The 71,224-nt window shown below is 42.9% G+C and overlaps 1 protein-coding gene across 1 annotated transcript; it reads left to right on the plus strand.

The window, feature by feature from the left end:
- Window positions 1-4,777: 4,777 nt before the first annotated feature.
- Window positions 4,778-46,322, plus strand: Arhgap19 (Rho GTPase activating protein 19). Its single transcript, XM_042689595.1, has 12 exons — window positions 4,778-4,847; window positions 15,043-15,308; window positions 17,849-17,929; window positions 19,160-19,369; window positions 21,916-22,142; window positions 23,476-23,562; window positions 27,659-27,724; window positions 30,290-30,481; window positions 34,890-34,988; window positions 39,284-39,394; window positions 40,138-40,213; window positions 42,812-46,322. The coding sequence occupies exons 1-12, from the start codon at window positions 4,792-4,794 to the stop codon at window positions 42,820-42,822; spliced, it is 1,482 nt and encodes a 493-aa protein (XP_042545529.1). The 5' UTR covers window positions 4,778-4,791; the 3' UTR covers window positions 42,823-46,322.
- The last annotated feature ends 24,902 nt before the right edge of the window (window positions 46,323-71,224 follow it).

The raw sequence follows: 71,224 nt of genomic DNA on the forward strand, positions 1-71,224 counted from the left end.
AGAAATGCAAAGGCAATCTGCCACAAATTTTGGTGGAGTCTGGCAGGTAGGCAATTGGACGGGCAAGATAGTGGTGGCAAATTCTCGCTCTCAGCTTTCACCAAGCCTGTTCTCTAATATTTAGCTCTCACCATGTAGCCCAGGCTGGCATGGAACTTGTGATTCTCCTACTTCAACCTCTTGAGTGCTAGGATTAAGTGTATGCCACCATGCCTGGCTAGTCCATTGTAATTCTAAACATACTCGTGTGTGTGTGTGTGTGTGTGTGTGTGTGTGTGTGTGTGTGTGTGTGTGTGTGTGTGTGACTTTCATGTGCTTTATTTTATTTTTTTTGGGGGGGTAATAGGGTTAGAATTCAGGTCCTTGTGCTTGCTAGGCTCTATCACTTGGGCCATGCTTCCAGCCAGGTGTTCATTTTGTCTTTCCACAAGTATTGTAAACTGCCTTAATGGTTTGGTCCACTTTGTGATCTTTTGTTCAGCTCAGCTGTTGAAAACAAAATACCTGTACAAGCTGTCTGGAATTCCTGCTGGACAGCCATGCTTATCACCAGGCTGGCAATCTGCGCCTGCGTAGAGTAGGACAACCTCAGGGGAGTGGCGGTGTCCTTTTGAAGCAAGGTGTGCCCGGGTGTCAGCAGAGTGCATGTTTCTTCTGCGCGCAGCCATGTATTTGCTTTTAATCAGAAGTCACAGCAGCGGAACCGTTGGTTTTGAGAAACACACCCCTGCCCAGAGTAACTGATTAAACGACAACTAGAGTGTAGTAACTTTTTTTTTTCTTTTGGTAGTATTTGGGCTTGAACTCCCTACTAAGCCTCCTGTTCACTGAGGCTCATGGCTGTTGCTCTACTACTTGAGACATACTTCCAGCCCTGCTTTTTGCTTTTTTTCTGCTTGGGTTGGCTTCAAACCTTGATTGTCCAGATCTCAGCCTGCTGAGAAGCTAGGATTATGGGCAAGGGCTACTGCCCCTGTTTGAAATAACCATTTGGGAGAAGCCTTATTATTAGGTTTAATGTTGCAACCCCAGGGAATAATTTAAGAGAGTGTCTCCAGGCTGACTTAGAAAAGTGAACTGAACCAGGAGGCTGTGGCTCAGATCTACAATCCTAATCACTCAGGAGGCTGAGATATGAGGATTACAATTTGAAGCTAGTTCTGGCAGAAAAGTCCATGACAGTTTTTTTTTTGTGTGTCAGTTCTGGGGCTTGAACTCAGGGCCTGGGCTTTATCCCTGAGCTTTTTTGTTCAAGGCTAACACTCTACTACTTTGAGCCACAGCACCACTTCTGGTTTTCTGGTGATTAATTGGAAATAAGAGTCTCATGGCTTTTCCTGCCCTGGCTGGCTTTGAACTGCAATCCTCAGATCTCCTGAATAGCTAGGATAACAGGCATGAGCCACAAACTCCTGGCTTCATGAAACAGCTTGGATAGGTAGCTAGCTAGAAGGATAGAGTGTGTGTGTGTGACAGGTGTGGTTAGTGATAGATGGTTGTATTTGTACTAGTGACAGAATAGCTTCCATTTCCACCACTTATTGACTTTGTTAGGTGCTCCCTTTCCATCTTGAGTGAAAGTACTTGCAGGGTCATCCAAAGTTTACCAATTGCCGCCTGTAACCCTGCCTGCCCAGGCTGGTGGTGTAGGTTGTCTGCAGGCGTTGTGATTAGAGCAAGGCCTTCTGGAGCTGAAGTCTTGGCTTCAGGTGCAGTGGTCTTGCGGCTGGAGTGAAGTAGAGTAGTAATGGAGACTTTAGAGCCACCTGTCTTAGAGGCAGCCTGATGGTTTGCCAAGGGGTACCTTGGGTAGTAGCTCCCCGCTTGAGGCAGCCAGGCACAGGATGGGATCTAACAACTGCTGCTGAAGCCACACAGTGGCTTATTCACAACAGTTTAAATTATTGAAAGGAAGATACAAACTCCATGAGGGATTATATCCATCACATTTTAACATGACATTAACACACATATATATGCATGTATATATTTTGGTTCCAGTTCTGGGGCTTGAACTCAGAGCCTGGGCACTGTCCAAGGCTAGTGCTCTACCACCTGAGGCACAACTCCACTTCTGGCTTTTGGTAAATAACTGGAGAGAAGAGCCTCATGGATTTTCTTGCCTAGGCTTCCTTTTAATCTCAATCCTCAGATCTCAGCCTCCTGAGTGGTTAGGATTACAGGAGTTTAACACCCATTCCCAGTGGTTTTACTTTTTTCATGGGGCTTGAACTCAGGACCTGGGTGCTGTACCTGTGCTTTTGTGCTCAAGGCTAGCACTCTACCATCTGGTTTTCTGGTGGTTATTTAGAGATAAGAGTCTCATGGACTTTCCTGACCAGGCTGGCTTCAAACTGTGATCTTCAGATCTCAGACTCCAGTGTCACTAGGATTATAGGATAGGCATGAGCCACTGGTAGCCTGTAGCTTTTTTTTTTTTGTCGGTTGTGGGGCTTGAACTCTGGGCCTGGGCGCTGTCCCTCAGCTCTTCAGCTCCAGGCTAGTGCTCTACCACTAGAGCCACAGTGCCCCTTCCGGCTTTTTTTTTTTCTTTTTTCTGTTTATGTGGTGCTGAGGAATCGAACCCAGGGCCTCTTGAATGTGAGGAAAGCACTCTACTACTGAGCCACCTTGCCAGCCCAGCTTTAACAATCTTCACAGGGCAGAGCAGAATTTCTTTTCTATTATGCTTAATTTTAGCCTTGCTAAATGCCCTCGAGGGAAATATTGTTGGGTCCTTTTATTTGTCTCTTGTAGAAGGCAGAACCTTGAAAGACCCTAAAGTAAAAAAGAAGGTGCATCAGTAAAAGTAGAATATACAAAAGCCTTGATCAGAACAGAACTTTGTTAAAGAGGGAGAGTGCTGGGAGAACCTCAGGGGAAAGGACTTCAGGAGGAACAATACTTTACAAACAAAAACCTAACCAAACCCTGGAAAATTAGAACTAAATTAATGCTGGATGTTCATAATGTTCTTACTTCAATTGCTTCAGTTATGTCTCCAAGAAGCCTTTAAGAGTAATCACAGCTGTGATTATGTTTACTATGAAGGATTAAAGATCAATTAGGGACAAAGTATTGCAGTAGCTTTTGCTTCCATGATTCACACCAGAGAGGCCAACTTGGGTTCTCTGGGAAGGGAGCTAGGGGGAATGAAACAGAAGGTTCCTATTGCTTTGCCATGTGACTAAAGCAAGACGGCTCTGTGCAATTATCCCTCTATATCTATGGGGGAATGGTTCCTGGATCTCTAAATTGCACAGATGCCACAGTATTTCCTTAAAACCTACTCACAAACTTCTATACACCTTAAACCACCTAGGTTATTTACAATACATGATACTATATAATTCGTTTTACTACTGTATGGGTTAGGGAATAATGACATGCACATGTTCAATATAGCCAATTATTTTTTCTGAACATTTGGATGTGGGAGTAAACTCTCCTTGAGTGCCATTTTATGTGGTCTTCTAGTATCTCTGTCTAAGACAAAAATTTAGGAAATTGTGGGGTGCTGGTGGCTCGGGCCTATACTCCTAGCTACTCAGAAGGCTGAGATATTAGGGTTATAGTTAGAAGCCAGCCCAGACAGAGGGAACTCCGTGAGACTCTTATCCCCAGTTAACCAAAAGGTGGGATATATTTCAAGTGGTAGAGTGTTACCCTTGAGTGAAAAAGCCAAGCAAGAGTGTAGTGAGGGCCAGAGTTCAAGTCCCCAAACTGGCATACATTAGACAAAATGAGTCTTGCATTGTAGAGGGCGACTTAATTACTTTCAAATTTGACAGTTCCGTAATTCTGAAATTTAGGTATCAGGAAAACAATCTAATTGGTATTATATATTATTTGCTTTTTTTTTGGGATCCGCCGGTCGTGGTCCCTGAACTCTTGGCCTGGGCGCTGTCCCTCAGATCTTCAGCTCAAGGCTAGTGCTCTACCACTTGAGCCACAGCGCCACTTCCGGAGTTTTTCTTTTTGCTTTTGTGGTGCTGAGGAATCAAACCCAGGGCCTCAGGCATGCAAGGCAAGCGCTCTACCACTGAGCCACCTTCCCAGCCCCGGTATTATATATTATTTAAATTAAAAAATTATCTTTAAATAGCTGCACAAAGGGGTTTCAATCGAACATGTCAATTTAAGTTCATAATGCATCTTTTTTTTTGGTCGGTGGTGGGGTTTGAACTCTGGGCTTCTGGGCTTGGGCGCTGTCCCTGCTGTCCCTGCGCTCTTCAGCTCAAGGCGAATGCTCTACCGCTTGAGCCACAGCGCCAGCTCCGGTTTTCCGGTGGTTTATTGGAGATGAGTCTCACAGACTTTTCTACCCGGGCTGGCTTTGAACCGTGAACCTCAGATCTCAGCCTCCGGAGTAGCTAGGATTGCAGGCGTGAGCCACCAGCGCCCGGCTACATAATGCAACTTGATCCATGTCATCTCTCCCATCTTTCCTCCTCTGCCCCCTCAGGAAAAAATGTGAGCATGGGCTGTGAATTTCTAACTTGATCCCCAAAGTCGGCCTGAAGCCAAAGCTCGATCCACAGGAGAGAAACATTTCCCCGGCGGTCTCGGGGCTAGGCGCTCTCCCGCCCACACTTCCTTTCCTGCGAGGGCTAAGAGCCACCAATGCTGGGTAGGTATTTGAATCGACCAATAATATCACGGACCTGTTAAAGTTGAGGCGGGACATTTGAATTATCCAGTCACATCAGAGGTGCGGAAGCACCTTAGCCAATCCAAAAGCGTGGAGGCGGAGTCTGAGCCGGGGGGCGGTGAAAGGGGCTGCTGACGAAGATGGCGGCAGAAGCGCTGGGCGAAGGGGAGGTGCCAGCCCGGGACTCCAGCCGGAGGTGAGCCAAGTTCTTGGTCCAGCTGCCTAGGAAACGAGGCTGTGGGCCGGTCGCGCTGCCGCCCTCGCCTTGAGTCACAGAGACCCACGGGGCTGAACTTTGTTCCTTCCTCCCCTCATCGCGCGGGCGGCGGCCGACGGCCGAGGCGCGTTAGTGGGTTCCCGCGGCGTCGGCTGCAAACCCACCAATCGGGGGTGGCGGCGCTGCGGGCCTCGGAGGTCTGCGGGGGGATCTGCGGGGAGGTCACGGGGAGATCTGCGGGGGGATCTGCGGGGAGGCTGGGCCACTGAAGCCCAGCGCTGTTAGCCAGGTCCCCCGCGTCACACAGCGTGCATATCAGTCACCTCTGGTAGGAGCAAGGAACTGGAGGATCGGTTCGTAATGGATGTGCGTCCTGGGCCCGGCTCGAGAACCCCTCCGCCGCCAGCTGTAAGCCGGTCTCGTCTGTGCCCGTGCCCCGGATGCCAACTTCAGAAAAGTCAGGATGGAACGAGACAGCCGGTTCAGAGTGCCCAGTACTGAGCCTTGCGGATGAGCATCACTCCATGTGTGGTTTTCTTTTTCCTACCCCAGCCAAAGAACAGATCCCAAGTCGGGTGCCAGTGGCTCACGCCTGTAGTCCTAGCTGTTCAGGAGGCTGAGGTCGGAGTCCCGGTCGCTGTTGGAAGCCAGCCAGGCCAGGAAAGTCGATGAGACAGACAGACTCCAGTTAACGGGAAGTGGAGCTGTGGCTTAGTGGAGTGCAAATCTACACACACAGAGACACGCACAGAGAATATCCCAGGGCTCTGAAGTCCAGGGAATTATGACTTCGTGTGTGTGTGTGTGTGTGTGTGTGTGTGTGTGTGTGTGTGTGTGTGTCAGTCGTGGAGCATGAACTCGGCCTGAGCACTGTCCCTAAGCTCTTTTGCACAAGGCTAGCACTATACTTGAGCCACAGCTGTACTTCTGGTTTTTAGGTGTCCCCTTGGAGGTATGACTCTTACAGATTTTCCTACCCAGGCTGGCTTTGAACCAGGATACTCACATCTCAGCCTCCTGAGTAGCTAGGATACAAGTGCAAGCCACCGACACCTGGCTAATGCTACTTTTTTTTGTCGGTGCTGGGGTTTGAACTCAGGGCCTGAAGGCCATCTCTGAGTTCTTTCGCTCAGGGCTAGCTCTACCACTTTAAACCACTGTGCAACTTCCGGTTTTCTGGTGGCTAGCTGGAGATAAGAGTCTCATGGTCTTTCTTTTCCTGGGCTGGCTTTGAGCTATGATCTTCAGATTCAGCCTCTTGAGTAGCTAGGATTACAGGTGTGAGCCACTGCCACCCGACTTAATATCACTGTTTTTGAGGAGTAAATAGTTTTAATGTATATAAAATAAAGATCCCTAATTTTTTTTCTTTCAGTATAGGGTCTTACTGTGAATGTAGCCCAGGCTAGTTTTGGGTTCACTATCCTCCAGCATCCTATAGAATGTTCTCCAAATAGGGAATTTTGATTTATGTTCCTAATGTGATTAATTTCTTTCCCAGTGTTCATCAGCTTGGAAGAGAAAATTTAAGAAAGCTGTCAGCAACAAAATTAATGCGACTTCTGTGTGTGTGTGTGTGTGTGTGTGTGTGTGTGTGTGAGAGAGAGAGAGAGAGAGAGAGAGAGAGAGAAGAGAGAGAGAGAGAGAGAGAGGGCTTTATATGTGTCGGTACTAGGGCTTGAACTCAAGACCTTGGACCTTTTGCTTGGCTTTTTTGCTCACAACTGGCTCTCTACCACTTGAGCCAGATCTCTAATCCTAGCATTTTTCTTTTTTTGTTTTTGTTTTTGGTCGGTCGTGCAGCTTGAACTCCAGGCCTGGGCGCTGTCCCTCAGCTCTTCAGCTCAAGGCTAGCGCTCTACCACTTGAGCCACAGCACCATTTCTGGCTTTTTCTGCTTATGTGGTGCTGAGGAATCGAACCCAGGACCTCATGCATGTAAGGCAAGCACTCTACCACTGAGCCACCTTCCCAACCCCCCTAGCATTTTTCTGGCTAATTGGAACCATTATTCTTAGATCTGAGCCTCCCAAGTAGCCATCATTAAAAACAGTAGCTACCAATGCCTCACAATACAAATTAGTTTGACACCAAAAGAATAGTAGTTACCAAGTAAATGGCCAATAAATGGGCATTATTTATACTCTCAGAAGTATAATAATTTCCCTGTTTGAGAATATTACATTGTTACTCTATAAAGCAAAATCTTAGGTTTCCAATAATATTTAGATAAGCTGTCAAGAATTCTTTCACCTATATTTTGCAAATTTATTTCACGTTGCTAGAGTACCTTGAAATTATTTTAAGTTGAGAGCAACCATAGGGAAGTAATATACTTAGCAGACTGTTGGAATCTAAATTCAAGATAGGTCCGTCTTACCAAAACCTAAGACAGTGCTTCCTAAGGGCATACCTTAGAGTGTAAATGTTTTAAGATATTTATCCAAGAAATTAGATACTGTTCTCTGAAGTCTCGTAGTACAACTTATCAACTTTGGACTCTTAACTAGTATTTGAAACAAGCTGCCAGCCTGGATATATGGGGCCTCTTTTGTTCTTCCTATGTATGGTGTTCATGATGTCAATTTAAATTTGATTTTTAGAGAGAAGAATATAGCAGTCTTTTATTTGATACTTGTATATATTCTTTAGCTAATGTAATAGTTCCCTGAAAAGTAATGTATTTAAAGCCATATTTTAGAGCCTTTTAGAACTGAAAAGCACATAAGAGAGTGGATACTTCTCTAAGTTAGTGCTAAGTTAGGCAGACAACTTGAATGTAGCGCATATTTTGATAGATGCTGTCAAGGTGTGGTACTTGGAGAACAAATCAAAGTTAAGCAATTCACCAAGGAGGAAATATTTAGTTTTGTGGGGATACAATTTGGCCAATAGTCAGTCAAGAGATACATCTGCAGGATGGACGATTTTTTCACTGTCTTGAATTTTGCAGATTCATGGGTTCACCATGTCTTGAATGCACTTGCATTTCTTTTTCCTTTCTTTTTTTTTTTTTTTTTCATTGATTTTTCAGCGGTGGCAACTGTTTCTTGTCCTTTTACCAAGCAAATGGCTTTACGTGTAGAGTACCCTCTAGTGGTAAAAGTAATAATTGTAGACTATAAATAGGTCATAAAAATTATTCTTAGCTGGGCGCCTGAATGCTTCATACCTGTAATCCTAGCTACTTAGGAGGTTGGGATCTGAGGATCATGGTTCGAAGCCAGCCTAGGGTAGGAAAGTCCGTAAGACTCTGATCTCCAATTAATTACCAGAAAAGCCAAATGTGGAGCTGTGACTTAAGTGGTAGAATGCTAGCCTTGAGTAAGAATGCTCCAGCACAGCACTAAGGCCCTGAGTTAAATCTTTATCGCCGATGTCCTCATCCTCATGCCCGTCCCCCTCCCCCCCTCCTCTCCTCCTCCTCCTCCTCCTTCTTTCTGATCCTTGGGCTTGAACTCAGAGGCTGGACACTGTCCTTGAGCTTCTCTGTGCTCAAGGCAAGCACTCTACCACTTGAGCCACGGTGCCACTTCCAGCTTTTTCTGTGTATGTGGTGCTGAGGATTCAAACCCAGGACTTTATGCATGCTAGGCAAGCACTCTACCACTAAGCCAATTCCCAGCCCTCCTTATTCTTTTTGAGAGGTCTTGTCTCTGTGATTTTTTTTTTTTTGGTGCTAAATCCCTGGAGTCCTTCCTATCTCTGTTACTTTGGGGCATGCTCTATATCTGGCTACTTAGTCTGACAATATCTATGTTTGTTGTTGTTGTTGTTGTGGTATAAGGAATTCAACCCAGTACCTTAGGTATGTCAGGCACAAGTGGTCTATGACTGAGCCACATCTCCATCAGTACAAAAACTTTCATAATACTTTTTTTTTGTCAGTCGTGGGGCCTGAACTCTGGGCCTTTGTTCAAGGCTAGTGCTCTACCACTTGAGCCATACCTCCACTTCGGCTTTTTGGTACTTCCTTGGAGATAAGAGTCTCATGGACTTTTCTGCCCCATCTGGCTTTGAGCTACAATCTTTGTATTTCAGCTCCTGAGTAGCTAGGATTATAGGTATGAACCACTGACACCTGGACTAACTTACCAAAGTTAACACAAGAGGAAATAGAATGTGATAGTCCTATGACACAAAATAAATATGTAATGAGGAAAAAAAAATTCACAAAGAAAACTAGGTCTAGGTGGCTTCTGTGGATACTCCAAACATTTAAAAAAGTAATAAAACCAATCACCAAAGTAAAAATAGAATTAACATAAATACTAATAGTTTTCTAATCTGTCTTGTTTTTTACTAAGGTTTTAGAGTTATTTGTTTATTTTGAGTGAGTAGTATGTTCATATGAATGAAAGTGTAGGGAGGAGGATTGGATGGTAGTTTAGTAGTAGGCCTCTTGCCTGAATTATGTGAAGCTCTGAGTTTGATCCAGGACTGAAAAACAAGAAGAAAAACAAGTCCCCTAAAATATACAGTGAAAAAGAAAAAGCTCTTTTTTCCTCCTGTTTTTTTTTTCATTCAGTTCCCTCTTCAGAAGCATGTGACTTCATTTTTTGAAAATTTTGTTTATAATGTCATTTGTTATATGGAAATTTAAGATTGTGTGTGTGTGTGTGTGTGTGTGTGTGTGTGTGTGTTTATGTATGTATGTATGTATGTGTGTACTGGGGTTTGAACTCAGGGCCTAGGAAGTGCCCTTGGATATTTTTTTTTCCTCAAGATGAATGCTCTACCACTTGATTCACAGATACTTCTGGCTTTTAAGGTAAGAGTTTTATAGACTTTCCTGACTGGGCTGGCTTTGAACTGTGATGCTCAGATCTCAGCCTCCTGAGTAGCTAGGGATTATAGGCTTGAACCATTGGTGCCCAGCTTAAAAAAATATTTTAATGTAGATAAATTTATCAACTTTGTTAATTGGGTTTTTTTTGGTCGGTCATGGGGCTTGAACTCTAGGCCTGGGTGCTGTTCCTCAGCTCTTCAGCTCAAGGCTAGCACTCTACCTCTTGAGCCACAGTGCCACTTCTGATTTCTGGTGGTTTATTGGAGATAAGAGTCTCACAGGACTTTCCTGCCCCGGCTGGCTTTGAGCTTCGATCCTCAGATCTCAGCCTCCTGAGTAGCTAGGATTACAGATGTGAACCACTGATGCCCAGCTGTGAATTGTGTTTTTTATGTCTTATTAAAACAACAACAACAACAAAAACACCTTAAATACTGTATTCAGGGCTTCGGGGGTATCTCAGTGATAGAGTGCTTAGCATGCAGAAAGCCCTGAGTTTGATACTCAGCACTGAAAAAAATCAAACCCCTAATTTTTTTTTTTTTTGGTCGGTCGCAAGGCTTGAGCTCTGGGCTTGGGCGCTGTCCCTGTGCTCTTCAGCTCAAGGCAAGCACTCTACTGCTTGAGCCACAGCACCACTTCCAGTTTTCTAGTGGTTTATTGGAGATAGGAGTTTCACGGAGTTTCCTGCCCGGGCTGGCTTTGAACTGTGATCCTCAGATCTCAGCCTCCTGAATAGCTAAGATTACAGGCGTGAGCCACCGGCGCCCCGCTCAAATCCCTAAATTGTAAATGTTTTCTTTTTCTTTTTTTTTGTTGTTGTCAGTTATAGGACTTGAACTCAGGGCCTGGGTGCTGTCCCTGAGCTTTTTTGTTCAAGGCTAGTGCTGTAACACTTTGAGTCATAGCTTTATTTCTGGTTTTCTGGTGAAGTGGTACTGTGGCTCAAGTGGTAGAGTGTTAGTCTTGAACAAAAATCAGCTTTGGGACAGTGCCCAGGCTCAGAGTTCAAGCCCCAGGACTGCAAGAGAGAGAGAGAGACAGAGACAGAGACAGAGACAGAGACACACACACACACACACACACACACACACACACACACACACACACACACACACACACACACACGGGGAGAAAGAGGGGGGAGAGGAAGAGGGATAAGGAGAAAGGGAGAGGGAGAGAGACAAAGAGAGAGAGAAAGAAAGAGAGAGAGAAAATCTCAGGGACTTCCCTGCCTGGGCTGCCTTTGAATCACAATCCTCAGATCATAGTCTCCTGAGTATCTAGGATTACAGGTGTGAGCCCACCAGTGCCCGGCCTGTAAATACTTTCTTTCTTATTTTTTTTTTTTTGGTCCAGTCGTGGGGCCTGAACTCTGGGCCTGGGCGCTGTCCCTCAGCTCTTCAGCTCAAGGCTAGCGCTCTACCACTTGAGCCACAGCGCCACTTCTGGCTTTTTTCTTTTTGCTTATGTGGTGCTGAGGAATTGAACCCAGGGCCTCATGCATGCAAGGCAAGTGCTCTACCACTGAGCCACCTTCCCAGCCCCTGTAAATATTTTCTAACCTTTGAATCTCCATGTTTATATCTCTTTTTGGTTTGGAATTCATTTTCTTGTGTATGATGTGAAGTAGGGAGCATACTTCCCCCCAAGTAAAGTATTCACCCTTATGCTTAACTCATCTTGCATAGCGTACAGCAGTGATAGAAATCCACTGTTGAGCTTCATGTATGTGTTGTAGAATACCATTAACTGTTCTAGTTTTTACTTGTGTTTGCGCCTACTTGTAGGAAAGTGCTCAGAGTTCTAATAAGTACTTCTTTTCAGAGCCCATAATGTGTCCTTGTGTCTTGTAACATGTCTGGAATTTGTGTAGGCTCTGCTGGGGCAGGGAAAGGAGAGTTTCTTTGTCACACAAACAAGGACAAAGCTTTTTCCTGTCTCTTCGATTTACCAATGCCTCATCAGAAGCTTTCAGCATTTATGTAAGAAATTTATTTTATTGGACTTGAGAAAATTTAACAAGTTGTTTTAAATATGATAGAGTAGGAAATTGTATTTACTTAATTGTAGTGTTTTTTTCCCCTTTAGTCTTTTAAGTCTTTTAAATGTCTAAGCTGTTTCTTGTATTGTATATTCTTTGGGAAAAGATTAATGTTGATTTTGTGATATGGGAATAACAATAACAACAAGCCCCGTTATAGTGGGCTTTTCCATCATTTATTTTCCATTTTCTGTCATTTTCAGTCATTTTCATCTTGTAGACATTTGTACCAGATGCTCTACTCAGAAAAAGTGAGGAAAAGACTTAAAAAAGCCATCACTTAAGAAAAATTAAAGTGTGGCATACTGAAGTGAATCAGCATGGCAGGGAACGGGGAAGCAGAGGAGAAAAGAAATGAGATTGCTATGTGTTACTTTTATTTTAGACTTTTAAGGTATGTTCTTTTCTTCTACTCCTTATAGATAGCAGAGGCAGCCTTACCTTGAAGGTATTTATTTTTTTTTACTTGTTTAGGGTATTTAGGAGAAGTTTGTAGAGGTGATAGCCAGGTAGGAAGTATTCTGTTCAGAAACACTAGCTAGGAGCTTTGTCCTTTAGTTCCTTTCCCAGTTGTGTGTTTGATCTAGTTTAGTACTGAAAGAGTCCATTATGATTTTAAAAAAAAATCTTAGAATCTTAATTGTGTTCTAGACTTAAAAAAAATAAATCTATTAGCATGATGTGTTATATGTGTTTCTACTTCAGGAATATAATAGAGGCTGTTCATGCACAATAATATATTAGAACTAGATTAATCTGAAATAAGTTATTCACAGAAGGATTGAGTTCCATAAAATGATTAGTTTAGGTACAATAAATTCTACTTTGTTGTTGTTGTAATAGTCCTTTTCTGGCTTTCTAAAGAGGTGATAATTTCTTATTGGCAGTGATTATAAATAATAGATCTATCTGTATTGACTTTTGGTTCTTTTGTTTTTTATTTTGCCAGTACTGAAGTTTGAATTCAGGGCTTGGGTGTTGTTTCTTACCTTTTTTGCTCAAAAGCTGTCACTCTACCACTTGAGCCCACAGCTCTGTTACCATCTTTTTGGTGGTTAACTGGAGATGAGATTCTCACAAGATTTCCTCCCTGGGCTGGTTTCCGACCTTGATCCTCAGATCTTAGCCTCCTGACTAGCTAGGATTATAGGGGTAAGCCACTGGCACTCAGCTTGACTTTGTTTTTACCTGAAATAAACTGACATTTGAAAAAGAGGTGTGTGTGTGTGTGTGTGTGTGTGTGTGTGTGTGTGCACGTGCATGCGTGTGTGTCTGTCTGTCTGTCCTAGAACTTGAACTCAGAGCTGGGGGTGCTGTCCCTGAGCTTTTATACTCAAGGCTAGTGCTCTATCACTTGAGTCACAGCTCCAATTCTGACTTTTTTGGTGGCTAATTGGAGATAAGAGTCTCACAGACTTTCTTGTCCAGGCTGGCTTCAAACTGCCATCTTCAGAGTGCAGCTTCCTGAGTAGCTAGGATTACAGGTGTGAGGTACCAGTGCCCGGCCAAAACAGACTCTTGTCAAAGACTTTAGAGAAAATTGCTTCTTATTCTAATTGCTTTATATTATCATTGACTTCTTTAAGTTTACACAGAGAAATAATATCCTAGTGTGTAAAAAGGTTGAGGAGACAACCATTCTGTGCAGTGACTTTTTGCCTTGAGAACCACACATTCATAGTTTTAAATTTTTGTGTGGTTTTATTATAATGCATTATAATTTTAGAGAAAAGAATCTAGTTAAACAACCAACTGATATTTGGATTATTAATAATTCTACAATAACTTTTTTAAGGGAACAGAAATGAACTCTGAAATTTTCCTGTGCCTGTTTTCATTGTATTATCATTGAAAATTACTCATGTAGTATTGGCAGAGTGTCTTGTTGGTTTGTTTCATATTTTAGGGTATCACTTTGCCTGGAACAGTACTTTGATACGTAAGGTATAGTAGATGACTTTTTATTTTTTGTCGGTTGTGAGGCCTGAACTCTGGGTCTGGGCGCTTTCCCTCAGCTCTTCAGCTCCAGGCTAGCACTCTACCACTTGAGCCACAGAGCCACTTCCGGCTTTTTCTGCTTATATGGTGCTGAGGAATCAAACCCAGGGCCTCATGCATGCAAGGCAAGCACTCTACCACTGAGCCACCTTCCCAGCCCCTCGCACATGAGTTTTAAGTTGTGATTGTTTTTATTGTGAAATGTTTGGATGAGTCAGGTGAATTTGCTTGACTTAAATGTGCTTACTTGTCCTTTCTGATTTGTGTTGTATCTATTATATAGTAAGTGTTAAAACAGCTGTTATAGTTCATTGATGATGGGTACAAACAATGATGTATCTGCTGTAAGAGATGGAATAATACAGTTCTTTATAAAGAATCATGTATTAGAACTAAAAAAAATCTGGGTACTGGTAGCTCACACCTGTAATCTAGCTACTCAGGAGGCCGAGATCTGTGGATCATGGGTCAAAGCCAGTCTGGTGAGGAAAGTTTGTGAGACTCTTATCTCCAATTAACCACCAAAGAGCCAGAATTAGAGCTATGGCTCAAGTAGTAGAGCTTTAGCATTGAGCAAAAGAAGCTTAGGAACAGGGCCTAATTAAGTCCCAAGACTGGTACTTAAAAAAAAAAAAAGTAAAAAGGAGTCCTAGTAGTCATGCACTGGGGAAAAAAATATTTCTTAGATTTAAAAGAGCTTTTTGAGCTGGGTGCTGGTGGCTCACACCTGTAATCCTAGCTACTCAGGAGGCTGAGATCTGAGGATTTTGGTTCAAAGCCAGCCTGGGCAGGAAACCCCGTGAGACTCCAATAAGCCATTAGAAAACCAGAAGTGGTGCTCTGGCTCAAGCGGTAGAATGCTGGCCTTGAGCTGAAGAATTGAGGAGTGTAGTCCAATGTAACATGGGAGTGGAAAGCCTGAGATCAGGAACCTTGCAGCAAAGGCAGATGATGCATGGATCAGAAGTCACCAGAATTGAGAGTTTTCAAATAAAACAGGGATGGGGATACAGCTCAGCAGTAGAGCTTGTGCCTAACATGCATGAGGCCTGGGTTTGATCCTGAGCATCACAAAGTAATTAAATAAGTAAAATCTATTTATAGACATGGGCAAAACAGAATTGCTATCCATTTTATGTACCTGTGTCTTCTGTTCTCTGAAAGCTTCTTGATTACGAGGAACAGAATCCAAGGGCAGCTGCCTCAATTAGAGGAATATGATTGTAAGAAAGCCTCTGCCCCTGTGTGGACCCAGTAACCAATGAACCCATTGTGTAAAGCCAGGGAAAAAACCCACACATACATGATCTCTTCAAAGATTCTTCTGTTTCATTTTTTTCCAGTGATGCCATCTGTAGTTTTGTTATCTGCAATAATTCTTCCCTTCGAGGTCAGCCAATTATCTTCAATCCTGACTTTTTTGTGGAGAAGCTCCGACATGAGAAACCTGAGGTGTTCACTGAGTTGGTGGTCAGCAATATCACAAGACTTATCGATTTACCCGGAACTGAGCTGGCTCAGCTGATGGGAGAAGTGGACCTTAAGTTGCCTGGTGGGGCTGGTCCTGCAACAGGATTCTTCCGGTCTCTGATGACTCTCAAGCGGAAGGGTAGGAGATGTATTTGTGACGCGTGGACCTGTCCCACTATTACCTACCTTCCCTCTTGACATTGCACATTCACTGAGAGTTTTGATCACCCTAAAACAGTTTTGGGGCATTTCCCCCATTTTTATTAGTAGAATCTTAGGTAATAAAAAGTTAAAAAAAAAAAAAAAGAAAAAAGAAAAAAACGGGTTGGGAATGTGGCTTAGTAGTAGAGTGCTTGCCTAGCCTGCATGAAGCCCTAGGTTCAATTCCTCAGTACCACTGACACAGAAAAAGCTGGAAGTGGCACTGTGGTTCAAGTGCTAGACTTGAACAAAAGAAGTTCACGGATAGTGCCCAGGCCCTGAGTTCAAGCCCTAGGACTGACAAAAAAAAAAAAGATGCTAATCTCTTCTTAGTACTCAGGATTGAACTCGGGGCCTCACTCACGCTAGGCCACTGAGCTATATTCTTAGCCTCTAAACTTTTTTTTTGTCAGTTGTGGGTCTTGAACTTTGGGCCTAGGCATTGTCCCTCAGCTCTTCAGCTCAAAGCTAGCACTCTACCACTTGAGCCATAGCATCACTTCTGGTTTTCTGGTGGTTTATTGAAGATAAGAGTCTCACGGACTTTCCTGCCCTGGCTGGCTTTGAACCATGATCCCCAGATCTCAGCCTTCTTAGTAGTATAGATTGCAGGCGTGAGCCACCGGTGCCTTGCCTGAACATTTTTTTTTTTTTTGGTTGTGGGGCCTGAACTCTGGGCCTGGGTGCTGTCCCTGAGCTGTTCAGCTCAAGGGTAGTGCTCTACCACTTGAGCCACGCGCCATTTCTGGCTTTTTCTGCTTATGTAGTGCTGAGGAATTGAACCCAGTGCCTCATGCATACAAAGCAAGCACTCTACCACTGAGCCACCTTCCCAGCCCCTGGACATTTTTTTTGTATTGCACTAGTTTTCAGATATTTTCATGCTTTTATAGGGCAGATTCCTGCCCTATAAAAGAGCACTACTTTTGATAAGAGATCCTATTTTATTTTACTAAATATAAGGAAATAATTAAGGTAGAAAAATAGTTTTAGCATAAACAGATCAGATCTTGTACCAACTCCAGTGGATAATCAGTTATAATTTGATAGTCATGGCTCAAGTTCTTTTTTTTTTTTTTTGTCGGTCATGGGGCCTGAACTTTGGGCCTGGGTGCTGCCCCTCAGCTCTTCAGCTCGAGGCTAGCACGTTACCACTTGAGCCACAGTGCCACTTCTGGGTTTTTTTTTCTGCTTATGTGGTGCTTAGGAATCGAACTCAGGGCCTCATGCATACAAGGCATGCACTGTACCACTGAGCCATCTTCCCAGCCCTCAAGTTCTTTTTTTGTAGGTGTCGGTCTTGGGGCTTGAACTCAGGGTCTGGTAATGTCCTTGAACTTTAGTGCTCAAGGCTAGTGCTCTATCAGTTGAGCTATAGCTCCACTTCTGGCTTTTACTGGTTAATTAGAGATAAGCATTTGCAGGCTTTCCAGCCTGGGCTGGCTTTGAACCACAGTCCTCATATCTTAGCCTCCAGAGTAGTTGAGATTACAGGTATGAGCTCCTGGCCCCTGGCTTTTTTTTTTTTTTTTTTGTCGGTTGTGGGGCTTGAACTCTGGGCCTGGGCGCTGTCCCTCAGCTCTTCAGCTCAAGGCGAGCGCTCTACCACTTGAGCTACAGCGCCACTTCTGGTTTTGTGGTGGTTTATTGGAGATAGGAGTCTCATGGTCTCTCCTGCCCGGGCTGGCTTTGAACCGCGATCCTCAGATCTCAGCCTCCTGAGTAGCTAGGATTACAGGTGTGAGCCACCAGCACCCGGCTGGCCCCTGGCTTTTAAGTTCCTTTTTGTTTAATTTTAGATTGTCACTAAGCTAGCCATTATTACTTAAATAAGCAAATGGTAGCTGGCACTGGTAGATCACATCTGTAATCTTAACTGTTTTGAAGGCTGAGATCTGGGACTCAGGTTCAAAGCCAGCCTGGGCAGGAAAGCCTGTGAGACTTAGATTAACTACCAAAAAGCTAAAAGTGGAGGTGTGATTCAAGTGGTAGAGCACCAGTCTTTATTGAAAAAGCTCAGGGATACACCCAGGTCCTGTGTTTAAACCCCCAATAAATATCAATACCAGCATGTGTTGGTAAAATGGTAAGATGTTGTTTTCCTTCCCTCCCTCCCTCCTTCCCTCCCTCCTTCCTTCCAGTATTGAACTTGGAAAGAGTTGATTGACAGTTGTTCTAATTGAATTTCCTGGTTATTAGTGCTAAGGTTTTAAAAATTAAAAAAAAAATTAACAATATACAGAGGAGTTAATGTGATATTTGCATGTATGTGCATAATATGCTTTGATTAAATTCTTCCCATCTATATTAGTGTTTCTTCCCTGGTTCCTACTTCTTCCCCAGTGCTAAGTAAGGTGTTTGTTACTGACCTTAGGAAAACATTTGATGAACTGTGAAATAGGGGGAATTGTTTTAAGTAAAATGGCTTTGTACTGTTTGTATAAAATATAGTCCTGTCCTGTTACATGTTTTTTTCAGAAAAAGGAGTGGTATTTGGATCTCCACTGACTGAAGAAGGCATTGCCCAAATATACCAATTGATTGAATATCTTCACAAAAGTAAGACAGTTTGTAGTTTGAATATCTTTATAAAAGGCATTAGTTTGTTGACCTATGTTTAATGAGGAATTATCAATTTTCCATTGATTGCTAATAGCTTTGAGTTAGTAGTTGCCATTTAACTATCATCAAAGGAAGTAACCAATGATGTTAATTTCACATGGCAGATTTTTTTTTTGTTTTGTTTTTTTTTTCATGATGGGGCTTGAACTCAGGACCTCTGTGCTGTCCCTGAGCAATTTTTGCTGAAGGCTAGCATGCTACCACTTCATGCCACAGATCCACTTCTAGTTTTCTAGTGGTTAGTTGAAGATAATAGCCTCATGGACTTTTCTGCTGGACTGGCTTCAAATTTGGATCCTCAGATCTTAACCTCCTGAGTAGCTAGGATTACAGGTGTGAGCCACAAACACTCAGCTTGTATATATATGTATACATAAAAATTAGTGTCTAGAAAATTACATTTATCCCTTAAGTAAAACAATTATGGAGCTGGGTGCCAGTGGCTCACGCCTGTAATCTTAGCTACTCAGGAGGCTGAGATCTGAGGATCACAGTTCAAAGCCAGCCCGGGCAGGAAAGTCCGTGAGAATCTTATCTCCAATAAACCACTAGAAAACTGGAAGTAGGGCTGTGACTTAAGCGGTAGAGTGCTCACCTTGAGCTGAAGAGTGCAGGGACAGCGCCCAGGTCCAGAGTTCAAGCCCCACGACCGACAAAAAAAACGACAATTACGGAAAAATTTGGTGTGTATAGAATCATGACATTTATTCAAGGGAACATGATCTCTAAAATTCTGTGATGAACATACTTTTAGTTATGTCATCTGTGCCTGGCAAAACCTCCTTTTTAAAAGCTTTGTAGGCTGGGCACTGGTGGGTCACACCTGTCTGTAATTCTAACTACTCAAGAGGCTAAGATTTGAAGATGAAGGTTCAAAGCCAGCCTCGACAAAAAAGACCATAAGAGTCTCATCAAAAAGCCGAAGTCTTATCTCCAATAACTACCAAGACAAAAATGGAGCCATGTCTCAAGTTATGGAGTGCTAGCCTTGAGCAAAATAGCTAAGGGACAGCACTCAGGTTCTGAATTCAAGCCCTACTACCATCCCCAAAATAAATAAATAAATAAAGTCTTTGCAAAGGATATTTAAGGGAAGAGTAGTATGTTAATTACATCTTCTCTCTTTTGTTTTTTTCCCTGTCCTCTGTTTTTTTCCATGCTAAGCAGATTTGCGAGTAGAGGGTTTGTTTAGAGTACCAGGCAATAGTGTTCGACAGCAGATTTTAAGAGATGCTCTCAATAATGGAACTGATATTGACTTGGAATCAGGGGAATTTCACTCAAATGATGTTGCCACCTTGCTGAAGATATTTCTAGGAGAGTTACCGGAGCCCTTACTGACACATAAACATTTCAATGCACATCTCAAAATTGCTGGTGAGTATAGGAAGGAGGACATTTAACTATTTCAATTTAGTAAAATCTTCTGGAATTTTCTGTGACTCATGGAAATTTTTTTTTTTTCTTTTTTGCAAGTTCTGGGGCTTGAACTCAGGGTCCTGGGCACCGTCCCTGAGCTTCATTTGCTCAAGGCTAGCACTCTACCACTTGAACCAAAGTGCCACTTCTGCCTTTTTCTGTTTATGTGATAGTGGCACTCTACCACTAGGCCACATTCCCAGCTCCCAGAAATACTTTTTTTTTTGTCTTCATGGGGCTTGAACTCAGGGCCTGGGCACTGTCACTGAGCTTTTTTGTTCAAGCCAGGTGCTCTACCACCTGAGCCACAGCTCCACTTCGGGCTTTTTGCTAGTTGGAGATGAGTCTTATAGACTTTTCTGCCTGGGCTGGGTTTAAACCTTAATCCTTAGATCTCAGTCTCCTGAGTAGCTAGGATTACAGGTGTAAACTACTGGCATCTGGCTTCAAATGTCTTCCTTGATAAATAAATGTTTATTAAGACAAAGGGCTGACTAGGGCCAGTTATTATTTATTTTTGTATCCCTGATGGACCCTATTATAGGCCTTTGGACATTTTAATTGCTCAATGAATGTATGCTTTTGGATTGGTTGGCTTCATAGGATTCATACCTCAAATGTTATAGGTTTGATGCATTTGTCTTAGTTTGAGACTTTTGCTAAATATTTCTAATGGAGAGATGATTTCTACATTTGGAAATTAGTTTTTAAAAAGATTTTGTTCTCTGAGTAGGCAATACATTACTATGATTTACAGTTTCAAAAGCTTCAGAGAAAAGCCAGATGCTGGTGGCTCAGACCTGTAATCCTAGCTATTCAGGAAGTTAAGATCTGAGAATCATGATTCAAAGCCAGCAGGAATATCTGTTGAGAATTTTCTTTTTTGGTCTGTCATGGGGCTTGAACTCTGGGTCTGGGCACTGTCCCTCAGCTCTTCAGCTCAGAGTGAGTGCTCTACCACTTGAGCCACAGTGCCACTTCTGGTTTTCTAGTGGTTAACTGGAGATAAGAGTTTCAACGATTCCTGCCCAGGCTGGCTTTGAACCGAGATCCTCAGATCTCAGCCTCTTGAGTAGCTAGGATTACAGGTCTGAGCCACCAGCGCCAGGCGAGACTCTTTTCTTTAACTACCAAAAAACCATAAGGAGAACCCAGTGCTGGTGGCTCACACCTGTAATCCTAGCTACTCAGGAGGTTGAGATCTGAAAATATGGTTCAAAGCCAGGCTGGACAGGAAAGTCTGTTAACCTCCAGTTAACTCACCAGAGAACCGGAAGTGGTTTTGTGGCTCAAGTAGTAGAGCACTCGCTTTGAGATGAAGAGCTGAGGGACAGTGCCCAGGCCCAGAATTCAATCCCATGACCAACAAAAAAACAAAACAAAAAGTGACAAAAAAGCCATAAGTGGAGCTGGCAAAAAAAAAAAAAGAAAAAGAAAAAGAAATCAACATTACTTGTCTCTGGGCAAAGAACTGGGTGCCAGAGAATAGAGTGGGGAAGAAGTTTTTCATTTTATATTCTCTGAACCTTTTTTTAGTGTGTGCCAGTTCTGGAGCTTGACCTTAGGGCCTGGGCACTGTCCCTGAGCTTCTTCTGCTCAAGGCTACCACTCTACCACTTGAGCCATAGCACCACTTCTGGTTTTCTAGTGGTTAATTAGAGATAGATTCTTATGAACTTTCCTGCCTGGGCAGACTTTGAATAATCCTCAGATCTCAGCCCTCTTGAGTAGCTAGGATTACAGGGTGAACCTCCAGTGCCCAGCTTTAATGGTCTGCTTTTTTTTTGGGGGGGGGGGCCCAACCTGGGGCTTGAACTCAGGGCCTGGGCACTGACCCTAAGATTCTTTTGCTCAAGCTAGCACTCTACCACTTGAGCCACAGTGTCACTTCTGGCTTTTTCTGTGTTTTTGGTACCGAGGAATGGAACCCAGGGCTTCATGCATGCTAGGCGAGCATTTTGCCACCAAGCCACCTTCCCAGCCCTAATGGTCCATTTTTATCTCATCAGTAGTTTTGTTCTTTGTGCTGTGTGGTTTTCTTTTTCTTTCCCTTTTTTTCTCTTTTCTTTTCTTCCTTTCTGTGCCATTGGAGCTTGAATTTTTTTCCCCCCTCATCTCTGTTCTTTAGCATTCGACTTATGCCTCCACTTTTAGATCTTTGTTGATTAATAGGAGATAAGAGTCTCTCATTTGTCTGTCTGGGCTGGTCTCCTGAAAAGCTAGGATTAGAGCCATTAGTTACCATTGCCTGGCTTGAGAATGTTTTTCTCTTTTCTTTCCCTCTTTTCCTTCCTCCCCTCTCTTCTATGTATGAGCTCTGTCTCTCTCCACCTTCCAGGGAATTGAACTCAAGGCACATTCTAGAGTGTTATTAGATTTTTATGTTTAACACATTTCTGCCTTTCTGCTTTTGGTATGAATTGAAGGGAGGAGAACAGTATGGCATGGAGGGTTTGTTGTTATTTTTTCCTTATTCCTTACGAGTAATTCGTTTTGTTTTTAAGATTTGATGCAGTTTGATGATAAAGGAAACAAGACCAATGTACCAGATAAGGAGCGGCAAATTGAGGCTCTTCAGTTGCTTTTCCTCATTCTCCCTCCACCCAATCGTAACTTGTTGAAGTTATTGCTTGATCTCCTGTACCAGACAGCAAAAAAACAAGATAAGAATAAGATGTCTGCCTATAACCTTGCTCTTATGTTTGCGCCACATGTCCTATGGCCAAAAAATGTGAGTGTTGAGGGGAAGAGCAAAGATTGCTTTGTTTTCTTGGGCTGGGCCTCATCCTTGGTGAGGCTATCAAGGTCCAAGGTCTAGTCTTTAGCTTTATGAGGTCAGGAACTTCCTTTATTAGTTCATTCTGGAGCCATTAAACCCAAGGGGCCAGCTCCTCTAACTTTTCTTATAAATCGTTCTTTATAAACCTGCATGGCAACTGAAATTACAGCTACTAAGTAAACTAGAATACTCATTTTGATGAATTAGTAATGACTTTATTTATTTTTAGCAGTAAATCCTTCTTGGGAAATCAAATGAATTCCTGAAGATTGAATGATAAATTTAGGATAGAGCTGTGTGACCTTATGGATTAGTATCATCAACCTTTCTTTTTTTTTGGGTGCGGGGGGGTCCAGTTGTGGGGCTTGAACTCTGGGCCTGGGCACTGTCCCTTAGCTCTTCAGTTCAAGGATAGCACTCTACCACTTGAGCCACAGCTCCACTTCCGGCTTTTTTCTTTTGCTTATGTGGTGCTGAGGAATCGAACCCAGGACCTCATGCATGCAAGGCAAGTGCTCTACCACTGAGCCACCTTCCCAGCCCTATCATCAACCTTTATAGGAGAGACAGATAGATCAGTTTTACCTTGTCCTAACTTTTGTCTTATACATGCAGTTTTCTTGGATAAAGTTAGTTTGAATGGGCTTTTTGTTACTGAGACTATGATACTATCAGTGACTCACATGAAAATAAATTAGTCTTTTTTGTTTTCTTCAGTGCTGAGGTTTGAATTCAGATACAGATTGTGGTCTCTGTCCATTTTGAATATAAGACTAGATCTCTCTCTCTCTCTCTCTCTCTCTCTTTTTTTTTTTTTTTTTACTTATACTGGGGCCTGAACTAATGGCCTTAAGTTCTTACTTTGCTTTTCCTACTCAAGCTGGTAATGCTCTACTACTTAAGCCACATCTCCACTTCTGGCTTTTTGGTAGTTAATTGTAGATAAGTCTTTCATAGACTTTTCTGCCTGGGCTGGCTTTGAAGCTTGATCCTCAGACCTTAGCCTGGTGAGTAGCTAGGATTACAGGCATGAGCCACTAGTGCCCAGTCATGACCCACCAATGCCTAGTCCTAGACTATATTTTGTTTAGGAATATTGCCTACTTGATAAGTTCTCAAGGATTTCCTGGTCACATCCACTAGAAACCTGCTAACCCAGAATCTACTCATATTTAGAGTTACTTTTGTTAGGGACAGAAATAATTGCACATTTCAAAGAACAAGCTTATTGGTAAGTAGTCCCAGCTCTTACTGTTCTTCATTTGCTTTCTTTTCCTCTGGGTAGGTCACTGCAAATGACCTTCAGGAGAATATTACAAAGTTAAACAATGGGATGGCTTTTATGATCAAACACTCTCAGAAACTTTTTAAGGTAGGTACAGGCAGTTCCGTTGGTGACAAGACAAGGAGGGTAGAGAGCAGAGTGGGATTCTAAATAAAAAGACAGGATATAACTAGAAATGTAAACTAGAATGGGACAGTGGCAAAACTCTCCCAGGGGGGAGGACTGAGCTGAGGAAATACCTGTCCTCTGGGTAATTGAGTCATTTCATTAAAGTCTGTACTTGCTGGCAGCTGCTAGTTTTAGCCTGCTTGTTTCCTGCCAGTCTAATTTTGAGGGTCTGACAAGCCCCCTTTATTCCGTCCCCTTCAGCTCAAATAGTGTTTCTGTCATGGTAATTTTCTCAAGAACTTTGTGGGTTTTCTGTGTATTTCAGAGTTTATTCTGTTAGACAAAAGCCATATATATATATTTATTTATTTATTTATTGCAGATAAATCTACTATCTTATTTGCTGAGAAGGTTGAGGGCAATCTCTTTAAGCTTCCTGAGGCCCTGTGGTTCAATGGAGAACATCTCAGAGACATGTTCTTACCTTTAAAAGGGTTTTATGAGGCCAGGTGCTGGCTGGCAGCTCATGCCTGTAAGCATCCCTACTCAGGCTGAGATCTGAGGATTGCAGTTTGAAGTCAGCCTGGGCAAGAAAGTCCATAAGACTCTTGTCTTGAATTAACTACCAGAAAACCGAAAGTGGAGCTGTGTTCACAGTGGTAGAGTGCAAGCCTTGAGTGAAAAAGCCCAGGGTCGTTGTTCAGGCTGAGTTCAAGCCCCACAACTGACCAAAAAAAAAAAAAAAAAAGGAAGGATTTTGTGTAGCTGAAATACTCTTTTGATATTTCTGGGGTTGTTAGAAAAACTTGTGCAGTCATATCCTGGCCTTTAAAATGCTCCTTGATAGTCTCTTGCCATCTAGAAAGGCTGAGAACTTTAAAGATCATCTACTACTAGTACCTTTTTCTTGTGGTAAAATACTTACAAAATTTACCACTTTTAAATGATTCTATTAACTACTTTTTTTTTTTTGGTCAGTCATGGTGCCTGAACTCTGTTCCTCAGCTTTTCACTTAAGGCTAGTGCTCTACCACTTAAGCCACAGCGCATATCTGGCTTTTTCTGCTTATGTGGTGCTAAGGAATTGAACCCAGGGCTTCATGCATGCAAGGCAAGCACTCTACCACTGAGCCACCTTCCCAGTGCCCTATTAACTACTTTAAAAAAAATGTTGTTTTTAAATGTTAACCTTTTGTTTTTGGTTGTTGTTGGTTGTGGGGCTTGAACTCAGGGCCTGGGCACTGTCCCTGAAATCTTTTGAGGCTCATGGTTATTTCTCTACCACTTTGAGCCATAGCTCCACTTTAGTTTTCTGGTGGTTAATTGAATATGAATCTCACAGACTTTTCTGCCCAGGCTGGCTTTGAACTGTGATCCTCAGATCTCAATCTCGTGAGTAGCTAGGATTACAGGCATGAGCCACCTGTGCCCAGCTAATGTTAACCACTTAAAAATGTCAAATTGTTATTATAAAGGTGATGTACATATAAAGGTGATGTACAGAGGAGACATAGTCACATAAGTCAAGTAGGGTACATTTTTTTTTTTTTTGGCGGTCATGGGGCCTGAACTCTGGGCCTGGGCACTGTCCCTCAGCTCTTCAGCTCAAGGCTTGCACTTTACTACTTGAGCCAAGGACCACTTCCAGCTTTTTCTGCTTATGTGGTGCTGAGGAATCAAACCCAGGGCCTCATGCATGCAAGGCAAACACTCTACCACTGAGCCACCTACCCAGCCCTTGGGTACATTTCCTTCTTTCTTTCTTTCTTTCTTTCTTCCTTTTCTTTCTTTCTAACCTACCTTCCATCCTTCCTTCCTACCTTCCTTCCTTCCTTCCTTCCTTTCTTTTTCTTTCTTTCTTTCTCTGTCTGTGTTTTTTTGCCAGTCATAGGTCTTGAACTTAGGGCCTGGTCACTGTCCCTGAGTTTCTTTGTCTCAAGGCTAATACTCTACCACTTGAGCCACAGAACCACTTGTGGCTTTTTCTGTTTATGTGGTACTGAGAAATCAAATGTAGGGCTTGATGTATACTTAGGTAAGCACTCTGCCACTAAGCCACATTCCCAGATCCTCACTATTCTGGTTTCTATAAATTTGATTAAATACTTTATGTAAGTGAAGCCATATATGTCTTTTAAAAAATTAACATATTGGGCTGGGGGTTTAGCTCAGTGGAAGAGTACCTGCCTGGTGAGTGCAAGGCCCTGAGTTTGGTCCTCAGTCTGGGATGAAAAAAAAATTAACATTATTTATACAAGGATATTTCAATATGATACTTCAATACATGCATATATAATCTACCATATCAAACTTTTAGGTCAAGCCAGGCGCAGCTGGCTTATGCCTGTAATTCTAGCCACTCAGGAGGCTGAGATCTGAGGATCACAGTTCAAAGCCAGCCTGGGCAAGAAAGTCCATGAGACTCTTATCTCCATTTAACCACCTGAAAACCAGAAGTGGTGCTGTGGCTCAAGTGGTAGAGCCTTGAGCTGAAGAGCTGAGGGACAGTGCTTAGGCCCAGAATTCAAGCCCCACAACCCACAAAAACCAAACAAACTTTTAGATCAATTTCAACAGGATTCCTGTTATATTTTCTTTCTTTCTTTTTCCAGCCCTGAAGTTTGAACTCAGGGCCTGAGCACTCCTGAGTTTCTTTTTGCTCAAGGCTAGTACTCTACCACTTGAACCACAGAGCTAGTTTGGGCTTTTTATGTTTATGTGGTGCTGAGGAATCGAACCCAGGGCTTCATGCGTGCTAGGCAAGCAGTTTACAACTAAGCCACGTTCCCAGCCCTCCTGTTATATTTTCTTTTTTTTTTTTTTTTTTTGGGCCCGGTCGTGGGGCCTGGGCGCTGTCCCTCAGCTCTTTAGCTCAAGGCTAGCGCTCTACCACTTGAGCCACAGCGCCACTTCCGGCTTTTTTCTTTTTGCTTATGTGGTGCTGAGGAATTGAACCCAGGGCCTCGAGCATGCAGGGCAAGCGCTCTACCACTGAGCCACCTTCTCAGCCCAAAGATTTTCTTTTTTTTTTTTGGTCCGGTCGTGGGGCCTGAACTCTGGGCCTGGGCACTGTCCCTCAGCTCTTCAGCTCAAGGCTAGTGCTCTGCCACTTGAGCCACAGCGCCACTTCTGGCTTTTTTCTTTTTGCTTATGTGGTGCTGAGGAATCAAACCCAGGGCCTCAGGCATGCAAGGCAAGCGCTCTACCACTGAGCCACCTTCCCAGCCCCCTCCTGTTATATTTTCATACACACATAGAAAGTACTTTAGTCGTATTTGCCATCTCCTTGTACCTGGCATTGCGTAAAAGTCCAGGGTCATTCAGGCTTCCTAGCACTGTTGATGTTGTCTACTTCTTGAAAATTACTTTAGTATGTATGATAGGTTTGTTCTGGGCTGCCTATCTCATTGGTGTATATATGTCTTCATACCAGAACTACAATGATGTGATTACTTAGTTTCATAGCAGTTTTGAAATCAGGAAATGTCAGTCTTCTAACTTTGTTATTTTCCTCACTGTTTTGACTGTTCAGAGTCCCTTGAGATTCTATATCGATTTTAGGCTGAGACCTGAAGGATCATGATTTGCAATCATCTGGATTTACCGTTAAAGGGGAAGAATTCCAGCTATGATCTTAGCAAGATTTGGGTTCAAGTCCTGATATTGGCCCCCCAAAAAAAAACAAAAACAAAAATGCAACCCCAAACAGAAACAACTATATTGGTGTCTTCTCACAGTTTTTTCTTTTTTTATTTTAATATGTTTTTATTGTAAAAATACTGTACAGAGGGGTTACAGTTACATGAGCAAGGTAATGAGTACATTTCCTATCAAGCATTGTTGCTTCCTCCTTTGTTTTTCCCCTACCATCCCTTCCCTCCCACCCCCCACAACTACACTCTTCCCTCTACCCCCTCACATTTTTTCTATCAGATTCATTGAGAAATCTATTTGGTGACAAGAGAAAGGAAGCTATAGAGTAGGTCTTTTGAACAATACTTTGCTTTTCCAGAGTAATATACTTGTCAGGTCCTACTAGCCATTGAGTCATGGTTTTCTTTTATGTCCTGCCCAGGCTCCTGCTTATATTCGTGAATGTGCCAGGTTGCACTATCTGAGCTCCAGAAATCAAGTCTCAAAGGTAAGAATAGGAAATTGTTTGTAACCCAAACATGGAAATAGTTGATGTTAGTGAAGTTTTAAAACAAAGCATAACATCAGAGTAAAGCCATTTTTTAAACAGCCAATGTTTTTTTTTTTTTTTGGGAGGGGGGGGTCCGGTCGTGGGGCCTGAACTCTGGGCCTGGGCGCTGTCCCTCAGCTCTTCAGCTCAAGGCTAGCGCTCTACCACTTGAGCCACAGCACCTCTTCCCGCTTTTTTCTTTTTGCTTATGAGGTGCTGAGGAATCGAACCCAGGGCCTCAAGCATGCAAGGCAAGCGCTCTACCACTGAGCCACCTTCCCAGCCCCTGCAGCCAATGTTTTTAATGTTGTAGCTTAAACTTACCTAGTCATTTTATCTTATTTATTTTAGTTTTTATTTTTATTTTATTTTTGCCCATCCTGTGGCTTGAATTTAGGCCTGGGCAAATCCTGGAGCCTTTTTTGCTCAAGGCTAGAACTTTACCACTTCCAGCTTTTTCTTTTTTCTTTTCTTTCTTTTTTTTTTTTTGTCGGTTGTGGGGCTTGAACTCTGGGCTTGAATGCTATCCCTCAGCTCTTCAGCTCAAGGCTAGCACTCTACCACTTGAGCCACAGTACCACTTCTGGTTTTCTGGTGGTTTACTGGTTTACTGGTGCCTGGGCTGGCTTTGAACTACCTTCCTCAGATCTCAGCCTCCTGAGTAGCTATGATTACAGGTGTGAGCCACCAGTGCCTGGCAAGATAAAAGTAATCTGTAATAGCAAATATATTAAACATAGCAGGAAAAGTGCAGTTGTACATAATTCATTTTTTTTTATACTTATATCTTCTTATATGAAATAAGAAGACCACACTTTATTTTTATTTTTTTATTTTTTATTTTTGCTTATGTGGTGCTGAGGAATCGAACCCAAGGCCTCTGGCATGCAAGGCAAGCGCTCTACCACTGAGCCAACTTCCCAGCCCCCATAATTCATTTTTTAAGTTCATTGACATGGTAAAATTATCAAATGGCTAAAAGACTTGAGATTATATGAATTTAGAGAACTATGAGATGCTTATTTACATATGAATACATCTCATTATTGAGTTTTAATAGTGTTTAAAAAAACTTGACAAGCACTTTTATGTAAGTTCTATTTAGTCTGTCTTGGCTAGACACTTAAGGTATTTTTAACTTAGTTTTAAGCTATTTTTAACTTACTTTTTTCCTGCATCTATTTATTTCTCCTTCTCATTCAACAAATTCTTTTTTTAAAAATTTATTATTATTATTATTTTTTTATTGTGAAAATACTGTACAGAGGGGTTACAATTACATGGGCAAGATAGTGAGTACATTTCTTATCAAGCATTGTAGCCTCCTTCTTTGTTTACCCTTCCCATCCCTTCCCAGCCTCCCCCCACCCCCCGACCCAATCCTTCCCCCCATTCAACAAATTCTTGATGTGACCAGAAAAACAATATTTGATCTTGAGTGTTAAACTAGAACGTGATTTTTCTTAGAGAACTGTCATTTTTATTCTTTTGCCATTGCTTGTCACATTAAATTGTCACATGAGGAGATGAGCACCACCTAGATTCAGTCCTGATGGGCCCCAGAGTTGGGAGCGGTTTGTCACTTTAGTATTCAGATCGCTTATCATTATCATTATTTAATTAATTTATTCATTTATTTTTGGTTGGTCATAGGGCTTGAACTCTGGGCCTGGGCGCTATCCCTGAGTTCTTCAGCTCAAGGCTAGCGCTTTACCACTTGAGCCCCAGCGCCACTTCTGTTTTTTTCCTGGTGGTTAATTGGAAATAAGAGTCTCACAGATGTTACTGCCTGGGCTGGCTTTGAACTGCGATCCTTAGATCTGAGGATCTGAGTAGCTAGGATTACAGGCATGAGCTACCAGCACCTGGCTTTTTATAATTAATTAATTAAAAAAAATTTTTTTTTGCCAGTCCTGGAGCTTGAACTCAGGGCCTGGGCACTGTCTCTAAGCTTCTTTTTGTTCAAGGCTAGCACTCTACCTTTTGAGCTAAGTGCCTCTTCCAGCTTTTTCTGTTGATGTGTCACTGAGGAATTGAACCCAGGGCTTCATGAATGCTAGGCAAGCATTCTACCACTAAGCCACATTCTCAGTACTCCAGATGACTTTTAAACTTAGAGCTTAACCTAGATTTTCAAAAATTCTTAAGAGGAATGATGATGCTTTCTCTGCTTGCCTTATAGGACAGAGTGAGGATTACAATAGATATGAAATGTTTGAAAATTGAACTCATACAAATACTGTCCGGCAATATTCTCAGTGTACTTAGGTTATCTGGATGGGTCATGTATTCTAATAATAGAACCTTTATTAATAGTTTCCTCTATGTTTTGTAGTTGTGTGTGTGTGTGTGTGTGTGTGTGTTTTTGTTGGTTTGGGAACGTTTTCTTGTTCCTGGTTATAGAAGTATACCATATTACTACTCCCTCTGTTTTGATTCAATTTTTTTTCATTATTGTTTTTTGTGGGAACCAAAAAAACTGGCAAGCTATATTAATTCACTTACCTTTTAAATTTTCTTTAGGATGACCTTGATCTAACGGCTTCATGTCATGCTAAGTCCTTCCAGCTGGTAAAACCTAAGAAATGGAACCAGACAGATTCCTCCTCTCAGCAGGAGGAAACCCAGCAGCGGACAGAAGAGGCCCTGAGAGAGCTCTTCCAGCATGTTCACAATATGCCAGAGTCAGCAAAGAAGAAGCAGCTTATTCGACAGGTACTGGAAGGCGGGGAAATAGTAATGGGGCTTTAAGAATGTGAGCTGGAGCTGGGCACTTGTGGCTCATGCCTGTAATTCTAGCTACTCAGGAGGCTGAGATCTGAGGATCGAGATTCAAAGCCAGCCTGGTCAGGAAAGTCCGTGAGACTCTTATCTCCAATAAACCACCCGAAAACCAGAAGTGGCGCTGTGGCTCTCAATTGGTAGAGTGCTTGCCTTGAGCTAAAGAGCTGAGGGACAGCGCTCAGGCCCAGAGTTCAAGCCCCACGACTGACCAAAAAAAAAAAAAAAAGAATGTGAGCTGGTTGTAGAATCACAAGAGAATATCTTTCATCTCTTTGGGACAAACTTTGGCTCAGATGAGAAAGTAAGCTTATCTGACTGGAATTCCAATGTGCTGCTGTCCATTTAGAGGAAAAGTGGATATGTTTGTGTTTCTGCAGTTACAGAGTAATGTGGTTAGTGTAGTTTTTGTTTTGAGAAAACCATGGTTACAGTATATGTTCTAAGATTTAAATCCTCTGGATTTTTTTTTTTCTTGACATGTAACTTTTTTTTTTTGGCTATTTGTGGACCTTGATCTCAGGGCCTGGGCTCTGTCCCTGCCTGAGCTCTTTTGCTCAAGGCTAGTGTTCTACCACTTTGAGCCACAATGCCAATTCTGGTTTTTGAGTAGTTAATTGGAGATAAGAGTCTCATGGGGACTTTTCTGCCTGGGCTTGCTTCAGACCTTGATCCTCAGATCTCAGCCTCCTGAGTAGATAGGAATTACAGGTGTGAGCCACTGGCACCTGGCAAATATATGTCTTTCTGAATTGGATTTTTTTGGTTTGGAAATGGTAATAGTAGTTTTTGTGTGTGAAGGTTGTAAAGGGTAGAGGAGATCTGTATAGAGTAGCTGGTATAGCAGAGCATAAGTAGTAACTGATTAGTGGAGTTGTTTGCAATTAGAACACTAAATTAGGGTCCTACTCTGATACTAGAAAGTAGCAATTCCAGTGGCCAAATTTGTTTATTGTGGAATTTTGGAGAAAAATTAGGTCATTCATTTGTCACTTTTAGGTGCTGTTCCTGCTCAGTTGATAGTTTGGTTTTTCAGGAATTTATTTTGTCTCAATTCTTTTGAGTTTTTTTTTTTTTTTCCCAGTCCTAGGGCTTGAACTCAGGACCTAGGCCTGGTCCCTGAGCCTCTCTATGCTCAAGGCTAGCACTCTACCACTTGAGCCACAGCACCACTTCCGGCTTTTTCTGTTTATGTGGTACTGAGGAATCGAACCCATGCTAAGCAAGCACTCTACCACTAAGCCACATTCCCAGCCCTTCTTTTGAGTTTTATTTGAGCAGGAGGGTCACTGTATTAGTCAGTTTTCCCTACACACACACACACACACACACACACACACACACACACACACACACACACACACACACTACATATCCTATTTATGTATATAATAAATATATATATCTTACTATATATATCTGAAATAATTAACTTTTGATAAGAGAAGGTTTATTTTGGCCCTCAGATTTGGCGTTTCAGTATATGATTGGCAACTCTATTGTTTTTGGGTCTTTGGTAAAGCAGATAAAGTTAGGAGCAAAGCTTTTTTTCTCATGGTTGCCAACTGAGCAAAAAAAGGAGGAAAAGACCAGGATCTTACTGACCTCTCTCAGGGTACACTTCCAATGAACTGGATTCCCCCACTAGGTCTTACTCTTAAGAGTTCTACTTCTGGACTGGGAATGTGGCTTAGTGGTAGAGTGCTTGCTTAGTATGCATGAAGCCCTGAGTGATTCCTCAGTACCACATACACAGAAAAAGCTGGAAGTGACGCTGTGGTTCAAGTGGTAGAGTGCTAGCCTTGAGCAAAAGAAGCTCAGGGACAGTGTGCAGGCCCTGAGTTTAAGTCCCAGGCCTGGCAAAAAAGAAAAAAGAATTTGGGCTAGATACCCATGAAGCATTTCAAATCCAAACTACAGCTGTCAGCCTTTGGGGCTTTTCTTTAACTGGTAAAGGTATCATTCTACCTACTTATTTATACCTAATCTCAAGCACAGGGCCAAGTATAAATAAATATTAGAAAGTGTTAAACTGACCTTTTTTTTAAATTTTAGTACTGGACTTTTTTTTTTGGTCGGTTGTGGGCCTGAACTCGGCCTGGGCACTGCCCCTCAGCTCTTCAGCTTAAGATTAGCGCTCTACCACTTGAGCCACAGCGCCACTTCTGGCTTTTTCTGCTTATGTGGTGCTGAGGAATTGAACCCAAGCCCTCATGCATGCAAGGCAAGCACTCTACCACCTTCCCAGCCCCAGGACTTTTTTTTAAAACAATTTTCTTTTTGTGTATTTTCTTTTTTTTTTTTTTATACTAAAAGATTTTTTTATTTTTTAAAAATTTTTATTTATTTTTTTATTGTGAAAATACTGTACAGAGGGGTTACAATTACATGGGCAAGATAATGAGTACATTTCTTTTTTTTTTTATTGTAAAGATACTATACAGAGGGTTACAGTTACATGAGTGGGGTAATGAGTACACTTGAGTACATTTCTTATCAAGCATTGTAGCCTCCTCCTTTGTTTCCCCTTCCCATCCCTTCCCAGCTTCCCCCCACCCTCCCACGCAATCCTCCCCCCCCAAAGTTGTCTTTTTATGTATTTTCTTTGTACTTTCTTCTCTCCTTCACTTGTGTCTCAGACATTAAGTAATAGGACAAACTAAAATACAAGAGGGTAAGATTATTCCTACAAAAAAACAAAAGGATAGAAGGACACAGAGGGAAGGAAATGAGGCGAAGGATGAGAGGAGATGAGGTGGTAGGAAGAAAAATAGAGGTTTACTGGTTTTTGCTGAGGAAAACAAAAATAAGGTATAAAGTGAGCCCTGGTGGACAGTCACAAGAGGAAAATATTTAAACATTATTGAATTTGTGTTGTGTATTGTAAGTCCTTTTTCAGTAAGTTTCTGCATTTCCTTTCATGGAAAAAGATAGTAAAGAGGAAAAGCATTATTTTTGCCATTTTTAGAAAGTAGGAAATTATAGAGAATGTAAAGAAGAAAATAAACCACTCATTCCTTCATTGTTATATTTTGGGTATTTAGTCTTTTTCCAATGATTATAGTTTTGCATACTTATGATCATATTATATACATTCTTTGGAGATAGGATCTGCTCAGGTTTGCCTTAAACTCCTTGCAAGTAGCTTAGCCTATTGAGTAGTGTACACAAATTTATAGTTTGGAAATGTTGAAAGTATAGTTAGAAAAGTCAGAAGAGTTGACATTTCAACTAGGTATTATGTTGCCATTATTATTATTGTTACTATCATTTTTTTTTTTTTGTCAGTGGAGGGGCTCAAACTCTGGGCCTAGATGCTTTCCCTCAGTTCTTCAGCTCAAGGCAAGCGCTCTACCACTTGAGCCACAGTGCCACTTTGGTTTTCTGGTGGTTAGTTGGAGATAAGACTCTCATGGATTTTCCTGTCTGGGCTGGCTTTTCACTGTGATCCTCAGGTCTCAGCCTCTGAGTAGCTAGGATTATAGGCATGAATCATCAGTGCCTAGCTTGTATTATTTTGTGTCTTTAGTCAGTTGTGGGGCTTGAACTCGGCCTGAGCACTGTCCTTGAACTAATTTACTCAAGGCTAGGGTTCTACCATGTTGAACCATAGCCCCACTTCTGGTTTTCTGGTGGTTAACTGGAGATAAGAGTCTCACGTACTTTCCTGCCTGGCTGGCTTTGAACCATAATTCTCAGATCTCAGCCTCTTGAGTAGCTAGGATTATAGGCATGAGCCACCAGTGCCAGCTTGTATTATTATTATTTAAGTGGGAAAATGAATAGCTAATCAAAGCATTGACTAAGACTATGCAGTATCTTTTGTCTCTCCTTTTCTATCTTGGATATCTCCACACAAAGAGCTGATGATGAAGACATTGAAAGTCTGCATTCTGATCTATTTCCTTTGGTGATATTGCCAGCAGGCAATTGTGAGCACTATTTAAAGAGTTTTAATAACTTAAAAAAATTCTGGTATAAAATTTATGTTAAATTAAGACTGTATAAGTTGTATCAGTAAGTAATTCTAATATCCAAGATACTTTATGCAAAAGAAAAGTCACAATTTACTAGCAGATTGTGGGCAAACTCCTAAGCTTACTAAGTCTCAGTTTCCTTTTCTATGAGATAGGGATGGTAATTTCATATTCAAGGAATTTGAGTTGCAGGACCTTTCAGAGTAATTTGATGTTTGACTTCTTTTTGGAAGCATCTTTTCTTCCTTTATGATTTGCTTATCAATCTACTCCTGTATATATGTACAGATTCACTTATTTCTTGACTTTTCTGGCATCACTTGATGGGAGAATATTAATAAGATGTCCTCTGTGTTTTCTTTTAGTTTCATAAACAGTCTTTGACCCAAACACCAGGCAGAGAACCGTCTACTCCCCGTGTCCAGAAGAGGGCCCGTTCGCGCTCCTTTAGTGGGCTAATTAAGGTAAGCTGTATTGATCCTGAGGAAACTGAACTCTGACTGATGAAGTTAATTTTATGCTTGGTATTAAGTTCATTTGTTAGGAGATAAAGGGAGAATTTTAAAAAGTTTTTATTTTGTAGTTTTACTGTGTTTCAAATGGAGGAGGATCTCTACGAAGTAAAAGAAATGAAAGCCTTTCTTTATCTTCTGGGTATAAGGAGAGATTTCATTTCTGTATAGAGTCCATTTTATTTCCTGACCTGCTTCACAAGAGTAAACCTACTTCTTTCTTTCTTTTTCCCCTCCCTCTCTCCCTCCCTCCCTCCCTCCCTCCCTCCCTCCCTCCCTCCCTCCCTCCCTCCCTCCCTCCCTCCCTTCCTTCCTTCCTTCCTTCCTTCCTTCCTTCCTTCCTTCCTTCCTTCCTTCCTTCCTTCCTTCCCTCCTTCCTTCCTTCCCTCCTTCTCTCCTTCCCTCCTTCCCTCCTTCCCTCCTTCCTTCCCTCCTTCTTATTTCGCTGGCACTGGGACTTGAGAGAGCCTGGGTGTTGTCTCTGAGCTTCTTTTGCTAAAGGCTAGTGTTCTACAACTTGGGTCACAGCACCACTACTGGCTTTCTTTTTTTTGGTAATTTATTGGAAATAAGAGTCTCGTAGACTTTCCTGCCTGGGCTGGCTTCGAACCATCATTCCAAGATCTCAGCCTCCTGAGTAGCTAGGATTATAGGTGTGAGCCGCTGGCGCCTGGCTAAGCCTACTGTTTTGTTTCTGTGGGTTTATTACATGTAGTTTTTTTTTTTGTCGGTCATGGGGCTTGAACTCTGGGCCGGGGCACTGTCCCTCAGCTCTTCAGCTCAAGGCTAGCGCTCTACCACTTGAGTCACTGTGACACTTCCGGTTTTCTGGTGATTAATTGGAGATAAGAGTCTCATGGCCTTTCCTGGCCAGGCTGGCTTTGAACTTCGAACCTCAGAACTCAGCCTTCTGTGTAGCTAGGATTACAGGTGTGAGCCGCTGGCACCCAGCTTACTTGTAGCTTTTGATCAATTGTCATAAAGTAAATCAATGAGTAAGTAAATACATATTAAAAAACTTAAAAATTTAAAATTCCCATACATAAATTACACATCTTATTTGATGTGGAAGAGCTCTCAGCCAATCCCACATTGTCAATTGTGTTTAAATCAAATGTGATCTGCTGAGTGTTTTGTTGTTTATAGTTTGGTGAAAATATGTCCCAAAACAAGGGAAGAGTTAGTGTTCTTACTTTATGAGTAAAGTGAACATTTGAGATTTGTGGAAAGCCAAAATGTCTGTGGTGGAAGTTGGGTGGTATTATGGGAAAAATGGATCGGCCATCTGTAATATAGTATTGAACTCCATGTATCTTGAGCATTTCTGTTTTTTTCTCAGCAGTGGTCTCCTTGGGACCATGTATTATGGTTATCAAGGGTCTACTGTACTTCTTCATGCAATTTACTATATCTGTGGAGTAGTGAGGAAATAGAGATGATTCGGGAAATTAGAAAAATGGGTTTTCTGGTTGGTCAAAGTATGAACCAATTAAACAGTGATACTCACTAAACCCTATATTGGAAATGAGTTTTACAACTTGGAAAGGGGGTCGGGGTGAAGGAGGGGAAGTGGGAGAAAATGAGGGAGAGGGTAACACTGTTCAAAAGGAGATGTACTCATTACTGTACTTACTTATGTAACTATGTAACTATAACCCTTTACAATAAATTATATCACCTTTACAATAAATTTTAAATTAAAAAAATTAAAGAAGAAAAATGGATTTTCTAATAGGCTGGTGTACTTTGACACCTCACATTTTTAATTGTTTTTTCTCTTATATCAAATTCATTGTTAGATCAAATATATTGTGATTCTGTGATGTTACTACCATTTTTATGTTTGTAGATTGAGTTTACAAATCTCCAGATTTTAATTTGTAGTTAAGGAATATTGCCATCAGGTGGCAGTAGATATCTTGGTTATGGGGTTCAGATTTTCATGTATAAATGAAGGCAAGGTTAATTTGGAGAGAAACTAGTGCTATTTTTGTGTTCTGCTGTTTTTTTTTTTTTTTAAATTGTATTACCATTATTAAGAAATAAATTTATCAACACTAAGGAGTCCTTTGAGTACTTTGCAAGTTTTTCCCATTTACGCTGAAGTTAACAGTTGCAGATTCATTTAGCCCTAGTTTTTGTCATTATAATTTGTAGAAGTCTAGAGTTTACTTTCAATACTAATTTCCTGAGTCTAGTAGCTTCTTGGACTAATGTTGCCATCAGAATTTCCATTCCTTTCAACAGAGTGAAAGGCAACCTATAGAATGGGAGAGAATATTTGCATTTTGTGTACCTTGTTAGGAACTACTATCTAACATATATAAAGAACGTTTATAACTCAGCATCAAAAAACAACTTCAGCCGGGCGCTGGTGGCTCACGCCTCTATTCAGGTGGCTGAGATCTGATCTAAGGGTTGTGGTTCAAAGCTAGCCTGGGCAGCAAAGTCCGAGAGACTCTTATCTCCAATTAATCCAGAAAATTGGAAGTAGAGCTGTGGCTCAAAGTGGTAGAGTGCTTGCCTTGAGCTGAAGAGTTCAGGGATAGCACCTAGGCCCAGAGTTCAAGACCCAGGACTGATCAAAAACCTCCACAAAAACAAAAAAAAAACAACACAAAAACAACTTCACTTCCAGGTGCTGGTATCTCATGCCTGTAATCCTAGCTACTCATGAGGCTGAGATCTGAGGAATGTGATTGGAAGCCAGCCTAGGTAGAAAAGTCTGTGAGGCTCTACTTCCAATTAACCAGGAAAAAATAAAAGAGAAAGAAAGAAATGGAGCCTGTGGATCGAGCTGGTAGAGTGCAAGCTTGGAGTGAAGAAGCTCAGGGAGCACGTGAGGCCCTAGGTTCAAGCCCTACTAACCAGCACAAAAAATAAAAACAACAAGAAAATAGCCTCCTCCAAACTCCCCAAAACTACAACAAAACAAACAACAACCACAACAAGTAAAGAAAAATAAAAGAATAGCAACCATTCTAGGTATTTGGTACATGCTGTGGCCTCTTTTGTATGATATGGCTGGGAGGGCTTGTTCCAAGTTTTTAGAAAGCTGAGTTTATTTTTTATTTTTGTGCTTCTGGGATTTGACTTGCTAGGCAAGCATTCTATCATGTGAGCCACACTTCCAGTCCTATAAGGATTTTTAATTAAAAAAAAATTTTTTTTTGTCGGTCGTGGGGCTTGAACTCTGGGCCTGGGCATTGTCCCTCAGTTCTTCAGCTCAAGGATAGTGTTCTACCACTTGAGCTACCACGCCACTTCCAGTTTTCTGAGTAGTTTATTGGAGATAAGAGTCTCACAGACTTTGCTGCCTAGGCTGGCTTTGTACTGCGATCCTCAGATTTTAGCCTCTTGAGTAGCTAGTATTACAGATGTGAGCCACCAGCACCCAGCTAAGTATTTTTTAACATAAGAAAATTGTAGTCTTTGCCAGGTGCTCATGGCCCATGCCTGTAATCCTAACTACTCAGGAGGCTAAAATCTGAAGATCACGTGGTTCAAAGCCATCTCGGACAGGAAAAAAAAATCTGTGAGACTCTTTTCTCTCTCTCCCTTCCTTCCTTTCCTTCCTTCCTTCCTTCTTTTCTTTGTCAGTCGTGGGGCCTGAACTCTGGCCTGAGCGCTGTCCCTCAGCTCTTCAGCTCAAGGCTAGTGCCCTACCACTCAGTACTACTTCTGGCTTTTTCTACTTATGTGGTGCTGAGGAATCGAACCCAGGGCCTCATGCATGCAAGGCAAGCACTCTACCACTGAGCCACCTTCCCAGCTCCTCTGTGAGACTCTTATATCTAATTAACCATCAGAAAACTGGAAGTGGGGGCTGAGAAGTTGGCTCAGTGGTAGAGTGCTTGCCTTGCATGCCTGAGGCCCTGGGTTCGATTCCTCAGCACCACATAAGCAAAAAGAAAAAAGCCGGAAGTGGTGCTGTGGCTCAAATGGTAGAGCGCTAGCCTTGAGCTGAAGAGCTGAGGGACAGCCCCCAGGCCCAGAGTTCAGGCCCCACAACCGGACCCAAAAAAAAAAAAAAAAAAAAGAAAACTGGAAGTGGAGCTATGGTTTAAAATGACAGAGTATTAGCCTTGAGCAAAAGAACTCAGGGACAACTCCCAGGCCCTGAGTTCAAGCTCCATGACTGACAAGAAAAAAAAAAAGAAAAGAAAATTGTAGTTTTGTAAGTCAATATAGCTATGTAGTGATGCAATAAATGTTTGTAAATCAAATATATTCTGTTTGTAAATCAGCGCAAAGTCCTGGGAAGTCAGATCATGACAGAAAAGAGAAACAAGTCCCCTACTCGAGAGTCTTTGGCCATGAGTGAATTGAAGAGCACCAGCAAAGAAAATAGGAACTTAGTAAGATAATATTCTTTGGACTCTTTCTCTGTGTGTGTATGTGTACATTTGTAAAAGAAGGAAATTTGTATATTGTCATTTATTTTTACAGTTTTTCTGCATCATGTTGAATGTTTATTTATACTTACTATCTTTCTGTAGATTTTTTTTTTTTGGTGCCAGTCCTGGGGCTTGAACTCAGGGCCTGGCTGCTATCACTTGAGCCACAACCCCACTTCTGGCTTTTTTGGTGGTTAATTTCAGATATGAGTCTCACAGACTTTCCCGCCCAGGTATACTATGAACTACAGTCCTCAGATCTCAGCCTCCTAAGTAGCTAAAATTACAGGCATGAGCCACTGGCGCCTGGATTTTCTGTAGATTTTTATTAACTCATTCACTAAACAAGAAGAATATAGCTAGTTACATGATGATGACCCATACAGTGTAGTAGCTACATAAACAAGTATTGCAGGGTGCAGTTAATTCTTACTGGGAGAGTCCATGAGATGGGTAGCATTTTATCTGGGTCTCCTTGGCTCTATATTGCCTGTATGGTAGTTGTCCAAGTTATCCTAGGTTTAGTTACTTCATTAAATCAACAATAAATCAGTTAAGGTAAGTAAGGTATAACTATTCCAGGCTTGGTCAAACTCCTCCCATTGAAATTGGATGAGTAATTGCTCTGTTAGTAAAGTCTGTTAGTAAAGTCTATAACACTGACATTAGATCATGTAAGCCACTGTAAAATTTTCTTGTTACAGTCATATTCTGGTTCTCCTGCTGTCATGACGCCAACAAGATTGAAATGGTCTGAGGGGAAGAAGGAGAGGAGAAAAGGTACTCATTTTACTTTGTCTTCTTTGTTCCTGAATGTAGTTCCTTTCTGCATCTATTCAGTGAGTAGCATTTTTTTCTTTTACTTCCCAGTGTATACAGTTGTAGTCAGAAGGGATGTAGGTTGATGTGCTATACTGTGCAGTGCCCTTAGGTTGCTCCAGACACTGACCCTACAAACACTGATCTCTACCTTCTTAGACAGGACTTGTATTTCAGTTACCTTAATTATACTTCATAAATAAGTTCAAAACAAATATAAACTTTTTTTTTTATCTTGACAACTCTATGGTGGAAAGAAAGAAATGAATTTCTTCAGAAAAGTAGGGGTCCATGATAACGTGAGACTTTGAGTAGGTTAGACAATGGCATTTTTACTCTCCCCCAGTTATTTCCTGTATCCTGAGATGCTGCACTATCCTTTTTTTTTTTTTTTTTTGTCAATTGTGGGGCCTGAACTCTGAGCCTGGGCGCTGTCTCTAAGCTCTTCAGCTGTAGACCAGTGCTTTACCTCTTGAGCCTCAGCCCCACTTCCAGCTTTTTCTGCTTATGTGGTGCTGAGGAGTTGAACCGAGGGCCTCATGCATGCAAGGCAAGCGCTCTACCACTGAGCCACCTTCCCAGCCCCACTACACTATTCTTATTTTCTTCCTTCCTATGATTCTCTTTCTTTTTCTCTTCCTCCCTCCTTTCATTCTCCTTCCTTCTTTCCTTCCTTCTCCTTCCTTCTTTCTCCTCCCTACCCTCTCTCCCTCTCCCCGTTTTTAGCTTTTTTTTTTTGGTCGGTCGTGGGGCTTGAACTCTGGGCCTGGGCGCTGTCCCTCAGCTCTTCAGCTCAAGGCAAGCGCTCTACCACTTGAGCTACAGCGCCACTTCTGGTTTTCTGGTGGTTTTATTGGAGATAGGAGTCTCACGGTCTCTCCTGCCCGGGCTGGCTTTGAACCGCGATCCTCAGATCTCAGCCTCCTGAGTAGCTAGGATTACAGGCGTGAGCCACCAGCGCCCAGCTTTGTTTTTAGCTTTTTTAATTAAAAAAAAAATTTCCCAGACTGGCCTCAAATTGGGATCTTCCTTCTATCTCATGAGTAGCTAGGATTATAGGCAAGCGCCACCACATCTAGCTACCTGTTGTGTTTTTACATTTATTTTTCTTCAGTTCTCTGCTTTTCTCTGCTCTTATATTTTCCTGCTCTTAGCAGCTTGGTCTGCTTCCATAGCTCAGTTCTGTTTTCTGTGTGATAACAGTTTCCAAACTGGCCTCTCCAGGTCTGAACTCTTCTAGACTCCAAGCCTGCAGTTTAGGTAGGTACCATACAGTTTTTTATTCAACAATGAATTGAATCCTAGATATTTTGGGCACTGATGTTAGTAAAATAACACACACTCCTTGAAGAAGACGATATAATTTTATTATCACCATTAACAGTATAATTGAAATGGACTTGTATTTAGCACAAATTTCTTAGCGTTAGCAATATTGACATTTTACTTCAATTTCTTTGTTGTGGGAGCTATTCTGTATGCTGTTTAACAGCTTCTACCCAGTTCATGCGTCTGGAACCCTTCCCTCAGTGTGACAACCAAACTGTCCCTCGACAATATGTGTCCTGAAGGGGAGAAGGAAAAATCACCCCCAGATGAGAACAACTACTTATTACTGGGCATTCTTTTCAGCAGGCACAGTCTTTCTCATTCTTCAGAGCCCAGCCTAAACTGCCTCTCTTCTCTGGAACCTTTTCTGGCTAACCCAGCCAGATAGAGTTACTTTTTTTTCCTTTGAACTCTTACTGAAACTATTAAGGTATGGACATCTAGTATGATTTACTTTAGCAGTATTTTCTTTTCTCGGTATCTAATTTCTTTTCCAGAAGACAGGAGTCAGATTTAAGAATATATTCTTAGGGGTTGGGACAGATGGAGCAGAGGAATAAAAGGAGTGACATTGCTTAAGATGCATGATTAAGATGCATTGATTAAAACTGCCATGTTGAATTGAAATCCCTTTGTAGAACTTGGATATAGCTCAGTAGAGCATTTGCCTACCATGTGCAAGGCCCTGGGTTTAATCCTACTACCACAATAAAGAAAAAGTAAATAGAATGTACTTGTGGCCTTCTGTCTTCTGTTCTTGTATGACAGTGCTGCAGTCAGTATGGAGTAAGCATTTGCCAGTGGAAGGTAATGCTGGTAAGAGCACGAACTCTTCCTTTACTTAGACTTGGGCCCATTTCCCTGTTTTGCTGCTTAGTAGCTTTATCTGGGGCTATAGTTTCTCTGTCTGTAACATGGCAGGAATAGTGTCTCATGTGCAGGTGGTTATGAGGAAGAAGGAGACGTTGTGCATAATTAACTTAAGAGGAACACCCATATAAAAGGTACACCTACTTGGTGGCAGGTGTTATTGCCATGAATACATTTAATGAACTGGGATTAGATTGAGCAGACTCGATAGAGTCTCTACTTGGTAGAGAGTGAAATTCTTAAATATTTTGATCAATCTGCAGATTGATATTAAATAATAGATTCTATAGCTTTTAGGTAAAATGCTTGCAAAAAGTATTTATAAATGTATCTAATGTTCTTGTTTCTCCTTCAACCTAGGATTCCTCTGAAGGATTTAGACCTCTCCTGTCATCCACCAGAATTTTCTCCTTAGTGGACCAGGTGTTATTTCTGCTTACTGCGAAGTTGGGACTTGCAGTTTGCTTGCTGCATTTTGATTTGTGAAAACCAGTTTATGCCATATGTGACTGAATAACCTCTAACCCACTCACTGGCTATCATTTATAAGCTGTGCCTTCTGAGAGAGTGCTGTGCTCTCTCTCTTAAGTATTATAAGGGAAAACCACTAACCAGAGAACAAACAACTTACGTTGTATAGTAAATCAGCAGTACCCGCCGGGCTCCAGTGTTCATTCAATATGCTTTGTTAGGCCAGGTTTGTTTTTTCAACTGTTTTGTGCCCAACTGTCAGTGATTATTTTTTCAGAAGTACTGTTGATCTTAGTGGATTAGTAATTTTAACTGATATTTCGGGCTTTTCTCTGTTTTAATAATGTTGAGGAGTAACTGGTTGTTATTTGTCACTTTTTTGTTTTAAAAGCCATTTCTTTTTGGATTGGTAATCCAAATGGACTCTTAAACTGGATACTCTTAAACCCCTTTTCTTCTTAAACTTTGGGAAAGCTCTTGCTCTTATGAGGCTATATTCCTTAGTATCTTTTGTGTTGAGAGAATTTATGGCTTTCTGGAAGTTCTTTATTATTTCTTGTGTCTGCAATTATAGGGGAGTTGACCTATTGTATTGAAAAAAGGAGAATATTGTATTTTATTGAATTTTTGCTTTTCCCTCTCTCCTTCCTCTTTCTCCCTCCTCCATCTCTCACTGTCTTCTTTCCTCAGTTATGTGAAAGTAGTTGTGTGGTCGCTGAGCTTATTTCCTTCACTCAATATTCTCTAACCATATGAAATACTTGTCTGCTAAGAAAGGAAAAGTTACTGCTTCACAGAAATCTTTGTCTGTGGCAGGAAGCTCTGGAGTGTGCCTGGAGGAACTGGCTGGCTTATATTCCTTTGGATGGGATTCTATTGCACTTTTCCAGGCATCAGGTGCAAACTAGAGCATCTCCTGAGAGCAAGGTGGGGTCACAAGAAAGGTATGATTAGCAATGTCTGGAGTCTGATAGGATTTGGAAGATAGAATTCTCACTGGGAAGCAGTTGGAGCTTCTCAGTGCTCAGGAGTGGTTCCTGCCACAGATAGTAATTGGAGCTGGAGCTGGAGCACTTGGCGATTGGATTGGATATGTTCATCTGTATTTATGGTGAAGAAAGAAAAGACATGGCTTTGATCTGGTATGAAATTATATTCACGGTGCAGAGAGCAGCACGTGGCAGATGAAGATGTTGAAGTGTGTGCCTGGCTGTTAAGCTGCATAACTGTTTCTGCCTTGTGTGTAAAAGCTGAGTCAGGCCACTGTGGGGAGGCAGGCATCCAAGAAAATACGGTTTGCTGATCTAATTTTAGGCAGTTGGAAATCTTCACTATCCTAAAACAATGACTCCAGTGCAGCAGGGTTTGATTTTGTTTCAGGCCATCAGCCCTCTCTTCTGCTGGACTTTTTTTTGTTGTTGTTAAGAAAAAAAAATAATTCTGTACCAGGTAACAATGAGTTTAAACAGAAATCCCTTTTGGTGTCAATACATCAAAATAGTATTCTTCCTCAACACTTCCAAAGTAGTGTTTCCTTCCTTTATTCCTTACGTGTGTTCTATCTTGGAGTGGCACAGTGGTCTGTTGAGCATGGACTGTCTTCAGGTTGAGAGAGCATGGCAGTGACTTGATACCCCCTTGTCATCTAGTTGGTTTTGTGTTTGAGAGAGTTAAGAGACAAAGGAGATTGGATGAATGGGATCAGCAGCCGTAGGTAGTGTTCTGTGGTGAGGGTGCAGGTGAGATGCCTTTAGATAGCTGGACCCCTTGGGCAGTTCACATGTGTATTTGGGTATGAGTGTTTGGTTTATTTATTGAATATGCTTTCTCTTGTTTTAAGGGCTTTATAGGTCATATTTCTTAGGGAAGCTGTGATCCAATTGGGAGCCAAGGTTGAGGAATAAGCTATATAACCTTCTACTTGTAATAGTAAATATTCTAATCCTGTGGAATCTTCTAGGGAACTCAGAGAAAAACCGTTGCCACAGGAGGTTGCTGTCTCCCTTCTGACATGATGGCAGTTGTTATTTTTGAGCCAGTATTTAATTTTTTTTAACCTTTATAATATGTGTTAAAAATTGTTTTGTTGTGTTTATTTTCATGTTAGAAGAGTTTCTTTGGAAATGCCTCTTCTTGTGGCTTTTCAAGTTTCATTCCTTTTTAGAGTTGTCTTTGGTTTCGATGTGTGTCACTATGGGGCAATGCCAGGGCACAAGCATAAAAACGCAAACCACCTCCTTCATTCACATCTGCACTGAGTGAGTGAGTGGAAGCCATAGATGCTGCCTTTTTAGCCTTTCACAGCAGTGGACTTTGCCCTGGGGCCAGTGAATTTGGTTTAGAAACCCTGCTCAGCAGTGGCAGAGGATCAGAAGGTCCAAGTGCAGGAGTGCAGGACATATTAGAGGAGTGGGTATTGAATTATCCCTGAACTCACAGTTGGTTCACCACAAAGGAAAGCTCTTTGCTCTGCATGTCTCCTATAGTTAGTCGGAAAGGACAGGGGACAATTGGGAGATGGGGTCATGTGTCACTGACTGGTGGTTGCTGGGTTTTCCAAGTGAGCTTTGTTGGTCAGGTTGACAGAGTAGAGCCATTCTTTCCTCTAGGGATTCAGGTTCCCTCACAGGATCCTGTGTCAGCAAATGGTTCATAATACTGCATGCAGTAGGGAGACTGGTATTGGAGGCTGTGCCCTAGTACCTGGCCATGTGACCATGCTGAACTGGGAGGCCATCCTTGGGAGGGGCTTCCTTGCTTTGTACAGGGCTCTGCACAGAGGCTGGAAGCTAATAGTTCCCACTCTTGAAATGAATTCCTGAGATGAGAAACTCATCCCTGGTCTACTCCCCCTGAGGTCTTGAGACTAAAGATAGAACCGAGATCTAACCTGGGTGCCAGCAGGACTGTCCCAGAGCTGAGGGAGAAATTTGGGTTTCTAAATTGCTCAAGCGTTTGAATCCAGTGGTGGTTTGCTCAGTGGCAGATTCACTAAAAGCTGGCTGTTGGAGACAACTAATGTTAAGATCAGTGTAAAGTTGATAAGAGGAAGGCTCAAGAGGAGGTGGAGTAAAAACAGCCTGAGTGCTAGGGTTACCATGGAAACCACAGTGTGTGAGGCCATAGCCTGTGCTGAAGAGCTGTTGAGCATGCCTCTGACATGTTTAGGGACCAGTTGAACCTGTGGGGGAAGCATGCCCTTACCCTAGGAGCCTTTCTTTGTAGCAAGGACAGTGCAAATGCCCCTGAGCTCACTCAACCACCAAAATAAGGTTTCACCATTTTTTATTTTTCTTTTTATTTTATAATATATATAATATGTAATTGTAAAGAAACAATCATATGCAATGTCTTTTATACTTATGTAATATTTTGAGATTAAATTTCCTTTGTTTCATATCTGCAGGCTTTGGCTAGTCTCTTGGTTCACAATTTGACCAATGGGTTGTTTTGAAGAAAGAATGCTTCTGGTTCTGAGGAATGTGAGGCCTCTGAGGAAGTGATTCCTATATGACATATTTTGCACTTGGGTGGGAGAGTTCAGGAGGAGAGGGCTTTGGCTGATAAATGAGTTTGACCTGGGCAAGGCAGTACATACCTGTAATCCCAGCACTGAAGAAGCTGAAGCAAGGGGATCTTAGTTTGAGGCCATCCTGTCTCCAAACAAAGAAGAGAAAATAAGAAAGCCTGGAGCCACTGGACTCCTAAATTGACTTTGCCTCCTGACGTGGGCCAACCTACTTGCTCATGTCTACATTAGTCCAGAAATGTAGCTTGAGGACAGGAATGGTGAGGACGAACAAACCCCAAGCCAGTGGTTTCAGTATGGAGGACATTGTCTTTTCAAGGCCTGGCCTCTGATTCCCCCAAATAAAGGTAGGGACAAAAATTGAGGTTGTGCAATGGACAAGTCTTTTTTCTTTTTCTTTCCTCTTGAGATAAGGTTTTTTTGTAGCTCAGGCTGGCCTGCAACTCCCTGTATAACCTAGGCTGCCTCAAACTCATGACCACCTTCACAGCCTTCACAGTTGTACATTCCTATACTTGGCTTATTTCCAGAGAGTTGTTTTTGTTTTCAGTGCCTCAGTTGAATTTTTAATTTAGTTGAACCATTATCTATGGGCAATAGAAAAAAGTAGAATGTCTAAAAATCATAAGCCTGAGAGGGAAAAAATTCCAAACAAATGGGGCCAGGGGGCTAGGAAAGAGCTGTTCCAAGTAACAAAGTATCCATCATGGGGATGGTATGCCAGCCATCCCGGGGGTGGGAATGTCAGTTGTCCACATACACAACATCTGGACCCTTCAACTCATGTCCATGGCAATTGCAAAGTGAAGGTTGACCTGAGATGGTCGCGCCTACATATTTTTATGATCCATGTCCATTGGCAGTGGCTCAGAGGGCAAATACACAGTCAGGTATTACTTAATGCTAAGATGCATTCTGAGAAACACATCACTAGACAATCTTGCTGTTGTGTGAACATCATAGAATGAACTTATACCAACTGAGTGTGGCTTGTTGATGCAGTGAAAAAAAAAGATGGTAGTCATGAGATGTATATGTGGGAGCTGTGGAGGGTATAATGGCTACTGCTCTACAATAAACTTGTAAGTAGAAGTATACTTGCAGACAATGAAAAGGTATAGTATAGCAGCAGATGCATTAGTCAGTAGCAGTTGATCATCAAGTATTAGGTACTAAACATAATAATGGCTGTTCCACTTTCGTATCACTGGCATCAGGCCACCACCACAAACATGCATGAGGACTGCATTGATTAATAAGACACATCTGGGATTCTTGACTCATGGTCAAGTTGTAAAGGTAAAGTTGCACCTGAGATTGCTGCAGGTTAGATGTCACTAGGAAACAGTGTTCATCTCTGTACAATGCTTTTTCTTTGTTCTGTTATAACCTTATGGCACCAGCATCTATGCAGAGTCTTGTTCATTGAACCATCATGTGGCACGTAGCAAGCTGTAGATATATGGTAAGTATGATATCTACTTTTAAAGAATGAACCCAAATGTAAGCATCTTAAATATAAGTGTTAAAAAAAAATCCACACAGGAAACTTCCTCCCTACCAGGCTTCATCATTTGAGAACCAAGAGAAGAAATCAATACACCAACCAGGAGAATGGAGGTGGTTATGCTCTGGTGGGGCTTCAGTATTCGGTTCATTTCTATGGATGTTTGTGTGTTAAGGAAGGCCTTCGTATGAGGGAAGGAAAGATTCTGTCGCTGGGACCCTGAAAATGCCTCTGTGGAAACACCGTCTTCTAGAGAATGGTGATGCTCAGAACAGTCCAACTTCAACCCTCCACTGGGCTGGGCTGTGTCAACAAGTGAGTGAGCAGCTACTTGCAGCTACTTGTGAGGACAAGTCGGTGGGAAAGCAGATGCTGCGCTCCTACCAAGAAAGTTCATTCATGTTTTGTTTGCCTTCAGCTCAGTCTTAAACGCTGTTGAGGGAGTCTTTATGGTTCATTCTCCACATGTCACACTTCTTAGTCTCAGAAACTCCTGGAAGAGGCCAAGGTCTCATTCAGTCAGGTTGCATTGTTCCTCTTTCTTGAAGGGCTGATGATGGTGAATTGGGTGATAGTACTAGCTGAAGGAACTCACACCAAGAGAATTTACATCTTAAGATTTGGCTCCTTTATCTGCCTCCCCATGACTGTAGTTACTCCTGTAACTTGTGTGCTTGTTAGGGAAATATAGATGATTAGGACCTCCCTACTCTGTCCGTGCTATTGTGAAGTCTTAATAAAATCACGTATTGATAAGAGCTTTGAGATACTGTGCATCTAGACCATGTAGATGTAGCAAATAAAGAAGATGCTCAAAACCAGTAGCTTTTTTTTTTCTCTCTTTTGGTCAGTTGTGTGGTTTGAACTCAGGGCCTGAGCACTGTCCCTGAGCATTTCAGCTCAAGGCAAGCGCTCTACCACTTGAGCCACAGTGCTACTTACAGTTTTCTGGTGGTTAATTAGAGATAACAGTCTCACAGACTTTCCTGCTCCAGCTGGCTATGAACTGCAGTCCTCAGATTTCAGCCTCCTGAGTAGCTAGGATTACAGGCGTGAGTTGTTAATATCACAGTGTTTACAGTGAATCTAGCACAAATGAACTTTGGCTATAAAAATTGACAATGTAAAAATAAGACGAGGGCCTGGGAATATGGCTTAGTGTAGAGTACTTGCCTAGCATGAAGCCCTGGGCTCAATTCTTCACTACCACACTAAAAAAAAAAAAAAAAAAAAGCCAGAATTGGTGCTATGGCTCAAGTGGTAGAGCCCTGGCTCTGAGCACAGAGCCAGGCCCTGAGTTCAAACCCCAGGACTGACAATAAAAAAAAAAAATAAAAAGAAAAATAAGACTTGCATATTATATTGAATTTATAGATTCTTTAGGACCTGGATAAAGTGGTCACGTTAAAAGTGTTGAGTGGGAAATAGGAATGTGGTGGGCATACACGCCGCAGCGCTGCGGGTTTAATGCTGTGAGGCATTGGTATGGATTGCTGCAGTCATGGTGGCATGTAGAGGAAGGAGATGGTGAGCCTTCAGCTACATACATCTCCATGTGGGGCAGAGAGCAGAGAAGGGGAAGGGAAGGATTCTTCGTCCCAAAAGCTGGGAGCGGTGGGGCTAGCTGTAGGGGTAGGAAGATGAGGAACATCAGTTCTCAAACTCACAGGGATGGATCAGAGTCTTGCTGAAACCTTGTCAGGCCACGCCCCTGGAGGTTCAAGTCCAGTAGGTCTGAAGCCCAAGAAGATGCATTTCTAACTAGTTCCCAGTGGATGATGGAATTGTTGATCTAGAGATCACACTGAGAGCCCTGCGTGCAGCAGTAGCAGTGATGAACAGTTTGTGGCCCGTGGTGGGGGCAGAAGGGGCTCACTGAGGGAAGGGGTGGAGCTAATGTGTGAACCGAGGGACACTGGACGGAAAGGTTAACCCCAGGACTACAAAAAGCAAAAACCCCAGATGAAGTTGTGAGTTGTTCCTAGTACTTGTGTGCAGTTGACACAGAGAGTTGCCAGCAGGGTTGTAGCTGGAGCTGGTGGTCCACAACTAGGGAGGTTGATTAGCTGAGACTTAGTGCTAAAGGGAGAGAAGGAGGAAATAAATGCAGACTCTCGACAGTATCCAGGAGCTGTCTCTTCTAGTTTTCCTACCATTTTGACCAGCTGCGAGGGGAAGACTTCCAATTGAGTGAGTGAACAACCACTGTGCCTCAGGCATTTCATATGCCCTGCCACATTCAGTCCTCATAATGGCATGACACAAGTGTCACTGAGCCATTTTAAGGATGAGGGAGCTGCCTTGAGAAGTGAAGGGACTTGCTCATTATCCAGTGGAACTAGGATGCAGTTAGCCTTAGGGGGGACTTGTCTAGTCTAATCTCTGCTGCTTCCCCACCTCCAGTATTATCATTAAAACGTGTAGTCAGTATAAGTCTTTGGGATCCAGTGTGCATTTTACACGTATGGCACATCTCAATTCGAGCATGTCACATTTCATTTCGTGCGCTCAATAGCCACCTGTCCATGCCCTATGCACAGGAATGAGAACCGGCAACCAAATGTGGCCTGTAATCACCATTTCTGCCACTAGATGATGCAAGTGACTTTTGCTAACATGCCTGATCTTAAGAGTGGGTGAGGACTTAACCCGTCCTGCCTTTATTTGTTTAAATTAGCCAGAAATGAGTTTGAACGATTGATAGAGTACATTGTATGTGTATATGGAGATTTCACAATGAAATTCCCCTTGTGCAACTAAAATATATTAATAAAGAATCTAAAAAAAGGATTCCATCTCAATAAAAGCTGTTGATCAGTGGTGGGGTGGAAGTCTGGGAAAGCGAAGGCAATAGAGAAAATTATTCTGATTAAAGTACAATATATGCAAGTCTGAAATATTATGGTAAAATCCTTTTGTACAATTACTGCATGTTACAAAAGTAGCAGAAAAGAATAATAGGCTTTTGTTGGGTTAAGTGTACTAGTGGGCGGAGGGAAGGCCAATGGAGAGAGCAAATGAAGATGAAAATGGTAGTTTGTTTGTAGGTATGAACACAGAACAATGAAATCTGTTGAAATTGCTTTAAGGAGAAAGGGGATAAACGCTAGTGATTGGGGGCGGTGAGTTTGATCAGGATACATTGTATGTATGGATGTACAACTAATGGATGCTAATAAAAAATTCCAAATCATTAAAAACTGATACTAGATGGCTGGGAAGGTGGCTCAGTGGTAGAGCGCTTGCCTTGAGCTGAAGAACTGAGGGTCAGTGCCCAGGCCCAGAGTTCAGGTCCCACGACAGGACCCCCCAAAAAAGAATCAAAAAAACCCCTGATACTAGAAATAAATACACAAAGCTATGTCTTGTGTGGCTGAGGCAAGGTAATCGAATTAACACTCAAGTAGAATATAGATTGTTAAAAGACAAATAATAATGTAATTCCTTTCTCTGTGTCTCTGTGAGTATATTACTGTTTCATTTTTCATCTTATTTTAGATATGAGTTCTTATTGTAAGTTAATTATAGGACAAGAAGTTTATAATGTAATCAGGTGGGTCTATGAATAAATTTGAGCATGAATTAAAACCTTTCAGAGGTGGTTATCATGACTGTTGCCAGAGACAGATACAATGACTCTGGGAACTTTGTGTATTAGAATATCCCTTCTGGAAGAGGGCAAGAACATCTTTGTCCCAAAGACAGATGCCCCTTGAGTGGTAGTTCAGTGATGGATAGGATGGTGCATGTTATATACACAGCTGAGAGGGACTGTATTACTACTACAAGTCTTATTTCTTTTTTCTTTTTGTCAGTCGTGGAGCTTGAACTCTGGGCCTGGGCACTGTCTCTCAGCTCTTCAGCTCAAGGTGAGTGCTTTACTACTTGAGCGACAGCACCATTTCCGGTTTTCTGGTGGTTAATTGGAGATAAGAGTCTCACAGACTTTTTTGCCCAGACTGGCTTTGAACCGAGATCCTCAGATCTCAGTCTCCTTGTTAGCTAGGATTACAGGCGTGAGTCACCAGCACCTGGCCTACATGTCTGATTTTGAAGCTAGTAAACACAAATATCTGGTTTATGTTTTGGCTTGGATTACATCTTTTTTTTTTTTTTTTTTTTTGTGGCACTAGGGATTGAATTTATGGCCTCACACTTGCTAGGAAGGTGTTCTGTCACTCAATATTTCCAATATTGTATCTTGCTTACTGCCTTGGTTGGCCTGGATTATGATTTTCCTACTTGTGTTGTGTGTGTGTGTGTGTGTGTGTGTGTGTGTTTGTCACTGGTGATGGCTGGTGTGCACCATTGTATCCAGCCATTGTTCTTCCTCTGTAGCTAGGGAGGCCAGGCATGTATCACTATGCGCAGTCAATCATCAATAGCTCAAGAATTTTTATGTCTTGGATGGCCTTGAACCAAGGCCTCCTGATCTCTGCCTTGTAAGTAGGTAAGATTATGATATTCTGTTGAAATTATAAAATTTCAGATGGATTAGCTAAAGTGTATTATTAAAATGAACTTCAATGATTTCTTCTCACTTTCCTATTGTGGTTATTGGGAAAACTTTAAATCATCTGTGAGTTTTGTTTTGTTTTGTTTTGTTTTTGGTCAATCATGGGGCTTGAACTCAGAGCCTGGGTGCTATCCCTTAGCTTTCCTTTCTTTTTTTTTTTCCTTGACAGCTTTGCTGTTCAAGGCTAGTACTCTACCACTTTGAGCCACAGCTCCACTTCTGGTTTCCTGATGGTTGATTGGAGGTAAGAGTCTCATAGACTTTCCTGTTCAGACTGGCTTTGAACCACAGGCCTCACCAGGACCTGTGAATTTTTAAATGGGTAATATGTACATATGATATCAAATTCAAAAGGCATAAAAGATGCCTTATGATAAGCTATGGATGCCAGTGGCTCATGCCAATAATCCTAGCTACTAAGGAGGCTGAGAGGTGAGGACTGAGATTTGAAGCTAGACCAAGCAGAAAAGTTTGTGACTCTTCTCTCCAATAACTTACTAAAAAACCAGAAGTGGAGCTGTGACAGGTGGCAGAACTCTAGCAAAAAGCTCTCAGAAACAGGATCCAGACGCTGAGTTTAAGCCCGAGGACTGGTGCACACACACAAAATATTGTGTCCTACAGAATGGGATAAAATATTTGCAAATTGCTGGGCACTGATGGCTCACACTGTAATTCTAGCTATTCAGGAGGCTGAGATTTGAGGAACATGATTCAAAGCCATTCTGGACAGAAAAGACTCCATGAGACTCTTATCTCCAATTAACCACTCAAAAACCAGAAGTAGCACTGTGGCTCAAACCCTAGAGTGCTGTCCTTGAGCACAAAGAAGCTTAAGGACAGTGCCCAGGCCCTGAGTTCAAGCCCCACAACTGACAAAAAAATTGCAAACTGTGTATCTGATAAGAGTATCTTGAATATTTGAAGAACTCTCAGTTCTACAATTAAACATACAAACATCCAATAACTTAATTAAGAATGGGAAGAAGAGCTAGGTGCCCATGGCTCATGCCTGTAATCCTAGCTGCTCAGGAGGCTGAGATCTGAGGACTGCAGTTCAAAGCCAGCTCTGCCAGGAAAGTGCTGAGACTCTTATCTCCAGTTAACTGCTCAAAGAAAAAAAAAAAAGCTGCAAGTGAAGCTGTGGCTCAAGTGGTACAGCACTAACCTTGAGTAACAAAGCTCAGTGACAGCATCTAGGCCCTGAGTTCAATACTTGGGACCAAATGGGCAGAGGGTCTGAAAAGACATTAAACAGGAGATACCACTGGCCAATAAGCACATGAAAAGGTATTCTGTTTACTACTTGAGGCTAAGGATGACATGACGCTCTCCACGTTCAAGCCCAGCTCGACTCTCCCCCAAGAATGTAGTGCTTTGGCTCCCACCAGCTGAATTCTCATTGGAGCCCATGTTTTACAGTGTCTTTGTGCATTGCATTGCAGACCCCTCTCTCCCCAGTATATCAGTACACAAAGGAGGGCACGTGTTGGATGAAAGTATGTCACATTCCAGGTAAGTCTCGCGTTGTACACTTAGTTTGTTGAGAACACACAGTTGGAAACATGAGGCAGGAGGGTCACTAGGGGCCTTGGTAGCAATATGAAGGAACTGGCTTTTATTGTTCAGACTGCAGGGCCACTGAAGATGCTGGAGGAGTAGAGGATATGGGTTCCAGGCAGTCCTCTGTCTATCTTGTGTGGGAGATCCTGGAGGTTAGGCAGCCAGATGGACTGCTAGTTTAGATTCTGAGGGCTTGAGTGGAGATCAAGGATCTATGTTGGGGATACAGCAACCAGTCATTGTTTGTGCCAGTGAGACAAAGAAGTCTCTCGCTCTTCCCTGAAGAAGCAGTATATCTGCACAAGAGAGCCCAGAGGCACTGGTGGGGACTGAGTGCTCCACAGACACAGCCCTGGATTACAAAGAGTTTTGCAAACAGTCCCTCCAGGGGCAGTCACCTGGAAGAGGTGAGATAGCCTGGCTGGCTGCCTGGGCCCAGGACACAGTCCTGATCCCTATGACTGAGGCCCTGTGGCCAATGAGAGCAAAGCCTGGCAAAGGCCAGGGGAAAGTTGCTTATTACACAGTGAATCTCTCTCCAACACTCCTTCATTTAGGGCTTGAACTGGAGCCAGGGAAGGCGCTGGGGGGTTACACTGGTGCTAAGAAGCCAAGATGCAATGAGCTATCACCCACCAGGAGTGCACTGTCCTGGGACCTGCTGAATGGCTGCTGACCCAACTCAAGCGTCATATTTTGTCCCCATCCCCCAAGAGGATTGTGATTGGCTATGAGAATAGAGAGGAGGCTTGTGATTGGCTGTGTGGATGGAGAGAAGGCTTGCAATTGGCTGGGAGGATGGAGAGGAGGATGGCAAGGTGAGTCAGCTAGCTGTCCTCCTGGGAAGCAGCTGTGGGGAGGCCACATGGCTAGGGAAATGCCAAGTAAGAGCCTTGAAGATGGATACCATTGAGTGTGCTGATTACCCACCAAGCCTGGAGTTTAGTTGTATTGCATTTGGACTATCAAGTGGACAGGGTGGGTGGACAGGTTTGAAGCAGAAAAACTCTTCAAGTCTTCCATCACCAGGACAGAAAGGAGAGTCTCTTCTCCAGTTTTCTTCTCTGGCCATTTTGAGCCTGTGTTCTAGTACTCGTCCCCTCTCCCCCCAAGGTGTTGGAGAAAAAAAAAAAAAAAAAAACCAGGGCCTGGGAACATGCTAAGACAAGGCTTTATCACTTACTGAGCTTATTCCCCTAGTCTTTGCTTTTTTTTTGGTTGTGTGGGGCTTGAATTCTGGGCCTGGGCGCTGTCCCTCAGCTCTTCAGCTCAAAGCGAGCACTCTACCACTTGAGCTACAGCACCACTTCCAGTTTTCTGGTGGTTTATTGGAGATAAGAGTCTCATGGTCTTTCCTGCCTGGGGTGGCTTTGAACCGTGATCCTCAGATCTCAGCCTCCTGAGTAGCTTGGATTACAGGTGTGAGCCACCAGAGCCCAGCTTAGTCCTTGCTTTCTGTTACTGAGTATCAGTATGCTAGGGCCACAAACTTACCATATCATCCTTTTCTTTCAGCCTCCTAAATGCTGGGATTGCAAGCATGTATCACCATGCCTGCACCAAGAATTTTTTTTTTTTTGGCCAGTCCTGGGGCTTGAACTCAGGGCCTGGGCACAGTCCCCGAGCTTTTGCTCAAGGCTAGCACTCTACCACTTGAGCCACAGCACCACTTCTAGCTTCTGTGATACTGAGGAATCAAACCCAGGGCTTCATGCATGTTAGGCAAACACTACCACTAAGCCACATTCCCAGCCCCAGGATCTATTTTCAAAGACTTTTCACATCTCAGCTTAAAGAGACCCTATGAAATAAATCTTGGTATATCTCCTACTTATATCTATAGTGAAGCAAAGGCCCAGAGGTCCTAAAGGCAGATGGCACATCTCTGAGCCCAAGGAGTTGGCATCTGCAGAAGCCTTTGTGTGAGCACCAGAGACTGCAGAGACTCTCCTTACTGAGTCTGACAGGAAGCAATTGCAGTTCTGACCCTGTGACAGTACATTAGGGTGACAGAAGGATTTTAGCTGAATTCACATTAGAGAATTTGGGAAGCAGAAAATGACATCTGACAGCTGAAACAGGGGTATCAGCCTTATTTTCTGCTCTCCTATAGGTGTGACCCTGGCTTGTCATGTTCTGTGACCCCAGCTGTCTGGCTCTGTGAAGATGTCCCTAGCTAGATGTGATGGTGGGCTGCACATTCAGACAGGACCTGAGCTGCAAGTGCAGGAAAGAAATGGTACAGCACAGGGCTTTGCAAAAGGAGCCAGGTTGGGAGAGGTGAGCTAGCTGGTTCCCCTTCAGGCTGCCCACGTGTAAATTTTCATTATTGCAGATAAAATGATTGTTTTGCCCAAATGTTGGCTGAGAATCAGGATCTCCACAGCTTGCTTGATTTTTAGTGTTTTTCTTACTTTTTTAACTGTGCAGAAAACTGCAGGAGTCACATGTGCAGCTTAATGAGTTATCATAAAGTCCAGCACTCAGATAAAGGATGGAGCTCAAAGGCCTCTCTGGCCCTCTCCCAGCAAAACCCTTTTCCTCCCAGACAGGAACTCCTGTCTGACTTCTTTTTTTTTAAACTAATAGCACTTTTTTATTGTGAAAATACTGCACAGAGGGGCTACAATTACATGGGCAAGATAATGAGTACATTTCTTATCAAGCATTGTAGCCTCCTCCTTTGTTTCCCCTTCCCATCCCTTCCCATCCTCCCCGCTCCTGTCTGACTTCTATGGGAATCACTCTTGTAATTTTATCACCCAAAAAGCTTTCTTACCCAGTTAACAGTTTTTCAAAAGAATTTTTTTTTTTTTTTTTTTGCCCAGTCCCAGGGCTTGAACACACAGCCTGAATGAACACTGTTCCTGAGCTTCTTTTGCTCAAGTCTAGCACTCTACCACCTGAGCCACAGCACCACTTCTGGCTTTTTCTGTGTATGTGGTACGGAGGAATTGAATCCAGGGCTTCATGCATGCTAGGCAAACACTCTACCACTAAGCCATATTCCCAGTCCCAAAAGAAACTTTAAAGCTGGTGGCTCACGCCTATAATCTTACCTACTCAGGAGGCTGAGATCTGAGGATCAGGGTTTAAAACCAGTCCAGGTAGGAAAGTCCGTGAGACTATTATCTCTAATTAAACAGCAAAGGGCCAGAAGTGGAGCTGTGGCTCAAGCGCTGGAGCACTAGTCTTGAGCAAAAAAAGCTCAAGGAGAATACTTAGGTCCTGAATTCAAGCCCCAGTACTGACATAAAAGAAGAAGAAGAAGAAAAAAAACAAACACTAATTGCAATAAAACAAAAACCCCATAGAATAACCACCTTTGATATTTTAAGTGCACAGCTAAAAGTGTTAAGTATATTTACACAGCAGGCATCTGATGTCTGGAACTTTTTCATCTTGTAAATCTGGAGCTCTACACCCATGAAGTAACCTCTCCCTACCTACTTCCCTTTTCACAGCCTCTGTCAGCTAGCACTCTGCATTCCAGAAATGTGATTATTATTGTCTTCTTCTTCTTCTTCTTCTTCTTCTTCTTCTTCTTCTTCTTCTTCTTCTTCTTCTTCTTCTTCTTCTTCTTCTTCTTCTTCTTCTTCCTCCTCCTCCTCCTCCTCCTCCTCCTCCTCCTCCTCCTCCTCCTCCTCCTCCTCCTCCTCCTCCTCCTCCTCCTCCTCCTCTCCTCCTCCTCCTCCTCCTCCTCCTCCTCTTCCTCCTCCTCTTCCTCCTCCTCCTCCTCCTCTTCCTCCTCTTCCTCCTCCTCCTCCTCCTCCTCCTCCTCCTCTTCCTCCTCTTCCTCCTCCTCCTCCTCCTCCTCCTTCCTCCTCCTCCTCCTCCTCCTCCTCCTCCTCTTCCTCCTCCTCCTCCTCCTCCTCCTCCTCCTCCTCCTCTTCCTCCTCCTCCTCCTCCTCCTCCTCCTCCTCCTTCTTCTTCCTCTTCCTTTTTGTGGTGCTGGTTCTAGGGCTCGCGAACTTAGGGCTTGGGTGCTGTCCCTGAGCTTCTTTGTCTCAAGAATAGTGCTCTACCACTTGAGTCACACCTCTACTTCTGAATTTTTGGTAGTTAATTGTAGATAAGAGTTTCAACAACTTTCCTTCTTTCCTTCCTGATCTGGCTTCAAACCTCAATCCTCAGATCACAGCCTCCTGAGTAGCTAGGATTACAGGTGTGAGACATTGGCTACTAAATTATTTTGTAGTCCTGGGGCTTGAACTCAGGACCTAGGCACTGTCCCTGAGCTTTTTCCACTCAAAGCTAGCACTGTACCACTTAGAGCCAATGGTGGTTAATTGGAGATAAGAGTCTCATGGTCGTCCCTGCTCAGGCTGGTTTTGAATCACAATCTGCAGATCTCAGCCTTCTGAGTAGCTAGGTGTGAGCCACCAGCACCTATCTTAATTTTTTCCCTAGTTCTTTGGCTTACATACTTGCTTGGTTTTTTCCTCTCATAGCCAGCACTCTATCACTTGAGCCACACTTCCATTTATAGCTTTTTGCTTTTTCTAGTTTTTTTTTTTTTTGGCTAGAAATGAAAGTTAATTAGATTAACTATAAATTAACTGGATTGAGAGTTAATTGACTAATTGGTTTTGGTTAATTGGAGATGAGAGTCTCAGATTTGTCTGAATGTGATTATTGAATACCTTAATTTAATAGAATAATATTCTATTTATCTTTGTGGGCTGTAGCATATTATTCTCAAGGTTTATCCATATCACTGCTATTCTATTTATGAAGCTAAGTAATATTCCACTATATACTTGCCCAATATCATGGGTTGCTTCTAGTTGTTTTGAATAATACAACCATGTACATGGTCTACAGAAGGCCTTGTCTTAAAAAACAAATAAATGAATAAATCACAAGCACTAAGTGGCATTGGTTGTTATGGGCCTCTTTCCACCAGATGACTATGCACTTATCCACTGTGTGTGTGTGTGTGTGTGTGTGTGTGTGTGTGTGTGTACTGGTCCTGGGGCTTGAACTCAGGGCCTAGGCTCTGTCCCTGAGCTTTGTCGCTCAAATCTAGAGCTCTACCATTTAAGCCACAGCACCTTTTCTGGATTTTTGGTAGTTTGTTGGAGATATGAGCCTCACACACTTTCTTGCCTGGGATAACTGTGAACCATGATCCTCAGATCTCAGTTTCCTGAGGAGCAAGTATTACAAGCATGAGCATTGGTGTCTGGCTCACCCACTTTTTTTTTTTTTTTTTTGACTGTTGTGAGGCTTGAACTCAGGGCCTAGGTGCTGTCCCTGAGCTCTTTTGCTCAATGTTAGTGCTCTACCAATGAGCCACAGTACCACTTCTGGTTTTTGAGTGGTTAATTGGAGCTAAGAATCTTACAGAGACTTTTCTGTCCAGGCTGGCTTTGAACAGTGATTCTCAGATCTCGGTCTCCTGAGTAGCTAGGATTATAGGCATAAGCCACCAGCACCTGGCCGTGGCTCACCCTTTTTAGTGAAGGAATTTGAAGCCAATTTTAATCCAAAAAGTCTCCCTCTATCCCTTTTCTTCCCATTTCAATCCATGTTGGAGGGCATTCAGTTTAGTTTACTGGTGGTACGGCAACATGGTCTTTTGCTATGGTTTCAGTACATTGCCAGTTGGATCCGATTCAGATTTTGATTTTTAGGTATTTGTAGGTAGTGGCATATCATTTACCAAAGGCACATAATATGTTAGCTTGTGTACACACATGTACACACAAGGGGGTGATGGTAACAGTTGCTGATACTCTATACCTACATATGCTAATTAATTAGTAGGTTCAAAGTGGTGATGTTTTAATTTGATCATTCTCTTTTCATTAATTAGCTGCAGCAACTTCCTTAATAGTGAGCCAATGGAGAGAAGCCATAGTACAATCAGCCAATGGAGAAAAGCCATCGTACAATCAATGTGACCCAGTTTTTATGTTTCATTGATTCATTTAGTTTTTGAGACAGGGTCCTACTTTGTAGCTCCGGCTGATTTCAAATTGTCTGTCTGTCTATCCTCTCTGTCTGGTACAACAGATTGAATTCAGGGGCTTACACATGCTCTACCACTTGAGCTATGCCCCCATCCATTTGCCTCAAACCTCTTGCTTCAATCTCCTGAATACTAGGATTATAAGTGTGTGTCACCATGCCTGCATATTTGTCTCCAGTATGATATATTTCTTAAAGAAGCATCTATTTTTATGAAAATAAAAATGAAATTCTGAATAATGATGATTGTATTCACCTGGGCCTGGGCACTGTCCCTTGGCTCATTAGCTCAAGGTGAGCACTCTATCACTTGAGCCAAAGCACCACTTCCAGTTTTCAGGTGGTTAATTGGAAATAAGAGTCTCACAAACTTTCCTGCTCAGGCTAGCTTTGAACCTTGTTCCTCAGATCTCAGCCTCCTGAGTAGCTAGGATTATAGGCGTGAGCCACCAGTGCCCTACTCATTTACTCTTTCTAAATACTACTAAAAGGACAGAAAGTTTCTTTGAAGGCAAAGGACCTGTTAACAGGTCATACAGAAGACAGTTGGCTACACGATTTGGAGAAGTTGCAAAGAACTCGGCTTTCTTTAAGAGCTTCTTGAGAAGGGTACATAGGAAGCCAATGGTTTGAGAAACAGCATGGGGGAGTGTCCATTCCCTCTTATAACAGGCTTGGCAGGATGGCTGGATGTAGAACTCTGAGCTGGATTAGAAGTGGGCTTTAAGGTAAGACAGTCCTGATGTGAACCAACCCTCTCTCTCCCTCCTTCCCTTACCTCCCTCTTTCCAAAGGTGGTTCTGAGTCACAGCATCTCTGAGCCTCCCCGTCCTTATTTTAGAATGGGAATGAGGTGGTACATATAGAAGGAACTGTAGCCTGGCGCCGATGGCTCATGCCTGTAATCCTAGTTACTCAGGTGGCTGAGATCTGAAGATTGCAGTTCAAAGCCAGCCTGGGCAGACTCTTATCTCCAATAAACTACTCAGAAAACCAGAAGTGGCACTCTGGCTCAAGTGGTAGAGTGCTAGCCTTGAGCTGAAGAGCTCAAGGACAGTGCCCAGGCCTAGAGTTCAAGCCCCATGACTGACAAAAAAAAAAAGAAAAGAAAAAAAAGAAAAAAGAAGGAACTGTGAGAATGAGGCTGTTATTTGAGATGTAGGCTGCATTCAGGGTTCCCAGAGGACCCTGGGCAAGCGTGAGGATGTTAGTTCTGGCATTGGTATCTCTTCTCTCTCCATTCCCTGCTTGTTCAGCTTCATCTGGACTTCTCTGGGGCCCATGGTTACCTGGGGTACCAAGTTGACTCCCCTCAGCCCTCTGTCAAAGACCTCCCTCTTAGTTAGGGGATTCTCAGGTTGTCTCTCTGCAGCTTCCATATCTGCTCCTGAAGTCAGTTCATTCTGGGAGCAGAGCCTTGATTTCAGGAAAGCAGCCCATGGTTGGGGAGTGGTTTCCAGGCCCCAAAAAGTGTGGCTGAGAAAATACGGACACTTGCTCCCTCCCCTCTCCCCCCCTCTCCAGTCCTGGGGACTGAACTCAGGGCCTGGGACTGTCCCTGAGCTTCTTTTACTCAAGGCTAGCACTCTACCACTTGAGTCACTGCGCCACTTCTAGCATTTTCTATTATGTGGTACCAAGGAACTGAACCCAGGGCTTCATGCATGCTAGGCAAACACTCTACCACTAGGCCACATACCCAGCTCCTCCCTTTTCTCAAAAAAGGTATAGTCTTGTGCTGCTTCATGATAGGATATGGTTAGAGACATGCACCTTGAATTGATTTTGTTGTGTAAAATACTAGAGTGTACACACAAAGATGGTTACAACTTTATTACATGCCATGAACTTGGGCACTGTGGCCATATGCAGAATTGTTCATTGACTGGACTGTCATGATGCCGGGTATGTGCTGGATCTTTGTGAAGGAAAGGTAGATTCCATCTCAAACACAATTCGGTAGAGTGCTGGCATGAGCTGGTTCTGAAGCAGAGCTCCATGGAGAGCTGCAGGGGAGGAATTAGTGATAGGCTGGGAAAGGGACGTGGCAGCGTGTCCTTATCACCACGGGGAAGAACATTTCCTTCTTTTTCATTGAGGTAGAACCTCAGCAGCTTAGTAAAAATTATGTAAGAAGCCGGGGTGCCAGTGGCTCATGTCTGTAATCCTAGCTACCCAGGAGGCTGAGATCTGAGGATCACAGTTTAAAGCCAGCCAGGGTAGGAAAGTCTGTGAGACTCTTATCTCCAATTAACACCAGAAAACTGGAAGTGGCGCTGTGGCTCAATGTGGTAGAGTGCTTGCCTTGAATGGAAGAGCCCAGGCCCTGAGTTTAAGTCCCACAACAACAAAAAAGTCATGTAAGAAAATATTACATAGATGGTTACTGGTGCTGTGGACTGTTCCTTACATCCTAAGGTTTAAGGTACTCATTTTAAATGGACTATTTATTTATTTATTTGCTCATTCGTTTATTTCTGTGGTATTACTGGGACTTGAAGTCAGGGCTTTTTCACTCAGGCTGGCACTGAACTGCTTGAGCCATAGCTCCTCTTCCAGCTTTTTTGCTGGTTAATTGGTGATATTAAAAAAAAAGACTCATGGGCTTTTCAACCTAGACTGGCATTGAACTACAATCATCAGATCTCTGCCTCCTGAGTAGCTAGGATTATAGGCATGAGCCATCAGAACCCAGCAAGTGTATGATTTCATATATGCTTACATGTGTGTGTCAGTGTAGATCTATATTTCTATAGGCATGTACATATACCTTCATTACCACCCCTAGATCAGAATATAGACGCTTGTCAGGAGCCAGAATGCTCTTTGTGCTCTTTCCCTCCTATGGTCTCAATGACAACCTGTACTCAGACTTCTATCACCGTGGATTAGTTTTGCTTGTGTTTTTCTTGGTGGAAGCTGAGATAAGCAATTCTTTCTGGCTTCTTTCACTCTGAATAATGCCTTGCAATTCATTTACGTTCTGTGGTTTGCTCTTGCCCATTATTTTGTTGTGTGGCTATAGCACAACTGGTTTATCCATTCTCCTGTTGATGAACATTTGAGTTGTTTCCAAGTCTTGAGCTGTTATGAATGAGGCTGCTGTAAATATTCTTTGGCATGTCTTTCAGTGGACACAAGCATACACTTAGTAGAGGACCTGCTGGGTTAGAGGGTGGGTGGATGTCTGGCTCATGGGTAAGTGAATTCTTCTCACTATGCACGGTATGGCACCAAATGTGAACAGTCTCTGATACATGTCAGTGTGCTGGGCTCCTGACAAACAGGGAGCTGTCTGTCCAATAGGACATGGACTCTGGGATAGGATATCTGCTTAGAGCAAGGCTTAAAGGAAAGCAGACCCCTAATATAGCCAGGCATCTTATTTAACCTTTTGCTATTTCCACATTTTAAAATTATTTTTCTTCCTGCCTCCTTCCCTACCTCCCCTTCTCTTTCTTTCTTTCTTTCTTTCTCTCTCTCTTTCTTTCTTTCTTTCTTTCTTTCTTTCTTTCTTTCTTTCTTTCTTTCTTTCTTTCTTTCTTTCTTTCTTTCTTTCTTTCTTTCTTTCTTTCTTTCTTTCTTTCTTTCTCCCCTCCCTTTCCAGTACTGGGGCTTGAACACAGAGCCTCATGCTCTTGCTTAGCCCATTCATGGCTGGTGCTCTACCACTTGAGCCACACCTCCATTTTCAGCTTTTTGATGGTTGATTGAAGATAAGAGCCTCCAGGATTTATCTACCTGGGCTGGCTTCAAACCCTGATCCTCAGATCTCAGCCTTCTGAGTAGCCAAGATTACAGGTATGGGCCATATGTGACCTAGACAGGTCATAGAACTGGTCCGGAGCAGAGCTCTACTGTTCTCAGTACCAGTCTGTATTTACCCCCTTGCAGGTGGGGCCTGAAACTTCCCAGAGGGTCTTGGACATGGTGTCCCCAATCTGTTTGTCCATAGGCCTTGCTCTGATGGATCCCACAAAGGCTCCAGGTTTCTGTTTGCCTTGAGCCTCTCTCAGCAAACAAGCCAGCCCTGAGTGAAGTCTAAATGGCCCCATGAGCTCTTCCCCTGCATCCCCCAATCCTCCCTGACCTCACACTCTTTCTCTCTACAGGGAACCCTGGCAGAATTCCTCCACTTTGCTGAACAGCAGTCCCAGGGAATTTGTGTCCACCCATGCTGCTCCAGACCACTACAAGGCCAGTAATGAATGTTAGGGGATGAGACCCGCTGGGTGCTGGGAGCTCACGTCTGTAATCCTAGCTACTCAGAAAGCTGAAATCTGAGGATCTCGATTTGAAGCCAGCAGGGCAGAAAAGTCCTTGAGACATTTATCTCTAATTACCAGCAAAAAACTGGAAGTGGAGCTGTGGTTCAAGTGATAAAGTGCCAGCCTTGAGCAAAAAAGCCAAGAGTATGAGGCCTTCAGATCAAATTCTAGTACCAACACACACACACACACACACACACACACACACACACACACACACTCACACAAAGGTGATAAGACTCTGAAAGGATCCAAACTGACCTGGTAAAGCCCAAATCAGTCTACTGATTTTAATGAATGTTTCCTGTCCTCCTTGATTCTCTCTCCCCTCCTTCCCCCAGTTTATTCTGCCATTTCCCTGCTTCCTGGCCCTTCTTAGATACTATAGGTGAGGTTTCAATTAATACCTAATAATCCACATGGCCTGGCTTTCATAGACACTAAGCCTGGCTCTGGAAATGGAGCATTGCTGCCCACAGATGTTAAACTCAAGGATCAGATTTTTTTGTGAAGGGACTGCTAAACCTTCCTTGCAGGTCAGATCTCTTTCTTTCCCCACCCCTCTCCACCTCTTTTTCTTTGTGCTGGTACTAGGGCTTGAACTCAGGGCCTGCGCACTGTCCCCAAGGTTTTGTGTTCAAGGCTAGTCCTCTACCAATTAAGTCACACCTCCAATTCTGGCTTTTTTGTGTGGTTAATTGGAGATTAAAATGTCATGGATTTTTCTGCTTGGACTGGCTTCCCTTGATCCTCAGATCTCAACCTCTTGATTAGCTAGGATTATAAGTATGAGCCACTGGTGCCTAGCTATCTACTTCCAACTTCTTGCTGGTTAAATGGAAATGAGTCTTACAGGCATTTCCTGCCTAGGTTGGCACTGAACTGAGATCCTCAGATTCCAGTTTCTGAGTAGCTAAGATTACAGGTGTGAGCCACTAATCTGACTCTTTTTTTTTTTTTTTTTGGTCCGGTCGTGGGGCCTGAACTCTGGGCCTGGGCACTGTCCCTCAGCTCTTCAGCTCAAGGCTAGTGCTCTACCACTTGAGCCACAGCGCCACTTCTGGCTTTTTTCTTTTTTCTTATGTGGTGCTGAGGAATCGAACCCAGGGCCTTGAGCATGCAAGGCAAGCGCTCTACCACTGAGCCACCTTCCCAGCCCAACTAATCTGACTCTTAAAGCTATTTTACATATACCAAGACTTACTTCCTGCAACAAGGGACTTAATCCCTGGTTACTACCAGCAAAGCTACCTATGGATGCCCTGCTGTTAGCCCCCCTTCGGGCTGACCTCAGCAGAGGAGCTTTGCCTGGTGCAAGGTCACACTTCCTTCCAGCCTTGTCCCATAACTGTCAGTATTGTAAGATGGAGGCCAAGTGCTCCTGCCATACTAGGGACAGCTCGAGGATCATCTTGCCTTTGCTACTTCCTGTGAAGATGACCAAGGCTAATGTGGTGATGGTATCACAGCTCAGGTTACCAGCTCTCCCTCCCCCTTGGCACCTCCTCCAACACAGTGACCCTTACAGCCATCTCTGACCAAGCCCAGATGCTTCTCCTAGGGCCCCTGTGCCATGTACAACTGTTCATAATCATCTTGTGGCTTGTCATTGTCCCCGAGCTAGCCTCTGAGTGTCTCAGCCTGGCCCTCAGGCTCCTCTCTTCATCCACTGACCCTCCATGTCCCAGGGGCATTCTCTCTGTAGCCAAAGATGGGTCTGTATCGCTCTCAGTGAGCAGGAGACTTGCCTTTTCTACCCCTTTATTCTCAAGGCTCTTCCGCCCCTGAATGACCTCCTTTATGTGTCTGTAGGAAAGTAAGTTTACTTAGTATTTACTCAGCATCTCACCCTGAACTAGGCATCAGGGAAAAGGACTGATGAGAACCATCCAAGTAGAGCTTTGATTTGGAAGGGAGGAGAAATATCAGATAAATGGCGAAGGACAAAAGGGCAGGGTCTGTGCTTTGAAGAGCTGGTGCTCTGCAGGGCAACATGAGGAACTGTGAAGTCACAGACAAGATTGGGGGCTGCTGTAACCAGTATAGGGAAGGTTCCATCCAGGAGGTGTGTAAGCTGAGACCGAGGGATGAGGAGGTTGAGCCAGGCTGAGTGTGATAGGAGGAGCATCGTTGGTATAAACAGCATGAGGAAACTGCAGGACCAGGACATGTCCTTTCTGCCTGGCTTCAAATCGTGTATCACTTGACTGCCTGTCTTCAGCACACTTGGGTGCTTGGAGGGCATGGGGTTCTTATAAACTTACAAAGTCTCTAACATACTTCTGTTTCTGCCAAGGTAGTACCATGGGACAAATTTATCCCTTTACTTTAAATAACAGAACATCCAGGAAAAATAAAAAATTAAATAACTGTTTCCAGACATTAGGCAATTGGTAAGTCACATTCAGCAGTGATAGTCAAGTGTGGCCTATTGTAATGGCTGTAACCTGGGGAAAGTTTCCAGGTCATGGGGCAGGTGGGGACCCAGATGGAATGGGGCATCCAGTGAAATTGAGGAATTGGATCTGAGCACAGGATGGGAGAGGAAACACTGCTGCCGAGAGGCAGGCAGCTAAAGTTTGCCGATTAGCTGAGAACACCCAGAACAGCTATGTGAGCCATCTGAAGCCATGGAAACTTCCACCAACCTTGGAGCTCCTACAAGATTGTGGGTAGTTTGGTGACCCCAGCAGCCAGAACAGTGACCTCCTCATTCACTAGGCAAAAGGGCATCTAAGGAAGGGCATTGCCCTAGACTGAGGCAGCTCTGGTCCTGCCTTTGAAAGCTTAAAAGCATGCGTCAAAAGGATCAGTCTGTTCCCGAGTGATTAATTCTGTTCCTAAAGATGAATGGACACACACACACACACACACACACACACACACACACACACACACACACACACACACAGAGGGACACATCCATTCTTTTTTTCATATTGAGGATTAAACTTTGATAGAATATATGTATTAATAATACAAAAATAATCAGGCCAATCATGCCTGTAGTCCCAGCTCTTTGAGAGGATCAGACAAGAAAGATCACTTGAGCCCACAAGTTTAAGACCAGCCTAAACAATACAGGGAGACCCTCCACCTACTTCAAAAAATAAAACAAAAATTAAAACAGCAACAAAAAAATCTAACACACACATCTCACTCACATGATTTGGCATTTAATCTGGCATCTAGGAATCAAACTACAAAAATGTGATCAATAATGAAGAGAAAAATCAACTAACTAAAACTGGCCTAGAAGGCTGGAATGTGATAGAGCATCAGCCTAGTAAGTGTAAGGCCCTGAGTACAAACCCTAGTACTGCAAACAAGCAAAACAAAACAACAAAACCTAAAACCAAAGTGCTGACCCAGAAATAATACAGATAATAGAATTAGAAGATTACAGCTATATTCTATATGTGTACAGGGGGAGGAAGACATGAAAATGTTTTTTTTAAAAAAAGATACATGGAAGATATTTTAAAAAATGCAAATAAGCTAGGAGCTGGCAGCTTGTGTTTGCAATCCCAGCTATTCAGGAGGCTGATATCTGAGGATCACAATTCAAAGCCAGCCCGAGCAGGAAAGTCTGTGAGACTCTTTTCTCCAATTAACCACCAGAAAACTGGAAGTAGTGCTGTGGCTCAAAGTGGTAGAGCAATAGTCTTGAACAAAAGAGCTCAAGGACAGCGCCCAGGCCCTGAGTTCAAGTTCCACGACTGAAAAAAAAAATCCTCAAATAGATCTAGAGATCTATCTAGAGATGAAAAATGTTTGAGATGAAAATTGTACTAGATTGGATTAGCAGTGGGTTAAGCACTTCAGAAGAATGAATGTAGAAACACCACAATAGAAAGTCATTAAATGAATTCAGACAAGAATTCAGTGCATATCCTACAAAATTAAAATGAGTGAGGGAAGGGATGGATAAGGGAGGAATGGGTGAGAACATTAAAAGAGGTGACATTCTCTCTGCTCTCTCTGCTCTTTTCTAGCTCTTTTCTCTCTCCCCTCTCTTTCCCAGCTCTCTCTCTTTCCCAGGCCTTTCCCAGCCAAGTGGAGTGCCAACCTTGCCTGGTCCCAGCAGGTCTACTGAATAAAGTCTCCACCCAGTACCTTCGTTACCTAGGCAACTGGCACACCTGGAAGAGGTCACATCTGCATTCACTGAGGTCACATCTGAATTTGATGTGGCCACACCTTTCTCCGCCCATACCCTAGATAAGGCCTAGCCCCGGCCCAGACGCCCTCTCTCTGCTCTTTTCTAGCTCTTTTCTAGCTCTTCTCTCTCTCTTTCCTCTCCCTTTCCCAGCTCTCTCTCTTTCCCAGGCCTTTCCCAGACATGTGGAGTGTCAACCTTGCCTGGTCCCAGCAGGTCTACTGAATAAAACTACCCCTTACATGAAAAAAAAAATAAAAGAGGTGACATTGATCAAGATATATAGTATTTATATGCTGCTTTGGTAAGTGGCATCTCCTTTGTACAACTACTTAAAGATAATACTAATTAAAAGAACTGACTAGCGGGGCTAGGAAGATGGCTCAGTGGTAGAGTGCTTGCCTTGCATGCATGAGGCCCTGGGTTCGATTCCTCAGCACCACATAAGCAAAAAGAAAAAAGCCAGAAGTGGTGCTATGGCTCAAGTGGTAGAGCGCTAGCCTTGAGCTGAAGAGCTGAGGGACAGCGCCCCGGCCCAGAGTTCAGGCCCCACGACCGGACCCCCCCAAAAAAACCAAAAACCAAAAAAACAAAACCTCACTAGCCAGGCGCTGGTGGCTCACACCTGTAATCCTAGCTATTCAGGAGGCTGAGATCTGAGGATCTTGGTTCAAACCCAGTCCAGGCAGGAATGTCTGTGAGACTCTTATCTCCAATTAACCACCAGAAAACTGGAAGTGGAGCTGTGGTCCAAGTGGTAGGACACTCGCCTTTAACTAAAGAGCTCAGGGACAGCACCCAGGCCCAGAGTTCAAGCCCTATGACTGATAACAAAACAAAACAAAACAAAAACAAAAAAATTCACTAAGTGAAGCACTGAGAGAAGCAAGACTGAAAAATCTGAAGAGAGCATCAGTGAACTATGAGACAATTTCATGGGGTCTAATTTTTGTGCAGATTGAGTTCCCAAATAGAGAGAAGAGGAGAGGGGACAGGAAAAAAAAAAATAAAACACCTGGGAGGAATAATGGTTGAAAACGTTTCAAGTCTGATAAGTACTCTGAATAAGATGCTAAAAGGCTGATGCACCCAAGTGAAAATCTCTTATGTTCCCAGCACCTGTCTTACAGTTGACATGCAAACAATATCTGGTAAATGCATGGACGCATTTACTGCTACCTGTGCTGGGCTGCTCTTTGCATTCTCTCTTCCTCCTCTTCCTTCTTCCCTCCCTTCTGCTTCTTTCTTGCTCTCAATGCTTCTTCTTTTTTTTTTGGTCTAGTCGTGGGGCCTGAACTCTGGGCCTGGGCGCTGTCCCTCAGCTCTTCAGCTCAAGGCTAGCACTCTACCACTTGAGCCACAGCGCCACTTCTGGCTTTTTTCTTTTTGCTTATGTGGTGCTGAGGAATCGAACCCAGGGCCTCAAGCATGCAAGGCAAGTGCTCTACCACTGAGCCACCTTCCCAGCCCCTCTCAATGCTTCTTATTGGTCAGAGTTAATGCCCTGTAGGCTAGTAACGTCCAAGATCTCAAGTCTAGGAGTTTGTCCCTGCTTCAAATTTTGCGATTGAGATGTTCAAGCAGTCCCATCTCCTGTGAATCCAGAGTTTTAGAGATTTAAGGGAAAATATCTGGAGTTCTGTTGGCACAGACCTCTCAGGGACAGGTTGGCATAAATGCCAAAGGTTGGATGTTGTTTTCTTGCCAGGTATGTGGCCCAACATAGAAAATCATTCATGGCTCACCTCTGCATCTGCTTTGCTATGTGTAGTTAGGATGATCACTCCCCTTCTCTGAGCTACCAACAAGGAAGTGACATATGGATGTAATGCTTTATTAATCCCCCTGGGCTCTGGCATCATGTTCTCACCCTTCCCCCTTGACCATCTTTCTCTTTGATGTGCCTCATTCTTGCTAATGGGTATGTGTGGAACTTGGAGACCATGCTTCACACACATGGTCTCTGCCAGACTATTTCCTTCAATGCCTCCCTGGAGTGGATAGGTCCAAGTTCAAACTCATTAACTCAGCATACCAGGCCTTGATTTTTTTTTTTTTTTTAAAGAGAATGGCTTTTGGAATCCCCTGCATTCCAATCACAATGTCTCCTTCTATCCCTAGGGAAGATTCTGGATTGGAAAGTGGATCCCAGGAAGTATTGGTGATGGTGAGGAATTAGGTTGTACTATCCAGGACAAAGTTCTCAAATAAAAAGACAGAAGCAATGCTCCAACTGTCCCTTTGCTATCACTCAGGTCCTCTCTCTGGAAGCAGCCAGGGCCCAGAGACAGTGTATGCTCACACAGGCATGTGTTTGAACATGGGGACAGGCCAGATGGGGCGTAGGTCCCAGTACAGCCCCATGTGGGCCCAGGTCATTGAAGAGCTGCCCCTGGTCTGTGCCTTACCTCCTGCAGCCCTAGATACCAGGAAAGCCTGTCTCTCGTGTGTGTGTGTGTGTGTGTGTGTGTGTGTGTGTGTGTGTGTGTGTGTGTGTGTGTGTGTGTGTGTGTGTGTGTGCTGTGGATCCTTCAGGACTGCTTAAGTGCCTCGTCCCACAGGGAATCTTCACCTCTGGACTCTCACTCATTTCCAGTCACCACACATACCAGAATGTTCCCATTTTCTCTTCTGTTCCTTTTCTGGCTGTGGCTCTTGGAAAGCCAGGTCCATTCTATTCCCCAGTGAGTTACTGAATCCTGGTCCAGTGCCTGGAGCCCATCAGGACTCAGTAAGTTAACAGATGTCATGCTAGGATGGCAGGCATTCTGCCTTGTTTTTGCCTTT

The sequence above is a fragment of the Dipodomys spectabilis genome, unplaced genomic scaffold (assembly GCF_019054845.1).
Source record: "Dipodomys spectabilis isolate Male_0828 unplaced genomic scaffold, ASM1905484v1 ptg000125l, whole genome shotgun sequence".
Classification (NCBI taxonomy): Eukaryota; Metazoa; Chordata; class Mammalia; order Rodentia; family Heteromyidae; genus Dipodomys; species Dipodomys spectabilis.

What these genes read in the sequence shown, in the direction of transcription:
- Arhgap19 (XM_042689595.1), top strand. Translation starts at nt 4,792, where the DNA reads ATGGCGGCAGAAGCGCTGGGCGAAGGGGAGGTGCCAGCCCGGGACTCC. An exon ending in GCCCGGGACTCCAGCCGGAG is followed by an intron (nt 4,848 to 15,042) that starts GTGAGCCAAGTT and finishes ATTTTTTTCCAG; the next exon opens with TGATGCCATCTGTAGTTTTG. An exon ending in TGCACATCTCAAAATTGCTG is followed by an intron (nt 19,370 to 21,915) that starts GTGAGTATAGGA and finishes TTTGTTTTTAAG; the next exon opens with ATTTGATGCAGTTTGATGAT.